Source organism: Tachypleus tridentatus, chromosome 13, assembly GCF_004210375.1.
Source record: "Tachypleus tridentatus isolate NWPU-2018 chromosome 13, ASM421037v1, whole genome shotgun sequence".
Classification (NCBI taxonomy): Eukaryota; Metazoa; Arthropoda; class Merostomata; order Xiphosura; family Limulidae; genus Tachypleus; species Tachypleus tridentatus.
This window is the reverse complement of record NC_134837.1, coordinates 43,272,397-43,344,485: the sequence shown is the minus strand read 5'-3', so window position 1 is coordinate 43,344,485 and position 72,089 is coordinate 43,272,397. Positions and strand designations below refer to the sequence as shown.

Here is a 72,089-nt window from a genome sequence, read left to right as displayed (position 1 = left end):
CGTTACTCGTTCAAAAAATAAATCTAAAAAGATATATGTATATAGCCTACTTGTAGTTTTAAAGTTTACATAATATATTTCTCCATTATACGTTTCTTTTGTTTGTTTGTTTGTTATTTTACTGTAAGTAAACTATGCAGACAATTCAATGTTTCCCACAACACAGTCACGGTTTTACGTTTCAATAAAATCAAGCACATGTCATCGTAGTCAAAAGCGAAATATAAAAAAATATATATTAAGAAGTTCAGCGTCTTCATATAAACTGTAAAATAACCTGTTGTGAACAAAACACTTCATTTTTATGCTTGTTGCTAAGAGATACCGCTGAGTATTACGTCATAATCCTTCTTAAAATCAGTTGAAACATTCTTCTCAACACCTATTTCAAGATTTTATAACTCGTACTGTTTTCCGCTTTACACATTATAAAATAACATTTTTGTATTTGTTGTGTTTTTTCTCATGGAATAACAACACTACCAAAATTCGCTTTTATTAACGTGCAAACTTGTTATAAAAACGCATAGCAACCACTCTTTCAGGTCTCATAAACCAACCAAACAAATTCTAATTTTGTCTGCTTCACACACACACATACAAAAACGACAACATAATCATCTCTACGTCATTTTTTCTTCTAGAAACTCTTAAGAAATATGCCACAATATTCACGGTCGATATCCCCACTACAGACAGCTATGTGTACACTACCGAACGTCTGGCCAGCTAGCTACTGATACAGCGGAGATTGATGCAGGAAACAAGTGCCGTTGACAGAATAAGAAATCCACCAGTGATGCTTAGTGGTAAGTAGGATATGAACGATCCACCGGTTTTATAAGCCATAGGAAGCGGTAACCACTGGACATGTCTTTCAGCACCTCACTTTTTACTCACGTGTTTTACATGTTTTCCTAGAACGAGTTTATGAAGAGGAGGTGCACATGTACAGCAAACGATAAGAGCTCTATCACTAATGTCATTTTGTTCATTAAAAAACGCCATATCTGAAAAGTTTGGAGTAGGTCGTCAAACACAATGAAAAGAAAATAACTAAGAAATATGTAAGCGTGTACTTCAATTAATAATAAAGGACTACAAAGATTTTTTTTGTTGTTTCTTCTCTGTTGTTGTTTCACTTGTAAGCATCACTTCAAATGTCTGTGTAAATTGTATTGGAAAATAAATATTGTTTTTCCTCTATGCTAATCAATTAATTTAAATTAGTATAAAGCCCAATGTATAAAATTTACCAAAAACCATTAGGATATTTATATCATTTTTAAGGTAAATTCATCACTGTTCATCAATATAACACCGAAAGAAAAATTATCTAGACATGAAAAAGTAAAACTAATAAAATAAGTGTACAAAAAGAACTAAATATCGCTTTACTTTAACGAACTTCCCTATTCACAAAATAGCTTGATGTTTGAAAAAACGGAATATTCTCGAAAGGTATTAAGTATAGTTAAATGGTTTAAAGGTTTAAAAGTATTTAAATAGATATCCTTTATTTTATTACAGACCAAAAGTAATCATCGATCAGAAGAATAATCTGAACTTGAAATTAATATTTTAGCGATTTTTAATGACCACTATTGGTGCATTCTTAAACAACAAAATTATCAATATAGGATTCTCGCATTGATACAGTGAGATTAACTTTTTTTTAAGAAAGCAGCGATATTTCAGGGCCTTTGACGCTTTTTGGAACTATTCCCTCCATCATAATCATGCAGTACTGTCCGTATATGTATTTAAAAAAATGTATGGTCATCGTCTCTTGAGTGTGTTGTAAATAACTGTTGTCTGTCTTTATGCTGACCACGGCCGCCACAGGAGTTACGTCTGATAAATCAACAGAATATCGTGCTAAAGCATCGGATAAATGAAGATAACGGCTAGTAAAAGTGATAATACCCATTCCAGCCGTTCTGAGATACATTTTCTCGTCATCAAGAACTGAAAATAACGTCCTCTTCTACGTACCTGTAAAAAATAACCTTTATATAGTAGCTTCACAAGCTCAGAAATGAAAAAAAAAAAGGGTCTGGTGCATATTTTGTTTTATTTTTGTTCTTGTTGTTGTTGTAAAGCAAAAAACTACACGACATAGGTATCTGTGCTATGGTCATTGCAGGGATCAAATCGTGAATTCTAGTGTTAAGAGCTGCCGGGAGTTCATTCTAAGAAAGAAAATTTGGAACACACAATACGTCTCTGTACTGTTTTTATTGCATTTTTTTTAGTTAGCACAAATTTGAAGACATGATTTCTTACTTGGCAAACCTAACCCTCAGCTTCTAGAACACAGTAAAAACAATACTAAAGACAAATTTGTTTTATTTGAAATGTTATCGTAATCAGTTATAGTTCGTAAAATAAATCTTAATTGCATTATAATTATATACCAATTGATTACTGTGTTTAATTAATTAGAAGTATCAATCAGTAATTATATAATCATACCTATCTAGAAACGTTCACGGCAGATTTTACAGATTTTTATAAAGAGTTATTATTTTAATCTATCGCAAGTTATTTTACATATAAGAAAAGATTACTGACACAAAAAGAAATTCCCAGTAATTAGGTTAGAAAGATATAGTTTGTTTTCTATTCATTAACGTTTCTTCAGGTAAACAGAATTTTTTTAAAAATCAAATTAAATTAAAAATGAATTAATTGGAAAAAGATAAAAATCCTCTTTCAATGTACTTTTTAACCATTTTGCACGTTCATCTGTCATTAAATACAAAGTTACTCAATCAGCTATCTTGTTCTTTCGTTTGATATAAAACACAAAGATATTCAACATGCTATCCGGTTTTTAGGGTTACAAGTCCTCAGGTTTAGAGTTAGACTGAGTTTAAAACTAGGTTTAACCAGTTTTTAAGTGTCAATGCATGTGAATGAGAATAAATCCAACTGATACATAATATACGAATTCCAACGTGGCCAGCTGATTAGAGCACTCGATTGGTAATTTAAGGGTAGTTGGTTCCATTCCCCGTCACACCAAACATGCTCACCGTTTCAGCTATGAGAGCATTATAATGTGACAGTCAATCCCATTATTCGTTGGTAAAAGAGTAGTCAAAGAGTTGGTGGTGGGTGGTAATGACTAGCTGCCTTCTCTCTTGTCTCACACTTCTAAATTAGGAACAGTTATCGCAGGTAGCCCTCGTGTAGCTTTGCACGAAATTCAAAAACAAACATAATATACGAAACTGCTATCGTAAACAAGAATCCGAAGCTTCCAGAAACAGAAGCCTGTATAATGCTTTATATGAATTCATTTGTATTTTGTAGAAAAAGCAAAAACGTGTAGACATGCAAACATTAAAATATGGGTTTCTTGGTACCTATGCCAATGATGTTGAAACCATAGAATTATCGTAAGGACTCTATTTCGAGAATTTGAAACGGATACAGCTATTTTAACTGAAGTAAGATATTTCTAAGATTGAGTAAAAGAAAAAAGGCACAAATGGGTAATAGCTACATGAATCTCTTTGGTTAGTTGACAAGGCTACAATTGTTTGCTTATAAATTACAACAATGTTTGTGCTATATTTCAATATATATAATTGTTGTTCACTTTATATCTCATGTTAATTTAATATATATGTCAATGCTCCTTGATTTAAATTAAAATAAAAGAGTTCTTTAAGTTTGTTGTTATTTTTGAAATTTGTCCTCTGAAATATATGTGGATTATCTGAGTATTTTCAAAACTGTTTCATCAAAGTAATTTTTTATCCAAAATATCCACAAATATCTTGTGTGAACGTTAAAAACATTCAAAAATTTATAGATTGTTATCACTTAGATTTTAGTCAAGTAACTTGTAATTTAAAAATCAGCAATTGATACGCATCACAAACAAAAAAGGAAACATTGTGTTGATTTTTTAAAAGATAATAAAACATAAATCCAGGAAGTAAAAAACTAGCATTTTTCTCGATAAAGAAGTAATAATATTAATGCTAAAATAAGGTTCACTTTCAGCAGTTTAATTGCACACTCCATAGGCTCAGCGTTAAGTCTGAAGGCTTATAATGTTAAAATCCGGATTTCGATACTTGCGGTGGTCACACAACAGATAGCTCATTGCCATTGAAAAGCTTTGTGTTTTACAACAAACAAATAACTAATTAATTTATATATTTTATAGTCATATTGTTTAACATCAAATAAATAAGGCCCCAGTTATTGTCAATTTGTCTTGCGGAAAATATCTGCCAAAAAATTGCAACGATGCCGTTATCTTTATTGAAAGTGATGTTTTCTGTGTTGCTTAGAAAAGGTATTTATCATGGTCACGTGTTTATTTTCGTCGCATGAACATAATATGAATTGATACCACAAAGAAGATGTTTCACACAGATATGTAATTATTTTCCAAGAAAGTACATTATATAAATTGAAATACTTCAATAACATGAGTATTTTCCTTTGTTTTGGAACTTGTGCACGAGAGAAGAAGTAATTTTTCTTTTGGAGCAGGAGAGGAAAACGTAATTCCTGGAGCAGGTGACACATGAAATTATATAAAAATAATTCTGCTGATCACAACCATCTATTCATTTTTCATCATTTCAGTATATCAATTTAAATATGCCAGACAGATAGAAAAGTAATAATATTTCTTCCTTCGCACATTTCAACTAGGAGAAAGCTCAGTAAAATCTCCTCAATACTGTATTTCCTAAAAAATCATATACGAGACTCTTGTTAAAGCCCCCTTTTTTTTCTTACTGTTCAGAACAAAATCGATCAGCTGTTTTATGCTGAATGAAGCGTAATATTTCCTCGGTAATTCAGCTGCATTTCTTTCTGTTACAAACACTGAAACATTTCACACATTTTCAGTTTGAATTAGGAAAAGTTTCATTCAACAGCAGACAGACTAACTCTTCTAAAAAATCACTGCTACGTTTTTGTGTGTGAGTTGTGCGTATAAGAAATTGAAATTTGCTGATGACTTGTTTCTAAGAAATGATTCATTGGATATATTAAAAATGATAAGCTGTAAAACTAATATATTTTGTAACACATTTTACAAATGGATATTAATAGTATAAACATATGAAAGACACAATATATTTCAGCATAAAACAGTACCTCTCCGGCTACAAAATAATAGTACCTATTTATAGTGCTTCAATCAAATTTAGGCCCTCAGTGACACAGCGGTATGTCTGTGGACTTACAACGCAAGAAAACGGGTTTCAGTACCCGTGGTGGGCAGAGCACAGATAGCCCCTTGTGTAGCTTTATGCTTAATGCCAAACAAACAAATCAATTGAAGTACCATAGATCTGAAAATATTCAGAAATGGGAATATCAATATATTATGAAGCAATAATGAAAAAAAATCATTTTACAAGAGATATCCAAAGGGTAAGTTTGAAAATAGTTAACTTGACTAAATAATACATTAACATAGCTGCCTATAATTTTAAACATAGATTAATGTAATAAGAATATTTTTATTATTTAAAAAGTAGAACAAGAATCAAGTAAAATATAAAACAATTGTTTCCTTTCTGAATATTCAATAATGTCTTACTTCTTTCCAGGATTATCAAATCAGTGAAATTAGAGTTTAACTTTCCTTTTTTGCCGAAATTGTATTATTTCTAGTCATTTTAATTTGCGCAAAAACATTACATCTAAAGTAAATCTCATTGTCAGAACGAAAGCGTTTTAAATTAGGGATACTCAAGGTTACCAGTGTTTCTTCTTACAGTCAAAGAGAGATTATTTCAAACAGTGATTTTTAATGTTATTATTCTATTCTTTATCGATTTGTAGATGGCTTTTAAAATAGTGTAATTAGATACATTGTTGCCACATCAGTTTCTCATTCTACGTAATATGCTTAACTTAAACGTTATTTCAAGGATAAATGATCCTGTAAAGCGTTATGTATACCTAAATGCTAAAGATAGTATCAAATTATTTTCTACGGTTATTTGTACCTTTCAGAATTTTACCCTTTTTCACCTTCTGTTACCAACTGGCTTGTCTCCTCAGGTTTACATCGAACATTAGTTACAATAGATGTTATTACTTTGTAATGTTGTCGAAGATTGGTAAGAAAATCCCTTGGCAGTTAAAAGAGTGATAAGTGATAATAAATACTCGGTCGGATCTCTCTGGTTTCACTCTTTTTTTTTCATATTCCATTCGTAGTAAAACTACTCGTTAGTTCCTACACTCGCTTCTTATATTAAAATACTTAGCTAAATAGACACGATAAAAACGAGATGCTATGTCGACAGTACTCTTGAGAATAATTTAATTAATTAACCAGCTGTGAAGACACTTGTCGAGTAATTTTATTTTTCATTATCATCATGGAATAACAGGTCAACAGACTATCTTAAAATAAATTCGATGTGCTAATTGGTCAACGTTATAAGTGAATATGTTTCTGACTATGATTAAGAAAAGCACAATTCTCACTGGTAGATTTTTTAATAATCCAAAACACTTAAGTTAAAAACGATATGTTATATTCTTCGAAATATGAAGAGAACAGCGGATTCAATAAACCAGGCGCGAAGAATGTTTTATTAGTTTAGGTCACAGACTGGCACACAAAAGATCAAACAGAAATATTATCTTTTTTCTCAATAAACTGGTCAATCAACACTTTAAAGTGTTTACGTCTTTTGTGATAGATAGCTTTTAACCAATGTGAAAGTTAAGCCTAATTTCCCTTTGAAAAATCCTCTTCGTGGAGATATATTTACAAAATCTACTTACGCTATTTCAAAACGTCACGTCGTCACATCCGATTATACTCTGTCTGATGACCTTTCATCTTGAAGCCAACCTTACAAAGTAGTTTATACTGAAAAAGATCTCCGTCATAAAGCCGTCATGTCCGAATCACACAATTCCACCCTATAGGCTTTCCCCAAATGATCTTGTCCAGAAGGACGACTGTTTTCCAACGCCTATTTCTACAGTACTACTCCTCAGAAATTTATAGTCGCTGCATACAGCGACTTGACATCTATGTTTCTGTATGAAATGGTACGAATACTTGTTTCATCCTCTATCTGCTTGAGGTAAGTGGCAGTCGAACAGATATACTGTGTAAACAGTTTGTCGCTTGGAGTGCATGGACGGCTTTTATCAGTGACCACGTTGATTCCTACTTATTGGAATAAACCACACTTTGCTCACGACGGCTAGGTTACGACTTGTTGCTCATTGGTTTTGAATTTCGCTCAAACCTACACAAAGGCTATCTGCGTTAGCCGTCCCTAATTTAGTAGTGTAAAATGAGAGGAAAGGCAGCTAGTCATCACCACCCACCGCTAACTAAAAATGTGTGAAATGTTTCAGTGTTTGTAACAGAAAGAAATGCAGCTGAATTACCGAGGAAATATTACGCTTCATTCAGCATAAAACAGCTGATCGATTTTGTTCTGAACAGTAAGAAAAAAAAGGGGGCTTTAACAAGAGTCTCGTATATGATTTTTAGGAAATACAGTATTGAGGAGATTTTACTGAGCTTTCTCCTAGTTGAAATGTGCGAAGGAAAAAATATTATTACTTTTCTATCTGTCTGGCATATTTAAATTGATATACTGAAATGATGAAAAATGAATAGATGGTTGTGATCAGTAGAATTATTTTTATATAATTTCATGTGTCACCTGCTCCAGGAATTACGTTTTCCTCTCCTGCTGACGGTCAAAATAAAAAATGACTAGCTGCCTTCCTCTACTTCTGCTAAATTAGGGACGCTAGCACAGCACTTTGTGCGAAGTTCAAAACAAACAAACAAACAAACAAACAAAAAAACAAAGGAAAAGATTCATGTTATTGAAGTATTTCAATTTATATAATGTACTTTCTTGGAAAATAATTACATATCTGTGTGAAACATCTTCTTTGTGGTATCAATTCATATTATGTTCATGCGACGAAAATAAACACGTGACCATGATAAATACCTTTTCTAAGCAACACAGAAAACATCACTTTCAATAAAGATAACGGCATCGTTGCAATTTTTTGGCAGATATTTTCCGCAAGACAAATTGACAATAACTGGGGCCTTATTTATTTAATGTTAAACAATATGACTATAAAATAAATAAATTAATTAGTTATTTGTTTGTTGTAAAACACAAAGCTTTTCAATGGCAATGAGCTATCTGTTGTGTGACCACCGCAAGTATCGAAATCCGGATTTTAACATTATAAGCCTTCAGACTTATCGCTGAGCCTATGGAGTGTGCAATTAGACTGATGAAAGTGAACCTTATTTTGGAATTAAGACTATTACTTCTTTATCGAGAAAAATGCTAGTTTTTACTTCCTGGATTTATGTTTTATTATCTTTTAAAAAATCAACACAATGTTTCCTTTTTTGTTTGTGATGCGTATCAATTGCTGATTTTTAAATTACAAGTTACTTGACTAAAATCTAAGTGATAACAATCTATAAATTTTTGAATGTTTTTAACGCTCACACAAGATATTTGTGGATATTTTGGATAAAAATTACTTTGATGAAACAGTTTTGAAAATACTCAGATAATCCACATATATTTCAGAGGACAAATTTCAAAAATAACAACAAACTTAAAGAACTCTTTTATTTTAATTTAAATCAAGGAGCATTGACATATATATTAAATTAACATGAGATATAAAGTGAACAACAATTATATATATTGAAATATAGCACAAACATTATTGTAATTTATAAGCAAACAATTGTAGCCTTGTCAACTAACCAAAGAGATTCATGTAGCTATTATCTATCTGTGCCTTTTTTCTTTTACTCAATCTTAGAAATATCTTACTTCAGTTAAAATAGCTGTATCCGTTTCAAATTCTCGGAATAGAGTCCTTACGATAATTCTATGGTTTCAACATCATTGGCATAGGTACCAAGAAACTCATATTTTAGTGTTTGCCTGTCTACACGTTTTCGCTTTTTCTACAAAATACAAATGAATACATATAGCACATTAAATAGACTTCTGTTTCTAGAAGCTTCGGATTCTAACGATAGCAGTTTCGTATATTATGTTTGTTTTTGAATTTCGCGCAAAGCTACACGAGGGCTATCTGCAATAACTGTCCCTAATTTAGAAGTGTAAGACAAGAGGGAAGGCAGCTAGTCATTACCACCCACCACCAACTCTTTGACTACTCTTTTACCAATGAATAATGGGATCGACTATTACACTACAACACTCCCACAGTTGTAGGGGCGAACATGTTTGGTGTGACGGGGATTCTAATTCGCGTCCCCCAGAATACGGGTCAAGCGCCCTAACCACTTGACTTTGCCGGTCCACGACTTGTTACAGGTGTCTCTCTAGATAGTCCTGAACTCACGTTAATCCATATTTCTTTGTTTTACGTGCCATGAAGTACTATGGATATATTTCATTTTAACTTTTAAATTACGATCTGAACACATCTTTATGGCTTAAGTGCATGAGCAATTTGTGAGGTAAAAAGCTCTTACAAATCTTTCCCAACCGCAGTCAGTCTGAGGTGGCATCATATTATCTGCAAACAACAACCAATGTCAAAATGATGTTTTTCAACACGACTTTATACCGGTTGTGGCTGTCACAAAACTTAATGATTTGCATATTTAAAATCGATTTTGCATAATCTGTTTTAAAGTTAACTGTTAAAATACCAAAATCTGTTTAGTTAAATAATTATCTTATTTAAGTGCTGATATACTACGTTTTAAAAGAAAAAATCGTAATATAAATGCGTTTTCTTACCTTTTCATACTCTAATACCTAGGTCAAGAACAAATAGTATAGTGCATACGTACTGACTTCATACTAAGAAGATTAGCATTTAGGTAATTATAGTAGGCAGTATGTTCCAACTGTTCGAAAGATACTTATTTTCCTAAGAAACGTTTTACTATTCTCGTATTTTTAGAGAATGGTACACGGCTTTATTCTAGAATATTATGTTCTCATTTGCTGTGAATTAGATCAAACGATGAAAGCAAATTTTGGGCCTCTTCGTTTGGTATTTACCTATCTCGACTTTCAACCAGATTATTTCTTTTGTAGGTTTGACGCGTGTATATTTTCATTTTCTTAAAACCATAGTATAAACATGATTGTGTTTATGTACATGATCCCGGCATGGCCAGGTGGCTAGGGCACTCGACTCGTTACCTGCGGACGCGGGCTAGAATTTCCATCACACCAAACATGCTCGCCCTTTCAGCCATGGGGTTTTATAATGTTACAGTTAATCCCACTATTCCTTGGTAAAAGAGTAGCCAAAGTTGGCGGTGGGTAGTGATGACTAGCTGCCTTCCCTCTAGTCTTATACTGCTAAATTAGGGGGGGCTAGCGCAGATAGTCCTTTGAGCGAAATATAAAGATACAAAAATAAACACACACATAAATAAGGAGGCTAACTGATGATAAATGTAAAGTGTTCGTGCAGATTTATTTCAAATTTATATTTGTAAATTTAAAAAAAAAAAATAGCGACAAACGTTCGAGAATTTTACAAAATGGAGAATCAAGTGGTAGAAGTCAAGAGATATTAAAGAGTAATGCAACGAGTACAAAATCTAGCTCAGAATAATCTGGGGCTTGCCAGATTCAGTTCAGAGTATTCTAGATCTTATACAACTCACATCAAAAGGGACATTGGCCTATTTATTTTATACCAGAGTAATTCTGAACCAACTGAAGAGTCCAAAAGCTTCAAGGATCGAAATGCTTTCTGTTGAAATTTGCTTTGGTTTTCGGCTCTTTCACTGTAAAAAGTTAGACAATTATATTTTCAAATGAAACTTACTTTTAATGCACAGGGATAGAATGGACTTCGTTTAGGGTTTCACTGAAATTCTTAAATGCAATTTCTCCTTCGAAATGGCATATATACAAATTAACATTGCAAACTAAATTTTGTTGTTACATTGGGTGCAGAACCTCTTAAATGAGGGTTCTGTGGTCATTTAGAAATACATTACTTTGCTTGATGTTTTCGATAAATATTGTACAACTAGCTCGAGTACCCGTCCTATTGGACGAGAGTTAAATTTATGATTAATGAAAGATTGTCTCATGACATGAAAAACTGTTTTGCTTATATGTAATTGTAAAAAATCATAAATGTCCACAAATACTGCAAAACACAAAATGTCCAAAGATTGTTTTAACTACAAATGACATTTATAATAAAGCACGGTTCGTTTGAGCTCTTTAACTGTACCTAGACTTATATTTCCCAATATTCCCGTTCCCTTTACACTGCGACAAGAAAATATGCGTCCCAGTGGCAGTGTAAAGGGATAAGATAAATACGAAATATACTCGTATGTCCCAGCCACCGTGTAAAGGTTTAATAAAACCTTTTTGCTTTTACATGACGTTCGTGTTAATTGGTAAAAAACACATTCTAAGCTCAAGTGGCCACATTACTTCACATTTCTCTATGAATATTTATAATATTTATAGTTACTTAATCTGAAAAATTTATATAAAACAGACAAATTTATTTATTTTCATTCTTTGACTGTGAAGATAATCTCTAATGAGTGACTTCCCAAGTCCAGAAAGTGATAGTTCAAAGAAAAGAAAAACGTGTGAATGGTACATCCTTTTCGCTTTGTTGTTCAGTAGAAAACTCACAATGGAATGTCTTCACAGGGCTCACCGCGAAGATCGAATACACCCCTCCCCAGTGGCGCAGCGGTATGTCTGCGGACTTACGACAACAGAAGCCGGGTTTCGATACCCGTGGTGAGCAGAACATAGATAGTCTATTCTTTAGCTTTGTGCTTAACTTCAAAAAGAAAATAAACAAATCAAGTCCAGAATCTTAGCGTTATAAATCATCAAACTCACCGCCGAATCACTGAGTGGAGGCGCGCATGGCACGTGCCTCATTGAATACTACATTCAGCTTATCACGCAAACTAGATTATCGATTCTGAGCATCTACGTGTCAAGGGTGCTGTCTTTATGTATTTGTTTTTACAAGATCCCATGAAAAAATGCATCGTTAATTCTAGCCCAGTAGAGAAGTTCATAAAACCTATAAATAACAGAGTTTCGGGTATGTTTATTTGTTTTCATTTTTAACTAAATTAATTGGTTTAAACATAGTGTTGATTCTTAGTTTTTACTTTTAAAACATTTCTACGGAAAACTAATTATTATACCGAATTATGAATCAACTCGGTTCCTTTATCTAACAAGTCTAAACATGAAGAGCAACTGACGACTCAATATCTCATAAACTAAACAAACAGCTTCGAGACTGGGAACCAAAGACATCTCATTCAAAATGGATTCTCACTGTTACCAACCGTAGAATTCAGCCTTATTTAAATGATTTCAGACAATCTTATTCAGTCCAGTCTCAAGACTAATAAGAAACGAATCCAATTTCAATGCAATCATTCATGATAAAATGCGTACGTTTCACTTGTCATGGATGTTGCCCTATGGGTTTCTGTCATTTTGTGTTCGTTTGAAAGCACTGGGGCATCCCGAAAGTGTCATTTCTCACTTTTATTTTTAAGGTTATTCTTTTCTAGGTAATATTTTCTATTCCCCGTATCCAAGTTTTGTGTCGGGGACAGCTGTCTAATTTCACGTCATTTTACAAATGAAAAAAGAGTTTCTTGAACCGAAATAGCAGATAACATTCAATTTCCCAGCTGTATGTAAATGTCATCAGAGGACGCCACGTTACACGCACTGAATGTAATATCCCTGCAACGCCGGAATATTTTCATTTTGTTCAGTGTTCGGTTTCGAGATACCTTTTATGGATAATAAGATTTTATTGCCTTCATGTGAAGAATAGAACTATAAATATACCACAAGGCTTACATTAAGCACAAGATTATTTAAAAACAAAATTAATTATAAATGATGTACAAAATGTTTGAAACTAATCAGTGTAAGGAACTAATATATTTTTGTTTGTCCATTAAATATTTTACATTTTGACAAGTTAGATGAATCTCCTAGAAATGTAAGATATTTATTTACATTTTGTCTTTAAGTAATTACATCATGGTACAATATTTGCTTTATTTGACAAATAGGAATGTTATCAGTTACGTAAAACTAAAATGAACTAAACCCTATATTCAACTTTAAAACGAAGCCATTGTTCTGAAAATTGATCAGATAATTATTTTAATACATGTTATGATAGTGGTAAAAACTAATTAGAAGACAATAACGCTTTTACAAGTCCTAACGAAGAATTTCGTCCATTATTCATAAAAGAATTAACATTAAACAATTTAACTGGCATTATAACACTTTGTAATGATTAGTTGTATAAACCTATTATCCATGATAAAGGAACTAACCGTTTAAGTTTATCCTGAACTGTCAGATTACAAAACTTCAAAAATTAAAAAATATACGCTTTTCATTTTCCCGAAAGACGGCTGAAGACCCCCTGGAGGGATCATGTGTTTTAATCACTCGCATTACAATACAGTAATATCTTGCCCGTTAGTCAGCCAATAGATACTAAAATGACGTCACCTAAGAGGCGCTTAACGTCGTAATGTATACTGATGTGACATCGGTAAAACGTGTGCATGCTATGAATGTATGTGTTTTTTTATAGCAAAGCCACATTAGAGGACTTTCTGCTGTGTACACCGAGAGGAATCGAGCCCCTTACTTTAGCGTTGTAAATCCGTAGACTTCCCGCTGTCCCAGGAGTGACGCATACTATAAATTACAAAAAAGAATTATACGCTTTGTAAACTACAGTACAGCATGCCATATGAACTACAAAAGCAAGACAAAAAATAATTATTGCTCTTAATTTCGGTTTTATTTACTCTTGAAACAGGACACTGTCAGAGACCTTGTAGAAGTACATCTAGTTTTAATTTTACAAAAAAAAACCTTGTGTGTAAAACGACAAATTTTCGCATAAAAAAAAACAGTTCAACATTATACAGATCTCTATAAAATTAAAAATATCACACTAGTTTTACATCTTACTTGCTTAGTATACTGTGATTAATGAGTAGCACTAGTTCGTTTTCAGTAACGTTTGCGGAACAATGCACATAACTTTAAAATGGAATGAAAAAATAATAGCTGGAAAAACCAATTATCTTATTAGCTGCAACAAGATGGGCTAGCTATATTTTCATCTCATGTTCGATTTTTCTGCCAGTTATTAATAAGCAACGCGAGAAAAGAGATAATATTAATTGCTGCCATAAAATATTTATTATTTCTTTCAAAAATTACTTGTTCTGTTTCTTATTAATTCTCTTTACCGAATCGGCGATTTCACTCATACATGCATTCATGAAATCATAATATTAGTATTAAGAAAAACATGATTGTAAACGCACCCCTTAAAACACTTTATTTAATTTATACATCAGTTAAGTAGAAGATCAACTCACTCGTCGAAAGCCAATAATTAATATGCCACTTACTTTCAAATACGTACAATATACAGTGCTGGCCAAAATCTTAAGGCCAATGAATATAAAGAAAATGTATGTATTTTGCGCTGTTAGACTCAACCGCTTATTGAAGAAGAGCTTTGAACGATGAAAATAAGAAAAGGGAAAATAAAAATTAAAAACTTTTTTAACATTTAATAGGGAAAATGTGAACACTGTGAAATTATAATTAGCCTAAATACTAGCTTGTCAAAAGTTAAAGACCATACTGAAACAAAACGTTAATCGGTAAACACGTAATCATTTGTGTTCAAGCATTAGCGTTGTCAACATCTCCCATTGACATCTCCTGTGTTACATTGAGTAAAAACATGGCAAAGGCTAAAAAGTTGACAGAGTTTGAACGTGGCAGAATTGTCGAGCTGAAAAAGCAAGGTATCTCTCAACGTGACATCGCTGGTGAGATTAGGTGTAGTAAAACTGATGTTGCAAATTTCTTAAAAGACCCTGAGGAATACGAAACGAAAATTTCAAGTGGTAGGCACAAGAAAATTTCGCAGGCGTTGAGCAGGAGGATTCGACGGGTTGTTCGGCTAGACACCAGCCGATAGTCGAACCACATTAAGGCCCTTACGGACTCAGAATGCAGCTCAAGAACAATAAGACGGCATCTACGAGAGAAAGGTTTTAAAAACGTCTTCAAAGGCCACGCCTCCTTCCACACCACGAAACAGTTTGGTTAAACTTTGCTATGAAGCACCAAACATGGGACGTAGAAAAGTGGAAGAAGGCTTTGTTCTCTGATGAGAAAAAAATTTAACCTGAATGGTCCAGATGGCATCCAACGTTACTGGCACGATAAGGATATCCCATCGGAGACATTTTCTACACGACACAGTGGAGGAGGTTCCATCATAATCTGGAGTGTTTCTCCTTCCATGGAACAATGGAGCTTCAGGTTATACAGGAGCGTCAGACAGCAGCTGGCTACATTGGCATGTTGAAGAGAGCATCCTTATTGACTGAAAGCCCTCGCTTGTGTGGAAGTGACAGGATTTTTCAGCAGCACAACGCTGCAATCCACAATGCCCGCAGGGCAAAGGACTTTTTCATGGCGATAACGTAATTCTTTTGGACCATCCAGCGTGTTTGCCCGGATTGAATCTCATTGAAAATTTTTGTGGATTTATGGCAATGACGACGGTGTAACTCACTACTGCGACCTCTTTTTGGGCATTTCCTACACTGTTTATGACTTTTTTTTGGTATGGTCTTAAACTTTTGACCAGCTAGTTTTTAGGCTAATTTCATAGTGTTCACATTTTCCCTATTAAATGCTAAAAAAGTTTTTTTATTTTCCTTCTCTTATTTTCATCTTTTGAAGCTCTACTCAAATAAGTGGTTGAGTCTAACAACGCAAAATGCATATTTTTCTTTATGTTCATTGGTCTTAAGATTTTGACCAGCAGTGTATGTTTTCGTCAGATAGTAAACCCCATCAAAATACTTTATCCATGTTATCTTATGGAGGTGTTTTGTGTTTCTCTATGATTATATATATATATGTGAACTAACTGTCCATTATGATAACATTATTTTGAATTCTAACGATAGCAGTTTCCATTTTGAGCCTTTTAACGACGAAACACATTAATTCATATAAGACTTCGTTCAAGACCTTTAACCTGTTAACTAACAAGTATTACAGCTGCTACAATACAACTCTAATACTTCTTCATTTTGTAACTTTTTCGTGACGCCATTTTGGATCGAAAGTGAAACAATTTGTAAGTAGATCAAATGCATGTATGGCGCTGACATCTAGAGTTGAAGTTAGGTATTATTGAGAACGAATTAACTCATCCGTAGCACTGTTTTATCGATCGGCTTGAACGAGTTATCTCGTCTACGGCACTGAACAGGTTAATATGAAACACTCCTTGTTCGAAAGTATTCATTCTAACAATATCCCAATATTTTAAAGTATTGGATGTTCTCCTAGTGTGTTCCATATTTCCGAGCTATAGTAAGAAAGAATGCTGTATTTCTTTGCTTTAGTAAATGTTCTTTAATTTCTGTTTCAAAGGCTCTAACTGTTGAACCTTATGTAACCACATTAGCATTGAGAACAAAAAAACGATCACATATAGTTAATATGTGATCGTTTTAAAGCAAGAATAGTGTATTTAAATCTACAGGAAACAAAAAGAACCTCTAATTTATTGGTTGTGGTTTGAAACATTTCACCTCAATGCGTGGATAATATTTTCGTATTACTTTTCTTGATATTTTGCTTTTTTTTTACGTTTCTAGTGTATTTGGCAAGGTACTGTAGAACGAGGGTTCAGCGAACAACATGACACGCTATGAATACAGCATTGTCGATGTCATTTTCTTCTCACTTTGATTTTGAGAATCGGTCCAATTGAAAATTATCAAAAATTTAGAAAATGAATATAACGCCGAAAAGAGACCGTTGTACATAATCTTGAAAGCAATTCAAGTTAAAGAGGCCAACATTCTAGGGCAAATGCAACATTCTTCGCCAAACAATTCCAACGTGACCCGCCCCCCGCTAGTACAGCAGTATGTCTTCGGATTTACAACGCTAAAATAAGGGGTTCGATTCCCCTGGTGGGCTCAACAGATAGCCTGATATGGCTTTGCTATAAGAAAACACACTCATTTAACGTGGCCAATTTTTACATCAGAAAAATCGAAACTTGTCCATCTCACTACTTGGAACCTGCAAGGCGTCTTTATAACAAATCTCGTGTGAGTTGGTTGATATACGCAAAATTAATTTACAAAAACCCCAAATTGTGCTTTCCTTGCTGAACAATTGGGAAAGAAACAAAAATTCTAAAATTGTCCACGTCTTTGTTTGGGATCTGCATGGAATATCTTTGTACTGAATTCCATAAATTGCTTAAAATCTGGCCAAGAAATATACCAAAGCCCAAAATTATGCTTTTTGTGAGATTTGATCCCCTTTAAAAAAACTTAAAATCCCAATTATTTGTATGTTAATGTGTCAGTAGCATTTTTGTTCCAATTTCCACTGTGATTGTTGTAAATATGACATTTTGGGATTGTTCATTCTTTGATGCCCATTAAATCCTCAAAAGGACTAAATAGAAAAAAGGAAAAAACGTCTGAGCACATTGAACCGAGGTACAACCCTATCAAGGTTCATGTTAATCAACGGAGAAATGAAACGTCGATTAAAAAGTGTTTGAAAGAAAAACAAAGAAATAAGTAAAAGAAACAATATCTCTCTCTGCGAATACATGATTAGTCTTAGATTCGGGTTTTATTGTCTTTAAGTACAAAATAGTGTACAAATCCATCGTTATCAGTATCGTGTGAACTGTACCTAACAAACAGTCACGTACAGGGTTGTCTTCAAAACATTGTGACCATATCGATAACTAAAAACGCAGGCTTAAATCGATTGAAACAATACTGCTTAGCTCACAAAGACAGCACATGCCGAATACAGAAGGAAAACGCAAAATATGTCTACGAAAGCTGAACAGTGTGATAATGTATGTTAAAAATTGACAGAATAGTTTTGGCTGAAAAATATTAACTCATTCCTTTATTAAGGTGTTTATAACACGTATAATATCAAGGGAGAAAAAGTCAAATATTAAAATGTATTTCTTAATAACAATATACATGTCATAATAGTATGCACCTGTGTATGAACTTGAAGGCTATAACAGTGAATTACAAACGACACATGCTTTAAGTCAACAAGCTCAGTTAATCTGTTACAAGATGTCCTAACGTTGAACTGTCGGTAAACGTCCATTTATTGATCGCCTTTAAAGAAACAAATACCCTTCGGTGGCTCTCCGGTAAGCCTGAGGATTTACCATGTTGAAAATCGGGTTTCGATACTGGTTTCGTGGTGGTCATAGCACAGCTAGTTCCATTGTGTAGCATTGTGTGTAACAACAAACAAATAAACAAAAGGTATATGGCACGTGAAACAAGCTCTATTATTAAAGTACACTTGTATTTACAGCATCATTAGATCTGCCATTATTTGTCTTCTGTTATCTTAATTAACAGTAAATCATTGTTAAAACGGCAGTATATAAAAGTTGCAGGGTAATTTACCGTAAAAGTAATATCATACAGGAATAACACTAACTTGATTGAGCTACTAAAGTTCATAGTTTACTTACAGTGTAAGTTTATCGTTTTATCTTAAGTTAAAGGGTAAAAACTGACTACGTCCAAATTGTCACTAGTTTTTGTCATTTTTATGACTTTAACTGATACGCGACTACACAACACAAATTAGATTATGTGTATGTTTGGCCATTATCTTAATTTTTCTTGTCTTATCTCTAAACTTCTGATACCAGCACAAATTTAAAAACAATATTTTGTATTAAATTTATGTGACTAATTTTACATGAATTATGTAAGTGTTACATAATTTATACGTGTATAATAAAACATTAATCGTTTTATATCATTATTTTACACATAGAATTAAAATACACTAATCATTCTGTATCATTAGCTTACGTGTATAGATTTAGAACACACTAACCGTTTTGTATCATCATCTTACACAAAAAATTGAAATACACTAATCGTTCTGCATTATTAGCTTACGTATATAGAATTAAAGCACACCAATTGTTTTCTATCACTATCTTAGACATATAGAATTAGAACACGCCATCCGTTTTGTATCACTATCTTAAACATATAGTATTAGAACACATTAACCGTTTTCTATCTCTATCTTACACATATAGAATTAGAACATACTAATACGATTTTGCTAAAGAAAGCGACATCTGTCTTGAACAATTCATCTTAGCAAGTTCTCCACAGACCCTCTACTCAGCTTCTGATATTCTGTTTTTGGAACTCAAAGGCACAAATGTTCGCACGTGCTTCAGGGAGTACTTAACAAGTAGGTATTGGTCGAATGATGAGATTGGTGTGGTTTCAGTTTCTATTGAGCATCTTTAACATAAAATCATGTGTCCAATTTCGAAGAGTGTAAAATTTTAGATGGTATGTTTTCATCAACTTCAAGTGTTTGTTTGTTATCTTAGTAAAGGCTGTGTCATATTTCTACAACTATAAGTATATCCGTCGAAGAAATACTCTTTCAACATATTAGAACTTGCCTTGTATTAAATATGTCCTCTGGTGGGTTAGTAGTAAGTTGAAAGAATAACAAAACCAGAATCAATGGTTCGATTTGACACGACGGCCACCATTCGATTTATTTGATTACGGTTTTAACTATCATTATTTATTTGATTACGGTTATAACTATCATTATTTATTTGATTACGGTTGTAACTATAATTATTTATTTGATTGCGGTTATAACTATCATTATTTATTTGATTACGGTTATAACTATCATTATTTATTTGATTACGGTTATAACTATCATTATTTATTTGATTACGGTTATAACTATCATTATTTCGGAAACCAAAGAACTCCTTTATTCTCTACTTTTTATTTTTTAATTATTCACATGTAACTTTCTAATCACTAAATTATTTTATTTCATAAAAAATACGTTACATGAAGAAACCACAAAAATAGTTTTAAAAATTAATAAACTACGAATCAAATTATTTTAAAAGCAGTGAAACAACTGCTGATCTTATGTGCTTTGTATTTATTAGTAGATAAAACAAATATTAGTAATGTTAAGTAGCATACGATTGCTTTAGACAATAGGTATGAAACTAAATATTACCATAAAGTAGATATTTGTTTTAAATATATTTCATTCTATTGAAACTTAATACGTCCTGTGAAACCTTAGAAAAAGTTACAAATTGTGTTAAGTCCTAAATGAGTCATAAATGAATAATAAGGTAATATTTTCATCCATACCAAATCCCAGTATAAGATACAATATAAAAACTAGTTCAGTGTGAACTTAATTTTTTATTTGTCAAAAGTTTTTCATAAGTGTTTAAAACCTTGTATTCAATAAAATGTGAAAACATGGTTACCAAGTAGACATTCACAAAATGCATACGTGCACTACATGGGCAAAAGTATGTGGACACTCTTTCTAATTAGTGGGTTCGGCTATTTCAGCTACACCCATTGCTAACAGGTGCATAAAATCAAGCATACAGCCATGTAATCTCCAAAGACAAACATTAGCAGTAAAATAGATCAAACTGAAAAGCTGAGTGACTTTCAACATGGCACTCTCATAGGATGTCACCTTTCCAACAAGTCAGTTCGTCAACTTTCTGCCCTGCTAGAGCTGCCCCGGTCAACTGTAAGTGTTGTTATTGTGACGTGAAAACATCTAGGAGCAACAACGGCTCAGCCACGAAACGGTAGGCCACACAAGCTCACAGAACGGGACCTCCGAGCGCTGAAGCGCGTAAAAATCGTCTGTCTACAGTTGTAACACTCACTACCGAGTTCCAAACTAATGGGTTTCCATGGCCGAGCAGCCGCACACAAGCCTAAGATCACTATGCGCAAAACCAAACGTCGGCTGGAGTTGTGTAAAGCACACCGCCATTGGACTTTGGAACAGTAGAAACGTGTTCTCTCGAGTGATGAATCACGCTTCACTATCTAGCAGTCTGACGGACAAATCTGTATTTAGCGGATGCCAGGAGAACGCTACCTGCCTGAATGCATAGTGCTAACTGTAAAGTTTTGTGTAGGAGGAATAATGGTGTGGGAGTGTTTTTCATGGTTTGGGCTAGGCTCTTTAGTTCTAGTGAAGAGAAATCTTAATGCTACAGCATACAACGACATTCTAGAGAATTGTGTACTTCCAACTTTGTGGCAACAGTTTGGGAAAGGCCCTTTTTTGTTTTAACATGACAATGCCCCTGTGCACAAAGCGAGGTTCGTGAAGATATGGTTTACCGAAGTTTGTGTGGAAGAACTTGACTGGTTTGCACATAGCCCTGACCCTAAACCCATAGAACACCAACTGCGAGCCAGGCATACTCGTCCGACATCAGTGTCCGACCTCATTGATGTTCTTTTGGCTGAATAGGAGCAAATCCCTGCTGCCATGTTTCAAAAGCTAGTGAAAAACCTTCCCAGAAGAGTAGAGGCTGTTAAAGCAGAAAAAGGGGAACAAACTCCATATTAATGCCCATGGTTTGGAATGTGATGTTCAACAAGCCCATGTTGGTGTGATGGTCGGGTGTCCACATACTTTTGGCCATGTGGTGTATATTGTTAGGGTTTAAAATAAAATACACATTTTATTCTATACTCAAACGCAACTTAAGAAACAAATGATGTTTTAGAGCAAATGAAAGTAAAATAATATAATATTAAAATCAGAGAGTCATCAGGATTTCACTGTATCACTTCACACTTTACAACAAACAGTTCAAAGTGTGGAATCGTGAATTTTGACAAACTTTCAGTGTACTGGATGGAAATCTATGGTTTTATAGACTTAATAATCATCAATTACTTCTGGTCAAAGTGAGCTAGTTACATGTCTCAGAACTAAACTTAACTCAGGAATTAGCGTAACTAGTCTAACTTATAACATTATCAATATCGTAATACAAATTTTATTTATCCTTGTGTCGGTCACATCAGACTTGTAAAATACTGTTCTTTATATGGTGCTGCTATCTGTCGCTAAACTATTTAGCTAAAAGCTTCTGTTTATGTTTACAAATTATTTTCAATTTTACTATCTTCTTTATGTATCCCTCTTTGCTGTTAGTTTTAAATAATTTATCAAATTTTACATAACATCCGAGATGGTATCAAAGTCAAATTAATAACTGCATCATACATACCATGCGAAATTTGTTTTCAGCCTGTGGTACGCATGCCTGTGGAGGGTATTTGAAAACCTTGGAAAATATTAAAAAGAAAATAAATCCGCACCTCAAAATTTGACAGCAGTCTTGATGAGTTATCAACATACTACACTACGACAGTGCTTAACAACGTTCCTTTTCACTCTCTGTTGACTCATTTTTGTATTATTTCTTTTGATTTACTGTTTTATTAATATAAATCACCCTTAAGGTGTTTTTTTTAAATATTTACAAGTATAAACATTTAAAATAGAAAAATTAGTAAGTATAAATGGGCGGGATCACACCCACTTTAAGATTGCACTGTGTCAAAAACTGTCAAGTGTTGTAATGTTATCCCGCCCATTGCAATCTTGTTTCCTTTATTCTTTGTGCTTCAATTCCTACTTCTTATTTTATTTTTAAAAAACATTTCACACTTGTCTCATAGATTTTCTTGGTGCTAAGTTTCAAGAGTGACTAGACTCTAGACCCATCCTTCTTGTAGCTTTTCTTAAGAGATATATATCTCTTGACATTTTCTTGCTTTTGCTTATAGCTTTACTATAATTTTTGTTTCATCTACTTAAGGTTGCAGTCTTTTCTATGGCTGGGTTAACGGCTAAGACTTATTTTATATTCAACATTACTATTTCTAACCTTATCTTTGTTCTTGCAGTGGTGCTGTCTTTTCAAGGTTATCAACATAAGATTTTCTCTTTTCTCCCATTTTATTCCCTTGTAAATAATACTTTAAAAATCTCACTGTTCAAAGTGCAACCCTAGGTGTCAATAGGTTACACTAAGTTTTAAAACAAGGCAAATGAAAATAATACAGTATATTGTTCTTGTTTTCAGTCAACCGTCAAAGCAGTATCAGACTTCAAAAGTGGTAGCGTTCGTTCTCATGAAGGAGGCTCAGTCACAGGTACCAACTATAATTATATGATTGCTTTATCCAACACAGAGTTAGATGTATAGAACCTAAAACTTTACTTTCAAAAGTTAGTTCACATTAGAAACTAAATCTAGAGAATCTAGGCAGTCTAAATTTTTTTTATCTGAGTGATACAGTTGAAGACTGATCTCTCGTAGCACGTACGCATAAGCAATCGTGCACCTGCTCGTGATAAAAGGACAGGTTGTTACTTGGCAACTCACAGAGCGTGCGTTTAATCATTGAATATGCTTACTAGTGCATTATTAGCTTGTTAGCAATGTTTCAGAATGGTTGTTATTATTAGTTGTTAATACCAAAGTTATGAGTAAAACTAAGAAAAAAGATTCAGCTAAGGTAGTGCAATTCAGTTATTTACATTTAGATTTGCATACGGTAAAGATTGATATATTTGTGATTTATGGAATTTCTCATGTGCTTTGATGGCTTTTATTTTATTGTAAATTGTTTGTTTACTACACAACAGTATATCTGAAGTGCTTATAAAGTTTTGATTTCATGCTGTTTGCAGTGTGTTTGAGATTTTAGTGTGTTGGACAGATTGTACACCAGACTCAATGCTACAATATGCTCGCTGGCTCAAAGGCCTGTCTGATGTCAATTTATGGTCAGTTTCAGACATTTTTGATCTCTTAAAAGTTTGTGTAACGACACTTTAATATATTATTAAAAGTCTATATGACTATGTTGTATAAAATTTATTTAATATAAATTGGTCTTTAAAAGCACCTAATCTCCTGCAAAGTTTACACTGCACAACAAAGTTTTTGCTTTTTGAACACTGTTTGGTATTCCTTATAGATTTTTGGCTGCTGATTACGAAAATCACATCCAAATTTGCCCATTAAGTACCGTTTCATCAAAATCTTTAGTTTTGTCATGTTTTCTTTTATATTTGTGTCCAAAAATTTTCGTTTGTGTAAGAAAGCTATGAGCAATGTTTTGTGCACTCTTGGGCATGTCCAGGCATGAAATCTGGCCAGGTTGGAAGCTGTTCTGTGGAAGTATGCAGCCCGGACATGCCTGGGTAGGCCAGAGCCAGCTTGATACTGTCTCAGCAGGTTATAAAAGTGGCTTGCATACACAGATGCTGCTCATTGGATTAATATAAACCTTATAGTGTGTACGTATTGTTTCAGAATATAGCATTGCCTCAGTTGCACTGTAACAAGTAAGTTAGATGTTATAGACGTTTTACAGGACGATTGGTGTCGGTCAATATGTCTCGTCAATGTCGTAACAGCCGCGACACATTCTGCTATATTTGTGGTGAGTATACGCTTGTTCATCAGAGACGCTCAGTGACTGTTCTTGTGAAGAAAGCATATCATCTGTACTTCGGCTGTAAAATTGGTGATCAAGTCCAGTAATGGGCGCCTCACATTTGTTGTGCGACATGTGCTGTTTGTCTAAGAGCTCGGCTCAGAGGCACTCGAAAGACAATGCCGTTTGTTGTCACGATGATATGGCGAGAACAGAAAGACCATGTAACGGGCTGTTACTTCTGTTTGACTAATGTGTTTGGTTTCTCTACCAAAAACAAAAAGTCAATTGAATACCCTAATTTGCCTTCAGCAATGAGACCCGTGCCACATGACGACAGTCTTCCAATTCCGAAACCACCAGAGGAATGGACCTTAGACAAACCAGATGAAGAAACTGCAATGCAAGAAATTGGCAGTGACATTGATCCGGATTTTGAATCGTGCTCCTCAGGCGATCCACATCTCATAACACAGTCAAAATTAAACGATCTGGTCAGAGATTTGGGTCTGTCAAAAGCAAAAGCCGAATTGCTGGGTTCGAGACTGAAGGAACGGTGTTGCTGTAACCAGGTACAAAATTTTCTGTTTTTCGAAGTCGCCAAGAGGATATAACCAAATTATTTGCACAATTTGACAGCCTCTGTTTCTGTTTTGACTTCGAAGGATTGAACTCTGCTTTGGATTGTGACCATGGCCCGCAAGAGTGGCGTCTCTTTATTGATTCATCAATGTTAAGCCTCAAAGTTGTTCTGTTATACAATGACAACATTCACCCTTCAATACCTGTTGGCTATGCAGCACACATGAAAGAAACCTACAAGAACATGGAAATGTTGCTGAAGCACATCCAGTACAGCAAGTACAACTGGAATATCTATGGAAATCTGAAAGTCGTTGCTCTGTTACTGGGACTGCAGCTCGGCTATACAAAGTACTGTGAATGGGACAGTCGTGCCAAAGAGTCACATTATTCTAGACAGAGCTGGCCACTCCGTAAAATGTTAGTTCCAGGACAGAAAAATGGGGCGCATGAACTGCTTGTCGACCCGGCAAAGATTTTTTTTGCCTCCTCTTCATATAAAATTCGGACTTATGAAAAAATTTCGTGAAAGCAGTGAACAAAGAAAGCGAAGGTTTTCATTATTTAAGACAGATGTTCCCAAGAATAACTGAGGCCAAGATCAAAGAGGGCATTTTTGTTGGCCCTCATATCAGACATGTTATGAGTGACAAGCGCTTCGAAGATCTGTTGATTGGGCCGGAGAAGATTGCCTGGAAAGCCTTCAAAGACGTTGTTAGCAATTTTCTTGGCAATTACAGAGCCTCACATTACATTTAGCTGGGATATAAACTTCTCAAAGCATACAAAACAATGAAGTGCAACATGTTACTCAAGATTGATTTCCTCCACTCACACTTGGACTTCTTCCTCGTAAGTCTCGGTGCTGTCAGTGACGAACACAGTGAAAAGTTACACCAGGATATTGCTACAATGGAAAAACGATATCAGGGCAACTGGAATCCGTCAATGCTTGCTGACTACTGTTGGACACTGCAACCTGATGCACCAGACATTGAATACAAACGAAAATCAGGAGCAAAACACTTTTAATTATGTTAAACTTAATAGCGTATTATAAACATAAACGCAATTAAATACATTATTGCCGGTAAAGAGTTAACTGTCTATTTCTCAGAATTCTTACGTGATGAAGCAAAACCAAAACTATATTTGTGCATACCCATCAGGCACCTGTCACAATCAACGAAAACTTTTCAGGAAGCAAAACTTTTCAAAAAATTGTTATGCAGTGTTATTATTCAGATCTCTTGTTCCAAAGCTACGTTTCTACTATCAGTTCTGTCATTGAAAAAGTAATAACCCATGCAAATGGTTCCTGTATTAAACTGATAGAAAACACGAAAAAATCAAAAGTATAAATATACACTGAAATAAACTGTTTACCTGTATAAAATATCTTCAGTTGAAACATAAAGATGAATGTTTGCTCAAATTGCTATTATGCTCAGTGTCTCCACCGATATTTACCCGCCAAAGATCAGCAATTGGGGAATATCAAGATTCAGCCATTACCATAAGGTGCGTGACAATCACAATCTTCACATGTTTTAACACCTGTAAAAACATATGTTCCTAAAATTATCAACAACAGCTACAAGCATTATAGCTATATACAGCCATGGTATTTAGATTTATCTAAGTAATTCCAAAACACTGTGTTCGTGTTTGTGCATGTTTCCTTCATCATCATCATGTGTCGTCTTCTTCATGAAGGTTGGCCATCATTACATTCCACTTCTGTTTGTTCCGTGAGTTTCTTACGGTGTAAGTTTCTCTTACACTCTTGTAAGTTGCTTCAAATAAATGCAAAGAATGTAATCCCAAAACAAAGCGAATGTTCTAGATTTCAAGCCAAACAATGTATCATATATTAAGTTCATTTCACTTTTGTGATACAGCATCATCTTTATCCCACGAAACTAAGCTCGTATACCTTCTTTCCCAATCTAGATATAGCATCATTATAACCCGATTAAACTAAGCTCGTATACCTTCTTTCTCAGTCGAGATATAGCATCATTATAACCCGACTAAACTGAACTTATGTATACGCTTTCCCAACCCAGATATAGCATCATTATAACCTGATTAAACTGAGATTGAGTACCTTCTTTCCCAACCAATAATTGTCGCCCAATAAACTTAACCTGTATGCCATCTTTCACTCCTGAGGCTCAGCGTCATCATAACCTGATAAATGTTGTTAAAGGCTTATAACGTGCGTAAACTAATATGTAGAATCATAAACGGACTTTTCTCTACGTTAAAATACTTTCGTATTTATTTAGTATTTTAAAGAAGAGGAAAATATGTTAATAATTCTACAGGTAATCTGATAAAATTCAACTACAATTTTCTTTCGCAACCGAGGCTCAACATCATTATAATCTAATAAAATTAAACATGTATATTTTATGTTTGTGGTTTAAAATAACTTTAACAAAATACATTCTTACCACACAATTATTTTAAAATCTTATTTTTATGGACATTTCCATTCCCAGATACAAAGTTAACACAAACTATTGTGTATTGAGACTGGACAGTCTGTGTTGCAACTATTAATTTCTATAACGGACGTTTTTCAGTGATGTCGAGAAAACCCACTTGTAGAGAAAAATATATATGTAGAGAAAATATTTCACGTAGAGGAGCGAACAACGTTTCGACCTACTTCGCCGTCAGGTTCACGTATTTGTGTATTTTGAAATTAGTATAACTTATTCCACTTTTCTTTACACCTTTTTCATTAACTCACACTGATCACAATATTAATAATATTTACATTTTAAATTAATCCGTATGTTCATAAAGATTAAACGTAACAAACAGTCCATTACATTATTGTTTTCTTCGTTCAAAGCAAAAAATGGGCTTTCTGAATTCTGTGCATCGCAGGTAACACAAGCCTTTTAGCATTGTAATTCTGTAAACTTACCGCTGTCCCAAGGAGGGACAATGTAATATTAATTTGGTATTCAGATTTCTTTATTGGATTTTAATTCACACATTTCAAAATGGTACTGTAACGTTCTAAAACAACAAACGTTTCGTAGCGAGAGGTTTATTCAGATATAAAATGCATAACATTATTTTTCATTTTTTACTGAAGTACATCAGGTAAGCATTCGAAACAAAAATCGAGAACAAACGCTCAGGGTGTTTCAAAAAAATAATTAAACATACTCAAACTTAAACTTCCTACCCTTAAGAGAAAACGTTTTTGTTTTGTGTGTTGTTGTTTTTTTAGGAGAGAAAACAATATATGTTCACCATAAAAGTTTTTCTTTTTTTTGGTTCTTGATAATTCTACTAAAATTCAAGCATACGGGATACAATAAGATGTTTAATTAAAAAAAAACTGCTGTCGTATAAATCAACTAACGCGAGAAACTTTCGTAGGATTGTATTTTATTTTGTTTTTATCAAAGGCAATTGGTTTTCTTATAGTATCTTAAAACATATTTGAATACGTGGAATACATTTTTCTTTTCTTGAAACACTCAGTATTTAGATAAAGAAATGTGATTAGATAAAACTTAAATAATGAAAATACGAAAATAATAAGTAAATATAAAAAAGAATAATTAATAATAGGTGATTAAGTAACAATAAGCCTGCAACCCTTCTTCAACTTATATGTCAGTAACTTCCAGTTGTCAGCAAGTCTTCATTGTCCTGAAAGATATTATTCAGATAAAAATCCGCACGTGATCTCTATGATATTATATTCGAAATTCTCTAGTGAATAGCTTAAGTCATTATCAATTAATTGAAATTCCCGAAGCAGACCCTAGTGAAACATTTTACATCGTAAACGTATAAAAGTTTTTACTGTGAACTACAGTTTATACAAAATGGTGACTATTCAACGGATATCAAAATCGCGATAATTGTGGTTTCTAATTAATACAAAATTTTTCATGGTAACTTGTGGTTAATTTGAATAAAAAGAAATATTCTTATGTTTAAACTCCATAATATTTTCATGATTAATAATGTGTATGAAAACGTGACTTTTTTTAGCATATTGGCACTAAACAATAAAATAAAAGAGCACTTACGAAAACGAAACTGAAACCAGTCGATTGCAACTGGCATATGGGTTTCCATGTAGTGTATTACGTCCTAAGCAAAAACTGCTTTGTTGTTTATTTATTTTTGTTTCCAAAACCTTTTAGTTAAGCCAATAATAACAAAACCGTTTCTTATTTTTATTTAAAAATACAAATTAATCTTACAAATAAAAATATAAAAACATTTATAATCTAGTTAGCAGTGAAATGATGTTGACCATGTAGTGAAAATAATCACTATTTTATGATGTACAATTAGATAACTCTGTCAGTCTGTTTCGATTATCCCAAAAAGAGCAAAATTAATAATAATCCTATGCATTTATAGTGTATTATAATAGTTAAAATAAACTTTTATATACTGTTTTACATAATGATGGAGATAAATACTAAAACGAAATACGCATACGTTATGAATACCAAAAACTGCGCATACGAAGTGATACATAGCTCTTCTCTTTGTATTTCATTTTTGTGCATGTTAACAACGCCAGTGAATGGCTCGAACATGATGTGTCATACAATCTAGGACAACAGTTCAATCTCTTACGACATACATGTTAGCTTCGTTTTATAATACTAAACAGTTCATTCACTCAAAACAAGTAATGTTCTTGGGCTGAAATTTTTGGTTACTTTTATATGGTTATAAAATCCTCTCTCTATGCAAATGTTTTTTTTAAGTGGTCAGTCTTAGACAGTATTAATCAAAGGAGGTATGATAAAAAGAGTAAAAATTATACATGTTCTTTAATAAATCTTAATTAAATAAGTAGCATTTTATTATAACATAATAAGCTTAACTGATTTTTGTAAATAAAGTTAGTACTATATTTGAATGTTATTAATAAATATAAAGGATTATGTAACATTTTGGTTTTAGTGGCAAAAACTAAGTAGATAGCTCAATTCAAAAAAGTTTTTAATACGCAAGTCACTTACAAGTGTTCTTTTTCTTTTGGCGTCATTTAACGCTGTCCTTCCTAAACATAAAAAATAATAATAATTTCAGTAAACTAATATTTAAAATCTCAGTAACTTTCAATCAATCAGTAAACATTCTTGTTTTCTAGTAAATTGTCTTTGTCATGACAAACAAATACAATCGTTCAAAAATCTATCAAATGAAATCAACATTAGATAGACAGCTGAACATAGTTCCTTGTTCGTACTTCTGACAAAACAAAACATAGCGAACTAGACTGTAATCAGATTAATACTAGAAACATTAAAAACAAAAATGGTATCAACGTTTAGAAGAAAATATCGATATATATAAAGCCCACATTGTTCAGAATACTACATGAGTCGATTATAAAGCCCACATTGTTCAGAATACTACATGAGTCGATTATAAAGCCCACATTGTTCAGAATACTACGAGTCGATTATAAAGCCCACATTGTTCAGAATATTACATGAAGTCGATTATAAAGCCCAAATTGTTCAGAATACTACATGAGTCAATTATAAAGCCCACATTATTCAGAATATTACATGAAGTCGATTATAAAGCCCATATTGTTCAGAAAACTACATGAAATCGATTATAAAGCCCACATTGTTCAGATAATATTTGTTGTTATAAAGCCCAAATTGTTTAGGATACTACACGAGTCGATTATAAAGCCCACATTATTCAGAATATTACATGAAGTCGATTATAAAGCCCAAATTGTTCAGAATACTACATGAAGTCGATTATAAAGCCCACATTGTTCAGAATATTACATAAAGTCGATTATAAAGCCCAAATTGTTCAGAATACTACATGAGTCAATTATAAAGCCCACATTATTCAGAATATTACATGAAGTCGATTATAAAGCCCATATTGTTCAGAAAACTACATGAAATCGATTATAAAGCCCACATTGTTCAGATAATATTTGTTGTTATAAAGCCCAAATTGTTTAGGATACTACACGAGTCGATTATAAAGCCCACATTATTCAGAATATTACATGAAGTCGATTATAAAGCCCAAATTGTTCAGAATACTACATGAAGTCGATTATAAAGCCCACATTGTTCAGAATATTACATAAAGTCGATTATAAAGCCCACATTGTTCAGAATATTACATGAAGTCGATTATAAAGCCCACATTGTTCAAAATACTACATGAGTCGATTATAAATCCCAAATTGTTCAGAATACTACATGAGTCGATTATAAAGCCCATATTATTCAGAATACTACATGAAGTCGATTATAAAGCCCACGTTGTTCAGAATATTACATGAATTCGATTATAAAGCCCACATTGTTCAGAATATTACATGAAGTCGATTATAAAGCCCACATTGTTCAAAATACTACATCAAGTCGATTATAATGGCCAAATTGTTCAGAATACAACATCAAGTCGATATTATTGAAAATGGCCTTGCATGGCCTGGTGGTAAAGGCGCTTGCATCGTAATCCAAGGGTCGTAGGCTCGAATCACTGTCACACCAAATATGTTCGCCCTTTTAGCCGTGGGACGTTAAAATGTAACGATCACTCCCACTATTCGTTGATAAAAGAGTAACCCAAGAATTGGCAGTGGGTGGTGATGACTAACCGCCTTCCCTCTAGTCTTTTTCAAGTCGCCCAATAACGTATTTTAATGTTAAATAAATTATAACAGTTATGTATTCTCAAGACGGCTGATATGGGTATTAGCACTTTAAAATAAGTAGAGAACCATGTTTCGCCCTTCTTAGGTCATCTTCAGGTTAACATCCCAAATTAAAATACTGTTTCTTAACGGTTTGTACCTTCACACAAAATACATTTGCCGAAGTGTAATAAAATTTCTTAAAATACTTCTCTTCTACTTTTAGTTTGTTTCAGCCTTCCAGTGGCACAATGGTACATCTGTATTTTAAAAGCCTGGTAGAACACAGAAAACACAGTATGTTGCTTTGTGCTTAACCTACAAACAAACACTTTATTTCAAGTTCTTTATAGCTCACTTCAAATTCTAAATGAGAGAAATTTTATAAAGGACAAATAAACGACCAGGAACATGAATTGGCTTTTTAGTGAAACATAATTCATATTAGTCCTTACCTTCTGCACCAGAATGTTATACCATAGTTCATAAAAAAACAGTCATTACATTTGTTGTTAACGTCTATGGTTTTATTGTATTTAATATAATTTATGCCATTTAATAAAATGTTATTTTATTGAACTTTCAAACAAGAATTTTAATTCTACTGATACTGATTTTACAAGCGCTGCCCCTAATATAAGCTTACTTCAAGAACCAAATATAATAATCAGCTCTGAACAGTTAACATATGACAGAATATAAATCTATTACCTGAAGAAGTACAAATTCTTAGAAAACGAAATCTGAAGAACACAGATTATGGTGTGATATGTATTATGATTCATGAGGAACGCGGTCTTCTACTTATAACTTCAAACAGATTCGAAACTACACTAATGAGACAAATAATCTCCAAGCGCTTATTTTATAATAACATACAAAACGAAAACTTAAAGTCCTTTAGTTGAGAATAAGTTATAAATATTCATTATATTTCTTGAGAGTTATTAATAAAACATTTCACTTCAGTGTTAGTGTAATGCATAGGACTGCCTTCTCTTCTATACACATCTTAAAACAAGATAAAAACACTAACTCATCTCTTCACTCAATAGAAAGCCTGGTTATAATTTCAAATTGAGATAAATGTGTTTCATTTGGTACAAACTGTAAAGAGAATTGTTTTGCTTTTATATAAAATTATAAGATAAAGGAGAAGTAAAAACAGTATTAATTAATTTATTAAAAACTCAATGTTGTTTTTTAGTAAAATGGGCTTAACTACTTCCTCAATCGACATGTCATTCTATTTAAACCTAAACCCATAGATATAAGTATTCAAAGCAGCAAATTTACCATAGTTCGAGAAAATTATAACTTATTAAGAAAAACAATGGTAAATAAGCATTAATTTTTATAAAAAATGTGAGTGTTTAGAACTTTTTTTCCTAATCACGCACGAGCGCTGAGTGTTATTTTCTCAATGTTTCTTTAACATTTTGATTATCACAGTAGTAGCTCGTATAACGAAAACCTACGAAATAATTTGACGCTGGAATATTGTTTTCGGTTAGTTTTAATTTACTGAAGTTATATACAACAATAACTGTTCGTTTATTTATTCTTAAGTACAAAACTACACATTAAACTATGTGTGCTCTGCCGACCATGAGTATCGTAGCCTGAATTTCATCGTCACAAGCGCACAGTCTTGCTCCAGCAGAACTTGACAGCTACAGTATCTTGTTTGTTTGTTTAGAATTAAGCACAAGACTACACACAGGGCTATCTGTGCTCTGCCTACCATGAATATCGAAATCCGCAAACATACTGCTGTGCCACTAGGGGACACAGTATCTTGACATCCACTAATGGACATGTAATTGTTTTCTAAAACATTTTAAATTTGTGTCCTAACACAACCCATATTTAGCTAACCAACACATGATAGGTTTCTAGAAAATCCGAATAATACGAATCTAATATCGTAACAGGTTTGTATTAATACTAAATCATGTAACTCCCCCTTGTTTATAGGGAATTATGAAACTGTAACTATTACATATCTCTTTGTTTAAATTGATAGGTTCTAGAAAGAAAGATATACACAAAGTTATATATATAACAAACACCACACTATGGAGTCTCGAGTACTGTTTTTTAGCAAAAAACCTCGCTTTTAGTAATTATTTTATTCCAAAAGGCCACTCTCAGTAATGAGGATCTATAAATTTTTAGTAAATGTTTTTGTTGTGAATTTCGCGCAAAGCTAAACGAAGGTTATCTACGCTTGCTGTTCCTAAAATTCAGCAGTTAGTCATTACCATCCACGGCTAACTCTTGGACTACTCTTTTACCAACGAATAGTGGGATTAATCGTCACATTATAACACCCCCACGGCTGAAAGGGCGAGCATGTTTGGTGTGCCGGGGATTCGAACTCGCGACCCTCAGATTACGAGTTGAGAGCTTTAAACAAATGGCTATGCCAGGCCTTTTTAGTTATAGTATAACTTATTTTATACCAAAGGTTTTAGTAATTGTAGAAATTATTTTATACCAAAAGTCTATTTTCAAAAATGAGGACTCATAGGCTTTTAGTAATGGCGTAAATTATTTTATACCAAAATTCACTTCGTAGGAATAACGACTTACATTCCACAAATCCACATTCCAAGAATCAAAGAGAGCACTGAAACCTTTAGGTTCCTCTCTTTGTTTTACTGTAATGATAACCGTATTGTCCAAGCTACGTTCAGTCGGATCTGTGCGTATATAATCCTGTAAAACAAAAAATATGAATTGTATTACACTCACATAATTGTATGGAAACAAACGAATAATCAAGCAATTCTAATTATTAGTATTACAATGTGATCACTGAAAAATAAACCAGCAACAGCGAAACTTATACACTCGAAACTAACAGCTTTAACCTATTCAGTGCCGTAGACGAGATAACTCTTCCAAGCCGATCGGTAACACAGTGCCACGGACGAGTTAATTCGTTCTCAATAATACCTAACTTCAACGCTAGATGTCAGCACCATACATGCATTTGACCTACTTTCAAATTGTTTCACTTTCGATCCAAAATGGCGTCACGAAAAAAGTTACAAAGTAAAGAAGCATTAAAGTTGTATTGTAGCAGCTGGAATACTTGGCAGTCAACAGGTTAAGCCTTAGATTAAAGCGCATTTATTACTTTATATGACAGTCACAGAAAAGTTAGTTGTTCGCCTCCAGAATCCGTTCACTTTGTAACATTAATTCAGAGTAATTACAGTTTTACGTTTTACAATAATATGCATCAGATAATATGGAAAATTCCTCAAAAGAAGCGAAAATCACAAAGTTTCACATCAAATAAGTACTCCAGAATAATATAAGAATGTATTAACAATAATTTTGAAAAATTACAAATTTATTAAATAAAATTTAATAAGCAAAGCAGTAGTCCAAACTAATGGCTATTAGTGTTTTTGTGGAGTTATTTTTTGAAAAAAAATCCACCCTAAAATGTATATCAAAAGAAACGCTGCTCAAATGATTGGGCAAATTAAATCTACCAATTTATAGTTCAAAGTTTAAAAGTTATCATTCATTTATCTACACTTAAGATCTTGTGAAAACTTCATTTTGTAACTACTAGGGTGTTTAAAAAGTTGTTCAAAACATTTTATTAACCAACTTACAGACAAATACGTTTTTTGGACATTAATCTAAGATTGTTATCTGCATCTTACGTATGCCATCTATTGATATAGCATAACACACTACTAATTTTCTTTATTGTTTGTTTGTTTTTTGAATTTAGCACAAAGCTATACGAGGGCTATCTGCGCTAGCTGTCCCTAATTTAGCAATGTAAGACTAGAGGGAAGGCAGCTAGTCATCACCACCCACTGCCAACTCTAGGGCTACTCTTTTACCAACTACTAAAAGAGTGAGCAACTTTGGTGTGATGAGGATTTGAACCCACGACCCTCGTATTAATTTGTTCTTTATAACCACAAAATAACTTACATGTGTTTACGATTATTTTAAAGCAATTGCCCTATTAATCAAAATATTTCTTGTATTTTATATTTTATAAAATGAGTCTTTAAGTCATGCTTATAAATAACGGATCAAGATAGGCAGTTAGAGTGTTGCGTTAAAGGTGTTAGTACGAATAAGATCGCGAAAGTAAAAATCGCTATTAATATTCTCACTTCAGCAAGATGTAAAGACTTCTTCTTCTCTTCTTCGCTTGCTCCATCTCCAATCCAAATAAACACTTCTTCTCCGGAATCCAACACCATAACATCATCAACAGATAAATCCTGTGTTAGATGAATAAAAACTTTTGAGTGGTTAAAATACATCTTAAAAATGAGAGAATTAATGTCATGGAATGGCCAGGTAAACCACCTGATATCTATCCGGTTGAAAGTTTGTGGACTGAGATAAACCGACTAACAAAATATCACAAACCAAACATGGAATATTAACTTATTTAAGTTCTTAAAGAAAGATGGCAGTCAATCATTAAGGAATATCTGCACAAATTCATTTAAAGCATGACACGTCGATTTGAAACAGTACTGAAATCCAAGGGAATGCTAACTAAATATTAACTTGTTAAATTAGTTTGTGTTAGAGTTTTGTTTTTACCTTTGGTTTTTGCATCGAAACTTGTTTGATCATTTTGTAGATTAATTGGTATAAGAAAATCTAATGAACTACAGCAGGTGCACAACACTTTTCATGAAAAAAATGTAACTAAAATCATGAAATGTTCAGGTGCTTACAAAGACCAGTGTTAAAATTAGGATTTGAGATCCTATATAAATAGATCTCGTCGAGTGCATTCTAAAAACGTATAGTTATACATATGTTTCTGTTATCAAATAAAAGATATAACAAATTAACATTTTCAAACTTCAAGCGTGGGCTACTTTTTTTCGTCTATCCCCTGTATATATAAAGCACTATTGTGAAAGAAGCTCCCCACAAAAAAGAGTAAATGATATAAGTTTGTCAAAGACACGTTCTAAATTTAATCTGTCAAACTTCCAACATTATCTTCCGAAGTTTAGATTTCTAAATTTAACCGTTATCACCTATCTATATGTTAATATTTATATTAACCATTATTATTAAAGTTTCTGAAAAATAACCCAGCAGCTGTATCTGTTACATTTTTTTTACTTAAAAATTTGTGTAGAAGATATAATAACTAAATAATAAAGATTATCTGTACTTGACATCAAAATATTCAGTTCAAACAAATAACAAGTGAATAATATAAAAAAACATTTAGTTTTATCTTGAAGAAGGGCTGAATGGGTTCAATTTCTAAGAGATTTTTATCTTCTTTTTTTTTGTACAGGTTGCAGACACAACCCTGAGAAACTTTCTTGACAGTTTTACCTTTCAAACTTTCTATCTTGAGTTTGCTTCTTCAAAAGTAATTAAAAACAAAATAACATACAATACCAAGTGTGTTTTCCACGCTATAATAAAGCGCTAAATCGAAACAAATAAATTTTTCAATGTCTAAAGAACGGTAAGTAGATCATACCTCTTGAGTAAAGTTAAAGAACGGTAAGTACATCATACCTCTTGAGTAAAGCTAAAGAGCGGTAAGTAGATCATACCTCTTGAGTAAAGTTAAAGAACGGTAAGTACATAATCCCTCTTGAGTAAAGTTAAAGAACGGTAAGTAGATCATACCTCTTCAGTAAAGTTAAAGAACGGTAAGTAGATCATACCTCTTCAGTAAAGTTAAAGAACGGTAAGTAGATCATACCTCTTCAGTAAAGTTAAAGAACGGTAAGTAGATCATACCTCTTGAGTAAAGTTAAAGAACGGTAAGTACATCATACCTCTTGAGTAAAGTTAAAGAACGGTAAGTAGATCATACCTCTTGAGTAAAGTTAAAGAACGGTAAGTAGATCATACCTCTTCAGTAAAGTTAAAGAACGGTAAGTAGATCATACCTCTTCAGTAAAGTTAAAGAACGGTAAGTAGATCATACCTCTTCAGTAAAGTTAAAGAACGGTAAGTACATCATACCTCTTGTGTAAAGTTAAAGAACGGTAAGTACATCATACCTCTTGAGTAAAGTTAAAGAACGGTAAGTAGATCATACCTCTTGAGTAAAGTTAAAGAACGGTAAGTAGATCATACCTCTTCAGTAAAGTTAAAAAACGGTAAATACATCATACTGCTTAAGTAAAGTTAAAGAACGGTAAGTACATCATACCTCTTGAGTAAAGCTAAAGAGCGGTAAGTAGATCATACCTCTTGAGTAAAGTTAAAGAACGGTAAGTAGATCATACCTCTTGAGTAAAGTTAAAGAACGGTAAGTACATAATCCCTCTTGAGTAAAGTTAAAGAACGGTAAGTAGATCATACCTCTTCAGTAAAGTTAAAGAACGGTAAGTAGATCATACCTCTTCAGTAAAGTTAAAGAACGGTAAGTAGATCATACCTCTTCAGTAAAGTTAAAGAACGGTAAGTACATCATACCTCTTGAGTAAAATTAAAGAACGGTAAGTAGATCATACCTCTTGAGTAAAGTTAAAGAACGGTAAGTAGATCATACCTCTTCAGTAAAGTTAAAGAACGGTAAGTAGATCATACCTCTTCAGTAAAGTTAAAGAACGGTAAGTAGATCATACCTCTTGAGTAAAGTTAAGAACGGTAAGTACATCATACCTCTTGTGTAAAGTTACATATCTCTTCCACTTTAAACTTTTCATTTTCTATAGAACATTTGAAAAGTCGTGACTCTAATAGCGGCTTATCCGGCAGTTCTCGTGACTTTTGATATTCACCTTTACCTCCAATACTCTTCCAGAACTCTTCTGGTTCTTGCTCCTCTTGAACTTCAACGATCTTTCTAACAAGTGAACATTTAGGTATTTATTTTAGATGTGAACATTTATTAAGAAGACGATGCCAATGTTGCTGTGTGCGTGCTTTAAATACATTATTCTACGATGTCAGCGTTAAAAATAAAGACAATCTCGAAAAAGTCTTGAAAATCTTAAAATATATAAAAATATATACATTTGATTCTCATTCCATTCTATCAAACTCTTTAAAAGTACTTAACGCCCTCTAGCATAGTAAATTAAGCACTGCATCTACAGTGATTTCCTACAAAACAAAGATTTAGGTCGTTATAAAAATGAGAGAAAATTGATTTTATGTAAATGCGTTTACATATTCAATACTAGCTGTTTTACCGGCCTGGTGAAATCCTTGGAGCAACATTCCTGGCCATGGTTTGTTCTTCTTCATTAGACTCCTACATATGAAAGAAAGACAATATTTAGTAAACAGGTAGAACCAATGATAGTCTTTATAAGATTTACGGAGTTTCTGAGTCCTGTTTTAACTCACCATGAAACATCTTAAGTTAACTAAGGTGTGTAAGCAACATTGTGTCTTTGTGCCTAATTTGTCATTTAATATTATATAGCACAACAACTATTTTATTATCATACACAAATTTACATAATTTCTTTTTCTTCTAAAGATGAAATTATGCTTTTAATTTTTTCTTTGACAAAAAGGAAATCTATAATATCTATATATATCTATATAATAATTAAAAAGAATTTATATAGTTTAAAAAAAATCTTCTTCATTATCACTATTGAAGAAGAAGTAACCAAATGGTATTTATTTTCCATTAAGTGTTAGTTTTCTTGCAAAATGATTATGTTTGGTTTGGTTTGTTTTGAATTTCGCGCAAAGCTGCACGAGGACTACCTGCGTTAGCCGCTCCTAATTTAACAGTAAAAGACTAGAGGAAAACCAGCTAGTCATCAACACCCACCACCAACTCTTGGGCTACTCTTTTACCAAATAATAGCGGGATTGCCCGCACATTACAAAGCCCTCATGGCAGATAGGACGGGCATGTATGGTGTAACAGGGATTCGAACCCGCGACCCGCAGATTACGAGTCGAGTGCCTCAACCACCTGGCCATGCTGGGCCAAAATGATTAGGAAAAGCAAAATCAATTTAAAGTACGTCTTATCAGTTTACAGTGACGAAAGAGAAACATAGTCTTCCTAAACCTACAATAATTCGAGCTTGATTTAAAAATAAGTTACTCCCATTAGCAGCATTCTTATCAGATTTATCAGAAAAAACATCAATATTTACTGGTGTAGCCAAACATCTGGTACATATGATCTCTTTACGTTCTCAAGCTAATAGAAAAATGAGTGTAACAATTATATTGTATACAATCAATAAATCAAGATATTTGATAATATGGAAAATAAACTTTGAATAAAAAGTAAGATCACTGAAAGAATTATCTATTTGCATAACAAAACTTGCGCCAACAAAAGAAACAGAATCAATGGCTGAAGTTCAAGCCTCTTAAAAATATAAAACAATTAGTTAAAAGTGTCAAATACAGACGAAAACAAAGTTATTCAAAAATTATTTACGTCAAAAATAAACACAGTTTGATATTAATCCTAGCAAACCTCAGTTGAAACTATAACTATATAAAGACGTTTATGCGCTTACTTTAATTTTTACTTTTTGACTCAAACGTCTATAAGATTACTTGGTTAAAACATGATTCATAATTACTGCTACAAAGAGTTTTTTTTATGTAATTCATGACATGTATTTACCTTTCCAATCCATATATATGTCATTTGTGGAGTCTCAAGCACGAAAACATCGTCAGAATTGAGTGATGATGTTTTCTCAGGTACCTTAGGCAAAAAAAAATACCAGAAAAATAGCTTTACACCTACTAGAAAAATATAGGCTCAGGTTTAAGTTATTAGATACGGTACAGCTGAGTTCATATTTATTTATTTATGAGACTTAGTGTATTCCCAGGTCTGATGTTTTATGAATTAACAAGTTGAAACCTGCAAAAATGAGTCATAAAAAATGTGTATATATATAAAATGACGTTTCACTGTTGTTAACGAGGCATTATCAGGTTGCTTTCTTTTCTACCCCATTTTAGTTTTAATAATTTGATTTTTTAAGTGTGTGGGGGTGTCTTTTAAAATTTATATTACAACAGCTTTTACTACAATAACAAGTCTCATTCTGCTTAAAACTGACTTTATAAATATAAGTCAAAAGGTACGAAAAGGAAGGTTTGAATTTCGCGCCAAGCTACATGAAGGCTATCTGCATGAAGCCCAATTTAGTAGTGTAAGACTAAAGAAAAGCAGGTAGTCATCACCACCCACAGCGAACTCCACTGCTTCTCTTTTACTAACGAAGAGGAGAATTGACGGTTACATTATAATGCACCCAACGGGTAAAAGTGCGAGCATATTTGGTATGACGGGATTCGAACTCGCGACCTTCGGATGAAGAGTCGAGTGCCTTAGCCACCTGACCATGCTTGGCCAGGGCTAAACTCACACTTTGTAACCCGAATACAAACGAGTTCATTTGAAAACAGTTTTAAAAGTTCTTTTTAAATAAGCACATCTTAAAGTTATTTCGCAATTTGAATTCATTTGTTAAATTTAGTGCATGTATTAAGTACAACTAAAGGCAGGTTGACTTTATTTGGTAAGAATCTTGTGCAAACAAGCCTAAACGCCAATTTAATAGTTTGTCGTTTCTTTAGTTGGATTAAACTTTATGTTTTTGGTCCTTTATGATGAATTCATAAAAACCTTAAAACCAAACTCAAACTTTTTAAAACAAATTTGTTTAGCAGTTTTAATTTTTTTTTTTTTTTATTCATACTTATGTCATTTGAAGAGTTTACAAAAACGCCTTAAAAACTGAATCGAAATAACTATTGGCCTTTTAACTGTTATTTATATCGATTTATTCTAAAATCAATCAGTTATCTCAGATTTGAAGAGGTTTTCACCCCAATTTCTGAACCTTTTTGAAAGTCCTGTAGTATCCTGTAGTAAACTACCGAGTAAAAAAAAAAAAAAAAACTAATGAAAGTTAATCACGACAACGATCTTCCAGGTCTTTGCCACCCCTGAAATTACACTTTCCACCTTAGATTGTGCTCAGACTGACAGTTACGATTTGGTAACTTTTAAATAAGTCTTAGGTACAAATATCTATTCAAGCTGTAGCGTAGGTGACAGAATGAATGTGTTCAACTGGAACTGTTATGATTTCAGCCTTTTTTGGCCATCTTTCTCAGGAAAACAGGCAATGATTTCTAGATTTGGCTAAAAGTACTTAAACTGCAACAGTATTGTTAAACAATTTGCAAGTATACATAGCATCGCAACCACTGCTAAATCTCATCCTGTCTGAAGAACTGTGGTATTGGTAGAAGGCCTTAGAGGCACTAGATGTAGCAGATGTTATTTTGTTCACAATATTGTTATATTTCAGAAGCTCTTATCAATAATTCATATTCTTGTTTATCATCTTTAATCCAAACATTTTGGATCAGAGGATTCTCTCTGTCGTAATATTAGCCTTTACTTTGCATACAGGGACGTTGCTACAGATTTGTCTGGGATATAGTCTTATGGGAAATTCCACTGTTATGCTAAACACTCTGCTGTGTGATTTTTTTTCGTTTACACTTGAGAACCAGGGATGATCATGTTTTCAAATATTGAGTATACATTGTTTGATAACCTTGCTATACGATTATCCTTCCTTGAATATGATTGTATATATTCCTTCAGTTAATTATGTATACATGTCTTCGCTAAACCGTCGAACGGTAGGGAATTTTTCGTGAACCAAATATATATGTGTCGCCTACCTATAATGTTATAGCTTTATCTACAGCAATACACCACTCTATAAGCATATGCAAATCGTTCATATATAATACGATTGATCGTTTACCTTTATCATTACCATAATATTATTGTCAATACTTTACGTAAAATGAAAAATAAAAGTTATTTTTTCTCATCCTGGAAAAACATCACCATTCACTAAATGAGTTGAAACAATTTGAACAATTACACTGTTAACGATATTTGTATCATAGCTTTGAAATATTAATATTCAAATCCATGCATACTTCGTATGACATAACCATTAGTACCTGTTCTGCTCGTGTGTCCCACTCACATGTACCTTTAACATGAAACATCCTGGTCCCGTCTTTGTCATACGTGTCATAGTCGTGGATGTTTCGAAAGCCGCTAGCGTGACCTCCCATAAAGGTTACCATCTTACCCTTGAAGATGTGAAGGAAATGTTTGGGCTCAACACCTTGAACCACGCGAACCTATTTAAAAAAAAGCATAATAATTAATAATATAAGATAAATTATCGAACAAGCATGACCTCCCCTCCCATGAAAGTTACCATCTTACCTTTGAAAATGTGTAGGCTTGGTTTGAATTTCGTGCAAAGCTACACGAAGATTATCTGCGTTAGCCGTCCCTAATTTACCAGTGTAAGACTAGATGGAAGGCAGCTTGTCATCACTACTCACTATCAACTCTTGGGCTATATATTTTTACCAACAACTAGCAGGATTAACCATCAAATTAACATGTCCCTATGGCTAAAAGAATGAGTATGTTTGGTGGGACAGAGATTCGAACCCACGACCCACAAATTGTGAGTTAAGTGCCCTACCCATATGGTCTAGATGTGAAGGACGTTTTTGTGCTCAACACCTTGAACCACACGAACATACCAAAAAAAGTAGTTAAAGTATAAGATAAAATAATTAACTAGCATGACCTCCCACGAATATTATCATGTTATCTTTAAAGATTGTGAAGAAAATATTGGGGCTCAACACCTTGAATCCCACGAATCTGTTTTTAGAAACCTTATTGCCAGAAATAAGAAAAAAAAGGCATTGAACCTTTTCAAACTTCACCACAAGCGCTCATATAAAAAGAACTATTTTTCTCAGTAATTGCTGTAATTAAATACTATGGAGTCTAAACATTATAAAATTTTATAAAGATAGGAACAAAATAAGTAACAAATCCTTATTAATTTCACAGCAGTGGTTAATATACATTAACTGTTAAATCGGTTGCAAATTGTTTGGCTTTAAGTTTTTTACTTTACTCCATATTTATTTAAATACAAACAAGTGTCATTGTATTAAAGTTCCTTAAATAAAAAATAATAACAACATTTATTCACAGTTCTAAAAATACTAAGGTGTCCACTTTACCTGAATAGCTTTGCCTCCCAAGTCATTGTCCAGTTTAACAGTCCAAATGGCTGATGAGGCTTTTTCATCCTGGGTACTGTCTAAGCCCTGTAAACCAAGAAAAAATAGAACAGTGGTCCCTACTTTAAATATAAATATATCTTAAAAGAAAGGTAGTTCTAATAAATAGGATCTACTCTAAATTTGTAAAAATTAGAAACAATCAGGTATTGGCCGTTTAGGATCTGAAAAGTGTATATTTATAATTTAATAATTAGTAAAAGTTAATTTTGTCAGAATCTCTTTAAACTATGCTAAAAGAAAACTAAAATAGAAAGTGCATATAAATAGTTTCAACAATTGTATTTTATACACCTATGGTCTGAAGTAACACTTGACTTTATAAATAAAAACAAAATCTCTAATCACCTGCCAGAAGTAAATTATGAAGTGCTGTCGTTCATTTTTCAAATAAGTGTATTTGATAACATAGCTGTCACCACCAAAAAAGAAACCATATATGTTGGGGTCGAGAGGTGCTAGCTCAAAATTTTCGATTCTCCATATCTACAAAGTTAAACAACAATTATAATTATTAATATTCGTGTTTCAAATAACCTAGGAAATACATACTTCATTATAATATTTTTGATTATTTGTGTGTGTGTTTTTTATAACAAAGCCACATTAGCCTATCTGCTGAGTCCATTAAGGGGAATAAAACCCCTGATTTTAGCATTGTAAATCCACAGACATACCATTGTACCGGTGGAGGACATTTTAATTATTTAACTATATTGTTCTTTCAGTTTTATAATTAACACCAATATGCAAGAGGAAAACACTTTTCTCTCTGTTCTAAGTAAATTTGAGAAATGTTTTGTTTCACAGTAATCATATTAATTTATATATAACACACAATATTATAATATTTAACAAATTCTTTTGGTTTGTTTTTTACTTCTTGTTTGTTTGTTTTTTTACATATAATAAGTATAAGTACAACATGAGAAGAAAACTGAAGCAAATCTCTCTTTTAGCATTATTATTTTTTAATGTGACACTTCCTGTTTTATGTTTTATATAATTATATTATATAGTTTATAATATAATTATATTATATAGTTTATAAATACATAAAGTTCAAAATAAAAAATTACAGTCAACTGCAAATTGATGAAAAGTTCAGTACTTAAACCAAAGATGAACAGAGAAATTAACTTTATGCAGAACATCACAAACAGATAAGATAAATTATTCTCATTACAGGATAAAATACTAGGAAGATGACAACCCTGACAATACCCAAAAGGCGTTGGTGATTGGGAGTATTGTCTGTCTTCTGCAGTTATCTTTCAAAAGCAAGTGCAAAACTACTCATGACAAACAACTGAACAAGATGGTAAAGCCAAAGTGCTTAAACCTGTACTAGTCATGACAAACAGCTAAACAAGACGGTAAACCCAAATTGCTTAAACCTGTACTAGTCATGACAAACAACTAAACAAGATGGTAAAGCCAAAGTGCTTAAACCTGTAAATTCCTAAATTTAGACTAATTTTCCACATCCATAATTTGTCAGGAATGATGAATTTTGATGTTTGCACAATACCATATGAATATTGTATAAACATTAAAATTTTGTTGATCTTCATCTGTAGTACAAAAGAAATTTAATGGAATTTCTTAAGTTCAGCAAACAGTTAATGTTTTTTGTGTCCCCAATTTGCTTTAATAACTATAGACAGTCTTTCAGGCATTGTTGCAACATATTTAATCAAAGTTCCTTTGGAATTTTACTCCAAATGTCTCTAATACACTCCAATAAAGTATCTTTGGAAGTAAACTTTTATGTATTAAGTTTTTGATCTATCAAATCTAAGATATGCTTAATTGGGTTGAGATCAGGGCTCTGTGAGGGCCATTGCATCATTTAAATACTCCATCAGCTTCTTTCTCAGCTAAATAATTTCTACATAGGTTGGATAAGTGTTCATGGCCATTATTTCTTGATAGTAGAATCCTTAATCAATAATACATAAACCATTGGGTATACCATGATGGACTAATATCTGATGGTACTTGCTTTGGTCCATTATTCCAACTATTTTGCAAATATTTCCTGTTGCCTGAGCAGAAAAACAGTCCCAAATAATTACACTGCCTCCTCCATTGCTTCATGGTAAATAACTTTAACTTTCTTCCTTGCATTAATAACATAAGCTTCAAACCAAATATTTTAAACTTGGACTCACCCACCCCTAACACCATTTTCCAGTCATTGACAGTTACGTTTTGAACATTTTAGCAAATTTCAGCCTCTTGGGAATATTTGGAGATCAAAGTCAAGGTTTTTTAATTGCTACATAGTCAAATATTCCGTTCTGACAGAGTCTTCTTAATACTGTAAATCTGGACAATTTTTTGTTATTTGGTACATGGCTGGTGATCTCATGCTTGAGATTAGTAGCAGTCTTCCTTCTGTGGTAAAGGCTGCACAAATGAAGATATTTAACATTAGTATAATTGAATTTAGGTGTTCTGCTTGTTACTTTCCTATTTTCAAATTCACCTGTCTTAGTCTCACAATCTAGAATGTACTTGACAATGCTTGGGCAGCATTTTAAGTCTACAGCAGTTTGTCAGAGAATTCACCCTGCATCACATAAAGCTTTTGTGCGAATTCGCTGCTCTACTGACAATTCTCTACACTTTTTGGGTCGTGGTATGACAACAAAACTAAATATGTGGTGTTAAACAGTGTTTCTATCAAGTTTATTTGTGGAGTACTATTAAATCGATTTCTCCTATCATATACTAGTACCATATTCTAGCTCCTTTCTAGTTTCTTTCTATATAATTGAGACACTGCTTGGGGTACCATAGCAGTTATTTCAGACCCTAAATCTGATCAGTATATTCATTCAAGTAGAATCCTTATAACATGCCCTTGGTACAAGTTTATGGGAATTCTAAAGAACAACATGTATTCTCACTGTGGTTCATTCACTTGTTAACAGCGATCAATGAAGCATTACCAGAGCACTGAAATTTACATTTGGTAATGACAAGGAAGAACTAGCCCCATAAAATGGAGAGAATGACAAAATATTCTTTTGTCCAAACACTTTTTCACAGTATTGTATATATATATATATATATATATATATATATTTATGCATATGAATTAAATATTTAGTTTTCCATACCTCGGTCTGTCCAGAGCCATCATCAGGCATAAAGCCAAATGCTTTTCCCAAACTTTTAGCAATCAGCCTCCTTTTCTTCCGATGAAGAGAAGGAATGTTAAACCCTCCATCTGGTTGAGTTTCTGAAAAAATTAAAATAGACTAAAGTGTTCATTTTGTTTTTGTTGTTTTTCTTCTTTTGTAGCTAATTCTCAGAAATTTGTTTTATTGTTGAAAGAAGGGCTAATTCATAGACCTCTCTTCGAAAAAAAAGCTCATAATTGTTGAGGAGATTGAGCATGGTGTTTAACAATGTACAGTGACTGCTTAGAAGTAACTGCTTATGAGTAAGTATTAATCTTGGAACACTTTAGTTAGACACTTTACATTGTGATAGATCTTGGCAAATCTTGAAACACTTTAGTTAGAAAGCAACATTTTGATAGATCTTAGTAAATATTGGAACATTTCAGTTAAAAAAGCTATACCCCAATATATCTTGTCACATTTTGATTCATATTATTAGGTCAAGCTTTAATAAAATCATTTAAAGACTCCATTTTAAAACATCCTTCAGAAATCATGGAGTGTCTTTTAACTACAATTTGTGGAATATTAAAAGGAAGTTCAGTTCGAAAATTCAAACAGAGGGTGGTTTTCAACATATTGTTTCAAGAAAACTGTGATATAAGTTTTTAGTTTGTAAAATGACAATTTTTAAGCAAAATACAACATATTCGAGTCTCAATACAAGCTATTACTAAGGTATACCCATTGGAAGTAAATTCAATATATATCAGTAAAACCACATTCTCAGCATCGTTGGTGATAGCAGAAAAATGAAAGGTTGGCAACTGCTTAATTGAGATATGAACGATTTCACCTGGGATTCAGTAGGGAAAGCCAAATCATCAGATAGTCAGTGGTGGGATAAGTAGACAGGAACAATTTGAAAACAGCTACAGGCATAATATTGTACTCGGTTTGCTGCACAGTATCTACGAAGGTAGTTCTGAATTGTCCTTGAGTACCTCTGAGAGTCATTTTGAGACTTCAGTGCTTCTTGCGCTTCAAAAGCTAAGCTAATGATAGGCCGACGGATTGCAGTCATCTTACCACTTCAAATCACTTTTTGCAGCCCCAGTGCTAATAAAGTGTGGAAAATGCTTTCCTTTTTAGCCATTACACATATTTAAAACAATCCAGTTCAAATTAAGAAAAACCGAGTTGGGTAGTTTTTGTTGTTTTATTTTTAATTTTTGAAATTGTTATAATTCACAATAATTTATCACATAGATAATTATAGAATATACAATAAAAAAACTAAAACAATATCTGTGCATGTTTCACTGAAACATGTACAGAGTTTTTAGTTTTTTGTTGCCTTTAGCTTTATACAGTAAATTATTGTGCATTTTAAAACGTTGGAGTCATCAAGTGGTTGTATTATATCCTTGCACAAGAAATGCCAGTGCCAATAGAATATATTAAGTTAAGGTTGATTAGCAAAGTTCAAAGTCGCCATAAGTGCAACGTTTAAGCTTTCATGCGAGGAATAATTCTTGTCCAAATTATTTAAGAAAATTATATATATATATATACATAACTGCATTTTTTTTTTTTTTCATATTTAATTATTAGTGTTAATAAAATTGTTAAAAGAAGGTCAATATGTACATTTAGTACTTTTTCTACGTATCTCTTCATTATATCACGTAAATCAAAATTCGAGAATAAGTTGAACAACTTCGTGAAAGACTATCCTACTTCAAGTCTAAGAGGAGTTGGTTACTTGTGCTATTAACTTTATTAATCAGTTACCTCTTAGCAGTCACTTAAAGTTTGTTTTTTATTGGAAGTCCATTCTTGTATTCGGCTTTATTTTTAGTCTAATTTTACAAAATGGGATATTTGCTAACATGGAGTCAAGAAATGACTGACAGTGCAATTTTCGGTTCCCTAAAAACAGCTTTCAGAGGATCATAACAAAATTAAAATTATATTAAAAGTAAAGTCTTCCAGATTTTAAAATAAGTCAATTTATATCCCTAAATATATTTATTCCAGCAAAGTATCTTAGAGTTATTTTATGATACCCCAACATTATAGCACCTTACATGTAACATAATATAAATTATCTTTTTTAGGGTTTTCTTGATCAGTTTTACCAGTTACAGGTCCAATAATAAAGACAGCCTACTAGCTATTTCTTTATACCTGTATTACACCGTTAAGCTGTATTGTGCCTTTTTTATTCCTGCATTACATCTTTTTGAATACTTATATAATTCTTCAATCTGTATCATAGCTTTTTCATACATGTATCACACTTTTATATCTGTATTATATCTCTTTACACTTGTATTACACCCTTTTTATGCCTGTATTGGTATCTGCATTACACTCCAGTACACAATGTTCATTCTTCTAAACGAGCCCATACGTGACCCACCAGCTATCTCCTCAGGTTTGTAAACACGGCCGAGTCCAACCTGATCTTCTGGTTCTTTCCAGGAGGCAAAAAACTGTTTAAACATGGGTGGTTCTCCTCCTTCAATGACTCGTGTAATTGACACCCATTTCGGATAGTTACGGTAATCTATGTATTTCTGAAATGGGAAGAAATTTCATTAAAAATTATAGTAACAATGCGTTCAAACTCTGTCATATTTCTTATAGTTAGATAAACTTGTTCAATCTCACTTGTAAAGAAAAATGTATAATATTTATACTTAAGGCTACACTAATAACTTAATGCACATGTTTAGACTACAAGATATATATAAATTAAAGCAGGTGTCTTACAATGTGATTCAATCATGGCTTCTCTTCAAAGTAATGTATCTTTCCACATTGGCGTTACCAATAACGTTGAAAACAGAATATATTGTAATTGCTTCTTACTTCGTTCTATATAACATGAGTTGTCAATGTTATTCTTTATTTTATAAATTAAACAGTTATTGTACTTTATTTCCAGATTTTCATAAAGCTGTTATTCTATATATTATGTAAGCACATGAAATATTCGAATATTTTAGCAGCACATGAAACCAAAATCTTTTTCTTTGTTATGCACGTGAATTGTTGCATTAGTTTTTGTGAAAATATTGAAATCGTATTCATTATAAGCATTATTTTCGTTTCATAAATCCAGAGACAGTAGATGTAGTCTATATTCCGGAAGTTACATCGTCTACCGAAAGTTTTTCGCATTGGTTATAGCTAGAAATACTAATAAGATGAAACATAGAAAAACAATTGCAATTTGCAGGTGTAATTCTTTCACACAGTTGTGTTTTTACTTTATAACACAAACGAAACTAAAGTAAACGCGATTACTTATCTGGTTCGATAGTTGCGCATACACACACACGCAAACAGAACTGACCACAAAATTATCTCTCAAAACAAAGTTATGCGTTATTCATCCGCAATGTGAAATTAAAATTAAATGAAAATGTAGAAAATATTACAATCATAATTTTTAAAAGCCAAAACTAAACACATTAACATTAAAAAATACGCTGCATTTTTAAAAAAAGATCCTAGGGTGCAAGCTACAATGTGGGATTGTAAAGTGTATACTAGGTTTTGGAGCTGACTGCGGAAATACAACCCACACTGCGGTGGGGATACACCATCTATCAGTCTTGACCTCCAATTCGCTAGTCTCACATAAGAAATAGAAACAATCAGACTAGAAATTAGGAGAGCGAGATATGGGTACTCAAGTCCACAACGTCCCACATCTATATCACCCTCCACTGCCTGCAGACAGCTGTGGGAAGGTGACTGTATATATGAGATGATAGGCTTACCTAGAGTTACAGCACAGTAGTTTGTGTAGAAACACATAATGTACCCCAAAATAAGTTCATACAAATAAATTACGCACGAAATAAATGCCACCTTTAAAGAATCGTGCTTTTGCAGTATTCTAAGTAGGAGTTAATAAATACGCGTTGCCTATTTATAAGCAAGCTAATTTATGTAAACTAGTATGTAGAGTTGTTATTGAAGAAATACATTAACAAATCACAAATACAGTTTTCAATCGAGGGAGATTATATTTTTACATACTTTGTCATCACATTAAATCTTCACTCACCTCAGCTATTTTCATGGACTCTTTTCTCTCTCTTTGGCTAGCACCTTTTCCAACCCAGACAAACAGATTACTAACACCACTATCCAAGATGAAGCATTGCTGAATGGAAAAACACATACATATTTAATTTAATAAAAATACTGTTATTTTTATCATTATTAATTGTAGACCTCATAATCTACTATGTCAGAATAGGTTTAGTTAAGTATTATCAAAGTGAAATTTTCAAGCCCATTTCCATACTTCACTCTAAATATTTTGCAATATAAAATACTGTATATAAGATTTTTTAAATCAAACAACTATAAAACAGTTAATTTATTTTTAAAAAATAGGGTGGTGCTATTATGTTTTCTATTGTGGCGTCTTATATGGTGCGTAACTACTTATTCCTAAGAAAAATACTAAAGATCGAGCACTGTTCTGAATGAGCATTTGAGTTTAAAAAACATTACAAAAACAGTATTTTTAACCCAGTAAGACAAATAATTTTGTAAATGAACTTCCTTCATTTAGGAAGTACTTTTATGTGATATAACAAATATATAATTATAAATAAAATAAAGATACATTACATTAGTATCCAAGTATTTTTGTTTTAAAGGTTTTTCAGCAATTCGTTCCACTTTCAGTGGTCCTTCATCATCAGAGACCCTAAGAAATTAATAAATATATAACAATGCAAGCCAGTATTTTTTGTAACACTTAATATTCCAATTAATATACATATAAAATGTCAGAAACAATAATTTTAACTATAAAAAAGTCAAACAATTTTATTTTAAAGTGAATGTACTGGTATTTAATTTTATTAAATCATTTTTTATAGATACGAAATTTCTTAGAGAATGAGTCATTTTTTCGGATAAAAATAAAAATTAATTATTCGTAAAATAATCACGTGCAGTAACTACACATTTTTATTTATAATGTTTCCTCAAATGTTACGTCACAGGTTTTGCATTCTGATGTATCCATTTTTATTTTTATTCTGATTATATAATATATATGTTTATAACAGTTCAACACTTTCCTGGGAAGTAGCTTTGATTTGAAAAAAAAAATTATTACATCACTTACTTCACGACCAAGCATAAAATAGTTTTGATGTTAGAACAATAAACCCTTTTGCCTTTAGGTTTATGTAAATCTTACCAAACTAGGCCGAGTGTCAGTATTAAAAAGCAGAATTAACGCGCTTCAATGGTTTGCTAAATCATGTCATTATTAATAAATGAAACGTGAGCCATGCGTTCTGCAAATAGCAGTTAAGTAAGAAATGACATTACTTGTACAATGTTACGGCCGTTTCTTTTGTACGTTCATGTTCAAGGTCGTCACCCCCCTCAGAAGCTTCTTTTACATCACTCTCAGAGCCGCTGCCTAACTCTTCGAAGAACTTTTGGAAGTCAGAAGGGCTGCTGTGTTCATCTATAATATGATACGAGTTAACTATAAGTACTCAAGTTCTACGTTGTTTAGAGCTAACAGCTTAACAACGTAAATAAAATACACAGAACCATCGCATAAACTGCATTTATTTATAACTGCTAAAAGTTCAGTACTAAAAATAATTTCGATATGTATTTTAAAGTAGAAAGTAATTATACAGTCAATACTTGTCACGATGTTTATGTATTTTTCTGATGAACTATCTATGTGTTGAACATTATGCAATATACAGACACGCGCTAAGAATGTGGTTTCAAACAGTAATTATTATGAACCACGATAGGAATTGTAGAAACTTCTAATAGAACGTTAGGGCAAAAAGCATAATTCAATTAAACAGTAAAAATTCAGTTCAAACAACACTTTAAAACCTTTACTATTGACCACTAAGGCTGTACACATACAAAATGCACAAAAAGCACATGTGTTAAAGTTACAAGGAAAAGAAAATTCGCTCAAAACGGCCTGTTTGTAATTCTTCGTACCATTATTATTCTCTTGTCAGCTTACAACAAACACGGTTTGTACATTGCAACCAAACCTTTTGTAGAACACTCAAATAAAGTACTGCAAAAGGTATTAGTGGTATTGAAATGTCTGTTTATTCTATATTTTACTTAAGCTAAAACACATAATGATTCTAATGCAGACGATGTTTCGATATCCTTTAAAGTTAGCTTTCTTATAAACATCCTATGTTTCTTTAATAACTTGCTTACAGGGTGAATTACCAGCTAATAATAGATTAACATTAGATGAATATAACATGTACATACTCAATGCTTTGTATACTATATATTCGGTGCTTTTAGGGAGAACGCCCTATATTATGTATAAAATGAAGACGGAAAAAAACAATTGATACATAAAATATTGAAGTTTATTGCACACGTTCATAGAATAACTACCTTTTAAAGACATTATTTAGACCTATATGTTTGATTTTAAAATGCTTTTTTCTATAGGTAAAATTTCTTTTCGCGTTTAGTGAGAGTTGTGTCTTGTATAGAGATAATTTAATTTCATAGAAACTGTATTCTCAAATATATCTCTATGACAATCTCCAGCTACTGCTTAACATTTTACATCTGAAACTAATACAATCAACTAGTCAATAACTACAGCAAATCATCATGAATTGTATCAGCTAACTACCAGCTATATTTATTATCATTATGTTGTATAAAATTACCTACCATATCAAGTAATCTTTTCTTCATATTTGAGCATAAAAAAGCTGTAAACAGGTGTTGTAAACAAGTTATGAAGCAAAGCTGAATATTCTGTACACACTGTTTATTCAAACTACAAATCCCTGTTTTGACTCCACCTAATGTAATTCTAGGTAATAGCATGAAGCCAAAATAAGGGTTGTAGTCTAAGTAAATAATGTCCACATTATCTTCAGCTTTGTTTCTTTACTTTTTTATGATCCCTAGTTGCATAATTTTTAAATTCCCATTTTTTTTATTTTATTGTATATTTAAACAAACATAATTTTAGTTGAGATTTTAATGTTGGAAAACACACAAAATTAGTACTTTTATATATCTAAACAATCAATTGTGATATAATTCCTACAAGTCTGTGTTTGAAGAATACAATTTATGCTGTTGTAATATAAACTTTTATTAATATACAACTTAAACTGTTTCACAACGAAGACTTACCCTCGGTCTTATGTGTAATAATTCCTTTTTGCATTTCCTGTATAAGTAGCATTTTTAATGAGACACGATGATCGCTCTAATAACTGGATTTAAAATGTTAAATATGCCATCTTCCTTTATGAATGGACTTCTTAACAAATCAAGCTATCAAATTCCTCTTCTGTTACAAATAAGGAACGTTTTCAGGCCTGATCTTAGAGTAATGACAATTTATATCAGTGTTCATATTAACTTCGGATGTTCTCCGACTCAATACTGCTAAGAGTACATAGCAGCACCCTCTTAGGTAGTGGCTGAATATATCATCAAACTCCAGAATACATTAGCGACCACTCCACGTGGAAGTGCCCGTTGTACAGCTAGCCTACGTTTACCTTTAAAATTCATTAAACTACTACTCCATTAACAATGATAATTAGAAGTGTGCACCTAATAAATGTTTCTCCCCTGGTGCTGCACCCCAGCTCTGAAGTGCAAAATGCTGAGTAATGGTAGCCTCAATCTCAGTCTTGGTAGTTGTTTTGGTTTTAAGGCTTTAAAGCCTCTTCAAGACCTGATAGACAACTAAAGGCGCTCATAATCGGTTATTTCCCTTCGCCCAGCTCGAATATTTGGTAATTTTTAAAGTGGAAAAGTTTAGAATAGTGATATTTGTTAAGATATCGAGAGGATTCTTGATGTGATATAACGTCTAAACTCAAGACTGCCTCGAATAGCGTGATAAGAGACAATAAACAGGAAAGAGAGATAGAAAATTGCACGGTATGTGAGGCTGTCTTTTTAAAGTCTCCAAGTTGCTTAACAGAAAGCTTCACAGTTTACAACATTAAAATTTTGGATTCAATCCGTGCATTTGACACGGAGCAGGATATTCCTTAGATAGCTTTGCGGTAAGGCAGATATTCTTCACTTATTGTTTGTTTGTTTGTTGTTGTTGTTTTCGACGAAAATAGGCAATCCTTCTGATTACAGAAGAGAAATAATATAGGTATTAACTCATTTACATTACTTACTGAGAACAAATGATTTTAATACATCGTTTTAATTCATGATTTTTGAGAATGTACGAAATGATTAACAAAGATACACATATATATATATATATAATACTATTATGCATGTGTTATAAATAAAACAAGGTTTAAGTTAAGCCGTAAGAAACTGAAAATGATACTTTGAAGAAGAAGGCGTTTTCATCTCCTTCCTTCCTGTTAGTCGGTTTATCAGCCTTAACTCATCGTTGTTCAACAGGATTTCCTTAACATAACATGTGTATCTACTACCGATAAATTCCACAGTCCGTGCTTGAAAACTAAGTTTTCTTCGGATTGTTCTCTTTGAATATTAAATATTTCTCTTGGATTGATTAAATAGGGCACTCATCCCAACATTCTCACTGTAGATGAACTAATTTTATTAATTATCTTAACATTCTCATTCAAAATTTACTCATTGTATTGACTCTCATTAAACTTATTAATACACACACCGCTAGAAATCAGGTTTATATAACCGTGGTTGGCACAGTATAGACAGGCCATTGTGTAACTTTGTGCTTAATTACAAACAAACAAGCTAAAGGCAGGCCACAAAGTTTTAGCAGACTATTGGGTTCCAAGAGTTATGCGTTATCCTTTTACCATAATATATAAATATTAAAGACTTTTTAGATATTTTCTAAAATAAAATCCATGGAAATACTATTTATTCTTACAAGGTGCTAAGTTCCTTATCCTTTTGTTTTAATGCAATTTGCAAGTATTAAGTAAATTGATGGTTTTAAAAGAAAAAATACTCAAACTAAACTGTCCTTGAGCAACAACATCACACAAAAACAAAGAGTTTTTGCACGTCACGAATCGTTGCTAAAAGTAGAAAAACTAAAGGCGTCTTAAGACCAAAATGTGTCAAATCTGTCTCATTTCAGGCCTGCCCCCCTACTGTTCAAGCCACATCTGTTATTCACATAATACATTTGCTCGTTTCAGTCGGCGTGTCAACTCACACACGTATGTATATGTTTATTAACACGTAATAGCTGGAATTACGATACAATAGCCAATCATGTCCATTCAGCACAAGAAAAATAAATAAATCTGATTTTCGTAAATGGCGAATGAATACTAATTTTAGTTAATTCAAAAATATCTGAGTCATTTTAATGTTTCTTCAATTTCGTTTTTGATGAATATTCTCATACGTAGCATTTGTCTTTTATCATCCGAAGTGACACAAATATTAGGTATAACAAATTACTTCTAAAGTCTGATAGTCTTAACTGTTAAGCTATTGTACCAACCACAAGATTAATTATTTTTCTCCTTTCGTAGTGCCTCGTAATCTGAGGGTCGCGGGTTCGAATCACCGTCATTGGTCAGATATATCGATTCTACTTGTAACCTTAGAGTCTTTGGTAAACCGTAATTATTTTTACTTGTTTTTTTTTTATTTTGCGCAATGCTACTCCAGGGCTATCTGCGTTAGCCGTCCTTAATTTAGCAGTGTAAGACTAGAGGGAAGAGAACTAGTCATCATCACCCACCGCCAACTCTTGGGTTTCTCTTTTACCAACGAATAGTGGGATTGACCGTCACGTTATAACGCCTCCAGTGATGAAAGATTGAGCATGTTTGGTACGACGGGGATGTGAATCCGCGACCCTCAGATTACGAGTCGAACGCTTTAATCCACCTGGCCATGCCGGGCCAATTTTTAATTATTCTGATAACAATTAAGTCATTATTCGAACACAATAATTCTATTTAAAGTCAAAGAAAAGTTGAATTATTGAACGAATCCACTAATTGTATACAATTTTGTAAAGTTTAGTTCCAAAGAAAATTGAGACCTTTCATATAATTTTCTCTATGTGTTTACCCTAAATCCTTCTTCCCTATTTGACCAGACTTTTGGGACAAGAATCGACTTTAGATCTTGCTAGAAGTCTTTCAGTCTTTTCTTTATATTTACAATAATTTTATATCATTAATATAAACCAAACTAACCACTATACTATACTATAACAAGGTTATAGTGTTTAGTTCAAGTAATACTTATAATTTATACAATTTACTGCACTGAAATAATTAAAACAATTTTTCTCTACCAACAAGATGAATATTGCTTCGACCTCCATGTATATCGTCACGAATTCCATTAGCTGCCTGCACAGCCTTAATCCTCTCCATATGACGACTCTGTTGTCCAACCCATACGTAAATGTCAGAACCACAGTCCAGGATGAAGCAATCCCCTTTGTTCATGGAGTTGGCATTCATCGGAACTTGGAATACACGAACGTTATGGCGACCTTTAACTTGCAATAAGCGTTTAACAACCTTGCCTTCCACATGTCGGAAACCTGAGACAACTCCTCCCTCAAGGTATCTGCAGAAAGACTATTAAATTAATAACGGGGCATGGTATGCATTTTACCTCTTAGCTTTGGATTCAAAATACAAGAAGTGATTATTCCATTTTTTCATTAAGAATTTTCGCGTAAAGTTACACGGCAAATTGTATCTACTAGCTGTAAATAATTTTGAAGCGAAAGACTAGAGGGAATGCAGTTAGCCAAGATCACCGACCGCCAGCTCTTAAGCCACTCTTATGGTTGAATAGTAGTTTAATAATTAAATTTTACCGTCCTCTTAATACATACCCACAGTACAAAATATGTTTTAGCGGCATGAAACCGCGAAAATCAACCCTCGGATTCACAGTCTAGGATCGTTAACCCAACCCAGAAGTAGTTGTGACGTATGTTTTGTTTCAAATGTGTGATAGTTTGTTTCGTAGATATGATTTCAACGTAAAATAAAATTGTCAAGAACTGTGACTGATATTATTAGCATTTCGTGTTTCTACATATATTTCAAACTTTTTCTTTTGCAAATATACGTTAGAACAGTTCAGTTTTCTTGAATGGTAAATGTTAATATGAGAACGTTTTAACTCACACAAAGCAACTGTACTTATGCACTTATTCATATGGTATATAATTAGTTTGATATGAAATCTAAAATAATGTATGAATCCTTTGCCTGAATAGTTTGTTTGTTTTTTGCTTTCCTTCGGTTCAACATCATAACAATTCATTTAATCCAGTATTTTGTTTCTTTGTATAATTTTTCTCAAGGGTATTCAAGGGTTGTCTGCGTCAGTCATTCCTAATTTTCAAATGATAGGCTAGATATAAGATACCAAGCCAACACCACCCACAGTAAACTTTTAAGCTATCCTCTATCAATAAATAGTGGAATCATCATCACATTATAACGTCCTCACACTGAAAGGCGAACATTTTCAGTGACGGGATCTGATCCCGCGACGGAGCAGATTGTGAGTTCAAAGCCCTAACCATCAGGTCATGGCATACTCAATCCAATATTCTGACTCGGTTTATCCAAATAAAAACGTAAATGGAAACGAAAAAATGACCTAAGGATAAAAAAGCAGTAACATAAGAGTAACAGGGTAGTTTACAAAATGAAATTGTGACAAAAATCACAATAATAACGAATCTAATGAAGTAAAGTGACGAGTTACCAATAGTAAGGTAAACATATTAGGTTTATAATAAGTTTAAAAAAACTCGGTGTAGTATAATACCAAAAACAACAAATATATATACAATATTGTGCAAAAGTTTTAGGAGAAAATGTACAAAACTGGATTTTAGGCTACTTTCAAAGAACAATGGAAGGTAGACCACAGGTGGGACATCAAAATGTTATTAATCTACATACGTAGTACCACAGAAACTCAGTAGAAGTGTTTGACTTCAGCAAAAGTTAATATTTTGTATTTCCCTCTTTTGCTTTAATAACTGCAGGCAGTTTTTCAGACATTGTTGTAACAATTAATGAATGTGCTCTTTGGGATTTTACTCCAAATATCTCTAATATACTCCCATGAAGTTTCTTTGGAAGTAACGTTTGATTCATCAAGTTTTTTATTTATTAAATCTGAGATATGCTTGATTTATTAAATCTGAGATATGCTTGATTTATTAACTCTGATATATGCTTGATTTATTAAATCTGAGATATGTTCAGTTGGGTTTGAGATCGGAGCTATGTAGGAGCCATTGCATCATTTGAATCACTCCAGCAGCTTCTTTCTTAGCTAAATGATTTTTGCATAGGTTGAATGAGACTATGCAGTCATTATCTCCTTTGTAGTAAGATACTTTACCAGTAATACACAAAAACTGGATGTACCATAACGGATCAGTATCTGATGGTAATTGTGCTAGTCCATCATTCCATCAGCTCCAGCAGTAAAACACTTCCAAACCATCATACTATCTCCCCTTTACTTCATGGTAGCTGCCATACGTTGGGGTAGGTATCTTTCACCTTTGTCTCTCTGGGCGTACAACCTACGTTTCGAATCAAATATTTCAAACCTGGAATTATCCATCCCTAACATCCCTTTACAATTATTAACAGTTTAATTTTGTACTCTTTAGCAGATTTCAGTCTCTTGACCACATCTGGAGTAGTAAATTAGGAACTGGCGTGGTCTGGTGAATAAGACGTTCGACTTGCAGCCTGTGGACTGCGGGACCCAAATCCTCACTGAGCATACTCGCTCTTTCAGCTGTCTGAGCATTATAACTTAATGATTAATCCAGCTTTTGTTAATAAAAGAGTAGCTCATATGTTTATGGTGGGTGTTGGTGAGTAACTGAGCCCTCTAATTGATCGCTAAGTATGGCTAGTACAAACAGACTTAAAGAGTCGTTTTGTGTGAAATTCAACAAACATACAACAAGTACATCAAGTACTATAATATAGTTTTCACAAGGTAGGGGAGGAATAAACACCTATACATGTATAAATATAAAGGCAATATAAAACTCTTGTTAACATAATAATGAGCTGAATATTTCCAAACTCTAGACTCCCGATGTCTCAGCAATAAGCTTCAAAAAGGGCTTATAATGCTACGTTTTTGTGTACGATTCCTAGCTGAACTCAGTAGGTTTATGCATAATAACAAAACATAGAAATGAAACTCTAAATTTTCATGTTCATAAAAGGTTAAATGGTTAAACTTAAAAATAAACAATCTAATTTTATCTCAATTTGTTGGTTTCGCATAAATAAACTTTTTGAGCAAGAGTGGGTCAATACAGGAAGAGATGTACTTCCCTAGCTTTCTAACTTTCTTCTTATTTCAACTGAAAAAAATATTATTGATTAATTTTCAAGGTAATTTTTGTTAATCGTTTCTGAATCAATAGATGATACATTAATTTTATTTAGTATGAATCAAATATTCAAATGCTGTTTATCGGTTATGTTACCTTACGCCCTTTTTCTTAAAGTAAGAAAGGAACATTTTGGATTCGTGACCCTCGATCTCCCGATGCTGAACTGGAATACCCCCTAGAGAGTCATCGAGCTCCACGGATTTGATGGCAGCGACTCCAGCTTCATCCTAAAATACAACCGTTTTTAACACAGTAGGCAATTACTCAGACGTGTTAGATCGTTAATAATTACAACATACACAAGAAATGTTTAGTCACATTTATTTGGAATATCAAACAAAATATGAATAATTACGAGCATAGTTATTTATTGTTCGGAGTAATGAGAATCTTGTTTCATACTTCTCATTTGTATTTATTTTCAAATACTCCTAATGCAGGTTTAATGAAAGTTTATTGAGAATTGAGGATCTAAAGTTCGCACCAAAGGTTTACTGTCAATAGATGCAAACATTATGACGATCTCTAGAAGGTCTGGTTTGGTTTGAATTTCGCGCAAAGTTGCACGAGAGCTAACTTAGCCGTCTTTAATTTAGCAATGAATGATTAGAGAGAAGACAGCCAGTCACCACTACCCACCGCCAACTCTTGGGCTACTCTTTTACCAACGAATAGTGGGATTAGCCGTCACATTATAACGTCTCACAGCTGAAAGGGCAAGCATGTTTTAGTTGGATGAAGATTCAAATCTGGGACCTTCAGCGAATCAAGCGTCCTAACCAGGTGATCATACCAGGCTCTCTGAAAGGATCCCATTACATTTGTAACCAGCTAAAACCTTGAAGATTTTTGCAGTTTATAAAGTATCATATAAATTTATTATTAAAATTGCTTCACATTACTCAATTTAATTCCTTGATCTAAAAAAACATATTGAGAAAATATCCAAAGTTAGCAACAAGCTTATAGAAAGCAAAGTACTCTGATTCCAAGTTACCAAGCTTTCTTCTGACAAAAACAGGAAGCGTGAGATAAAATAATTCCTTATATATACAGATGAAGTTTAAATAAGATATTTCAGAATCTCAGAAGTTATACATTTGTGCTAATCACGACATGAAATGAACGTTTTTGTTTGTTTGTTATTAAGCACAAAGCTACACAAAGAACTATCTATGCTATGCGCACCAGGGGTATTGAAACCGGTTTCTAGCAAGCATACCACTGTACCACTGAGGGAATGAAATGAAAGGGAAGGAAAACAAGTTATATGAAAAACAATAAGTTTGAAAATCACGAAATTGAAAACTAAGAATCAAAAATGTGTTTTGCTCTTTCTCTTTCTGGTTTTGTTATGATGCTGATGTCTGTTCTCTCTTCAAGAAGCTATTTTATCTAATCCGAGAATGGTAATAAATGCATTTGGAAAGAATTATCAATTAAGACTTGAAACTGGAAATGTAGAAATGTAAGACTACAGATACGTCTTTATTAAATTACAGGTAAACCATTATCTTCTAAAAGCACCTTACTAAACCAACAGGTAGTTGTGATATTTTATCAGACCACCCTCTGATTAAAAGAAAAAATGCAAATAACACATATGTCCCAATAACACAGGTTTAATATCAATTCACTGTTGATAATTATATGTGACTTTATTAAATTAAAACAAATCAAAATACTTACCTGTGACGTATTTTTACCTAACCAGAAATGAATATTCCACTCTAGGTTTCCACTTCGAAGACGTTTGGTCTGGAAGTAATACAAAATAATTTATAATAGTAAATATATACATATATATATGTGTGTATATGTAATTGCACTTGAAAACACATACAAAGTCATCTGTATGATTTTAGCTTTAAAAAGACGAAATTAAACTGTTTTCATTGAGTTATGTGTCACCCCATTAATGTCAGAAGTTGTTTATTAATGTGTCGTTGATGTCGTTCCTGTATGGTATTAGTGGTATGAAACATAATGAAATGAATGATTAGTATTACCCAATAGCACGTGTTGAAAATAATAATAAGCTAGTAGTTTAAACCCTCTTATAAAATAATTAATGATGTTATTACTTTAACCAGAGGCTTCGCTAGGTGCTTAAAAGATTCGTGGCTCGGACCCATAGACCCACGACTTTTCGACGTTTCAGTAGGATATTGGTTATAGTTTTCTATTCTCATTTTTTAAGATACCAACTGTGGATTCGGGGTATGCGACTTCTCTAACCTTAATACGATTAAGATACTACAAGAAATAAAAACATTATGGTGTTGGATAGCAAGTAAAGAAAGCCTTAGCTTACTTAAATTTTCCCACGTTTAAGTAGGTAATGATTTAAATGTGGTTACACATTTTAAACCTCTCTTTATGGATGTGAATGCATCGATGTAATTTGCTCGAAATCTGTGTCTCAATGCAACATCATTATTTGTATAATATTTTAGCATTGTATAACATTCGTAAAAAAATTTGAGGGGCAATAATGAAACAGAAAAGCAAAATAATAATAATAATTAGAATAATATTTGCAATCTCAATTTTCCATCTAAACGTAAATTGAATGGCTGGTTCAGAAATCCCAGAATTACGGTATAGCAGCCTTTAATTTTAAACTATTGATCAGAGGAAAGACAGCCAACCAGCCGCATCTACCATCACAAGAGCTTTGTTTGTATATTTAAACCAAATAATGTAACAGACCATTAATTTTATAACGATTCCATAGTTGAAAACGTAAAACGTGTTTAGTTGCATCGCGTCTCAAACCTGGCTCCTTCGATTCGCATCCTGACATCCCACCTACTAGTCCACGCCCGATCGTGATAATATTTAGAAAGTATGCTCCCATTATGAGTTTAAAACAAAAGCTAATACTATTTATTACAAACCAACTTGCTGCACGTATGAGTCAACTATTTTATGCTGTTGTTTGTTTTTGGACGAAAGTTATCTCACATATTTATTATCAAAATAATGATATTGTCAAATCCTTCTGCCTACAAATATTTTTAAAAAAATCAAAGTTATTAACACATTCTTCATACAATAATAATATACACTGTACACATGAATAAAGATCAAATATTCATGTAATCACATTATCATAACATTTAAAAAATAAAAAACACTGGCCCACTGAATTATCATGTTTGTACTCTAAAGCCTTTTGTATGTGGTAACAATTTAGAAATGATGCTGGAAATTCTCCTGGATTATCAAAAACAAGATCTGTTTGTTTGTTTGTTTTAAGTACGCGAGCTTGTAATCCCTAATATATAGTAACTTCGTCTATTTTATTCTTTGATATAACAGTATTAGGATTTGGTTCAAAATTTTCTATGCATAGCTGTCTTTAAATTTTAATTGATAAACAAGAGAGAAACCAATTGTTCAACAGCATCCTTTACTAACTCATAAACTACTCTCCTCTGACAGAATAATAGGATTGACTGTCACTCTTATAGCAAAAGTAGGGTCCAAAGTGTCGCAAACCATAAATCCTCGGACTAACAGTCAATACACACTGTCATAGACTGATGTATTTGTAAATTGTAGAATTTAAGCTACAAATTAGAGAGATAGATACTCACATGTAACAAAATATACGAATCTCCAGAGTAGAAATTTCCATATTCCTTGAGATCAACTGGGACAATCTGAAATTGCTATAACCAAAAATAATAATGTAACAATTATAAGACTGATAATAGATGCTGTCGTGTTAAATGTACATGTATGCATAACGTATTACACATAAAAAGTGTTAGGCTTCATCCCGGTTCCAAATATTAGTTTCAATAATGTTTAAATTATCATCGTCCAGAATTCAAACTCCTGGTCACAACTTTCAGCAGAGACCCTGTAACTTTTTCTCAGAACCTAAGCACTAAAAAAGTATATATAACTTAACAGTAACAATTATTTTCCTTTTTTTATTTTGGTTTGAAAACGTCAATGATATATACTTGAAATAAATTCACTTATTCGTATTTACAGAACATTTTATAGTATAGTATCTCTGACTGCCGTCTACTAGTTGACGTCTAAAATTGATATTGCATATGCGTTGTTGTTTTTGAATTACGCACAAATCTACATAAAGGGCTGTCTGTGCTCTGCCCACCACGGGTATCAAAACCCGGTTTTTAGCGTTGTAAGTCCTCAGACATACCGCTTAGCCACTGGGGGGCTTTGCACATGCGTAACAGTGTTAGAGTTTTTACTTGGGAATGAAGACTTCCCTCTCTCCTGGGGAGCTGCAGTTTTAAGCATGCCAAATGGTGTTGTCGCTTAGTAAATAATAATCTCAAAGAGAAGACCCACAGTAAAATATCTTGAGAATTAATTGTTGACAAACTATATAAAAGAAGATTAAGAGTTCGCTAATGTTTAATACAGAAAATGTTTGTGCAGAAAATATTTATATATATGAAAATAAAAATATCAATGATTTCACGATTTTCATACATATGTATATATATATATATATACACACACATATCTGGGAAATAAAATAATTTTGATACAACAAAATTAAATGTGTGTGTTTTCCTATAGCAAAGCCGCAGCGCGTTCTCTGCTAAGTCCACTGAGGGAATTGAACTCCTGATTTTAGTGGTGTAAATCCATAGACTTACCACTGTACTAGTGGGGGACAGAGAATTAACTACCAACACTTACAACTATAAAAATGAAATATATAAACAATCAACGGATAAAATAAACATTCAAATATAGGTACTGAAAAAATTATAACATTAATTATTTGAAAATTTTATGGCTCTTTAACTTAATATGTAAGAGTTTAATCTGCAAAAGAACATCCAATCATCTTTTTATGGTTTTATTTTAAAATCTGATTTTTGATTTTAGTTTTTATGAGCCAAATTATTTATCTTTTGACAGAATATAATAACACCCTTATTAAATTTCTCACCTACATTTAAACTAGTAAATCTTCATATGCATTATCACATCATATACTTTCACTTCTCCATATTTCTTCGTAATTAATCAAAAGTAACTTCATAAGTGCCAGAGACTCTGTACTTTTTGGATTCTGTTTATATTACTTAGATGTTATAACGCTTACCATCTATTCTATATTTGTAAAAAAAAAAATTGAATGGTAAATTTTCCTTTTTAGTAATGTGGTTCTAGGTCAAATAATGTTAAGGTGGGCAATAAGGTCTAAAGATGAAATGAATAAACGCCATATCCTCCAAATGAAAAGTTGCTAAACATACCCACCAATACTCCAATACTTACTACATGAGTTACAAAATCACTTGATACTGAATAGATAAATTTTGGATAAACTAAAATTAATTGATCTATTGAGCTTCAGATTTTAAAAAGTTTCGTTATTACAAAAAAAAATTAGTACCATTAATATGGTTCTAAGGTTTTTATAAAGTTGATATATCATAAAACAATACACACATCTAAATTAGGTTGAATTTATTGAAGTTTTATTCTTTGTAACGTCAATTAAAAAAAAAGGTTTCTTAACAATATTTACAGGGCTTAAGTTCATCACATTTGTTTTATAACATAATTCACACATTGTACGTCACATTGAATTTTAAAATGGAGCCATTGAAAAATTAAGATTCATTTACTTGTGCTTAAAAAACATACGTGTATCCCTGTTTCTTCTCAATATCGACTATTAACCTTAAATTATAGAAAACAATAAGTAGATAGTTAGTTGTATGTGTTTCAATTCAGTGATTTTAATTTACTAGAGTTTGTTTGTTTGCTTTTTAATTTCACGCAAAGCTACAGGAGGACTATCTGCACTAGCCATTCCTACTTTAGCAGTGTAAGACTGTAATAAAGGCAGATAGTCATCATCACCTACTGCCAAATGTTGGACTACTCTTTTAGCAATGAATAATTGGATTTACCGTCACATTTTAGCGCCCCCACGGCCGAAGGGGCGAGCATGCTTGGTGTGAGGGGGATTCGAACCCGCGACCCTCAGGTTACGACTCGAGTACCTTAACCACCTGGCCATACCGGGTCCTACTAGAGTTTAACTTACAACCTAATTTTACAGCTATAGTAACCCCATTATTTCTTATTAACATCAACATCACAATAGTAGAAAATCAAAGATTAATATCACGCTTCAAAGGAGCTTAGGTTGATATAATACTCTTAGACTAAACAATGCACCTGTGTACCTACATATTTTGTCAAAACAAGCGCAGTTGGTATTTCTCGTTGACGATAAATACCAATAATAACAAAAGGGAATACAGTGTATATCTACCTTAGAAGCGATAATTTTCTTTTTTCATGTCTTACGAATGGAGGAGTTTCGTTATTTTATAAATGTAACAGTGGATGAGTTGTTAGAAGATGTACTCAAAATAACTGAGAGTAACCTTAAACTTGAATTACGTCATTTTAAAATGTAGAGATTTCCATCCATAGACCTTTGGCCCAAGACCAATTTCGTCTGAGTTATTTTCTCTCACACTGCAGCGTGTACATCACGTCTTCCTGTCTCCTATTGTCATAGCGCAATTAAAATTTGAGTCTGTGAGATAATTATACGTAAACTGCTATTTTCTAACAGAACTATCAAAACGAAATAAAGGCCTATATATGTGCTAATATCCCCACACTTGTATCTTTACTTTATATAGCTCACATGCTGTAAACCGAACTCAATAAAAAGTGTAGCCTTAGTAAGCACTTGTTTCAAGGTTGTTATTATTTTTAAAAAATATGCCTTTCAAGGACTAGTTGGAACCAGTGGAAACCTTCTGTGATATAGTTTACATCCAGTTTAGCTATATATAACCAAACATTTGCTAAAAAAAAAATCTTTAAAACAGCTTTTCCAAACTATAATACAAGCTAACATTACTTTATTGGCTTTCCATTCTGGTGTATGTGTTTTTGATATATTAACACTTTTCGAATTAAATTACTGACACCTTTCTAGTGATATTCACTGCTTTACATGAAAAAGAAAAAAAAAAAACAAGTCTCAAGTCTATGTGTTTCGTAATTAAGATATATATATATACTCTATTCTTTGTCCCCCGCTAGGACAGCGGCAAGTCTTCGAACTTACAACCCTAAATTATGGGCTTGATTCCACTCGGTGGACCCAGCAGATAGCCTGATGTGGCTTTGATAAAAACACACACACACAAACTCTATTCTTTATTTTTCGTTACTTTAATGTACAGTGTTGATCAAAATGTTTAACGTACCTACCACTTACACTTGACTTGTTTCTTATTGTATTTTTGTTATAAAGATTATTTTCCGTTGTTAGCCAATTTTGTGGACTTAAGACTAACAGCTAATTAAATGTCTTAAGTTAGCTTAATCTTTAAAGATAATGTAGAGATCACGGCCAAATATACTGCAAACAGCAAGGGTATCAAATAGGTAAAACAATGCATTCCAATCTTTATAAATAAAAATATAAAAAATGTCTATCCATTTTCTTACAATTTCAGATATTCATGTCGTACATAGTGTTTTCACGTTTCAAAAATCGTGCATCTGATGTGAGTCTAACGTGCAAGCTCTCTCTATTTACTATAAATAAGGGACATGTAGTAGACTGTCACCGTGTCTATAAATACACTCCCAAAATAAGCCTAAGGCCCAAGCGCTGCATGGTCGACAGAATGTTTCGTTTCAAACATCAACTAGTTTTTATTGATTTATTTTATTTAAAACTATAATTGTTACAAATTAACGCCATCGTAATTTCAACAAAGCAACTTTTGTTATGAGGACGTATAAATATAAAACTGCATATTTTCAGCACCAAAGAATCAGCTACCAGTTTTTGGTGAATTTCTGAAGAGGTGAAACATAGGGATTTGCATAACCCTCGTTCATCAATAAAAATTTATTAATCATTGTCTGTTCACAGAACAGGCTCGGCATAAGTGGTTAAGGCACCCAGTCGTAATCTGGGGTTCGCAGGTTCCAATCCCTGTCACACCAAATATGCTCGCCCTTTCAGCCGGGGGGTGGGGGGTGGTAATTCGATGGTCAATTCCACTATTCGTTGGTAAAAGAGTAGCCCAAGAGTTGACGGAGGGTGATTATGACTAGCTTCCTTCCCTCTAGTCTTACACTTCTAAATTAGGCACGGATAGTGTAGATAGCCCTCGTGTAGCTATGCGCAAAATTAAAAAAAAAAAAGAAATTGTTCACAAAACTTTTTTCTAGCTACCAAGCGTATTACCCGTGACAATCAGCATACCTTATGCTCATCTAATAAAGCTTTGATTCATTGTTTGGTGTTTATTTGCGTAAAGCAACTAGGCTGTCTACGTCTGATAAAGTTAATCACTGTATGTTAACATATCGAACTGCCCATGTCGTTGTGATTAAATAGGACCAGCGACTGCGCAGAGAAAGTTCTTGTTGCTTGTGATTAGTACTGAAAAATTATCCAGTTTGTATTATTTTTTAAGCTCGTGTGCATATACGTAAAACTGAACCATTCCCATCGACAATTTGATGGCAAATATCAAACAGAAAATTATTTGCTCAATAGTCAGTAGCCAATGTTGGTTTTGAATTTCGCGCAAAGCTACCCGGGTGCTATCTGTGCGAGATGTCCCTAATTAATTTAGCAGTGTAAGACTAGAGGAAAGGCAGTTAGTCATCACCAACCACCGCCAACTCTTTTGCCAACGAACAGTGGAATTGAGCATGTTTGGTGTAATGGGGATTCAAACCCGCAGTACTCAGATTACGATATACGCACCCTAACCACCTGGACTCTATAGCCATTGAGATATATATATATATATATATATGTTAACTGTTGCGATAGATAAACATACTGATCAAAAACAGAAGTTCCTCATACTACAGTTTACACGATTATAAGGAAATAAAGATAAGCGATTCTTACATACAAACACGTTTCCCTTCTCTCTGTCTTCTCCGTTTTATGCAGATAATTCTGAACCCTTAAAAAATGACTGCCATTTTTTTTTAGTTTACTAAAAGTAAAACAATAACTTTACTGTAAATATGTACTTCATTTTTTTGTCTTTCAAAAACTCATCTCAACCATTACATGATAATCATCATTAATTTAACAAATTATATTCCAGGCAATAGTTTTATTCTTTGTTGTTTTTACCATCAGTTAACACTAATACCATTTTTGCTTTATTTTGGAAGTACAACTATACATGCTAACTACTTTTCTACTTTGTAATCGAGCGCCTAACATCTGCTAACCCGGCGCCTTTCTGTCCCGGCGTTGCTTTTAATTATACGTAACTAAAGCTTCTAACTGTCCACATTTTTTTCGTTACTTTTCCACGGTAAATGTATACTGCAACAACCCTGAAAACGTAATCGTTTGTTATGAATGGTGTATGTTATTATGCAATATTTTTAAACAAAAAATAATTAACTTATAGAAAATTCAACGATACTTCTTCACATGTATTTGTATTTGTTGAAATTAGACAGCAAACTTTATTGATACAGTAAGGACTTTTCTTAGGCCTTTGAAAAAGGAAGACATTTTGTCTGTGTGTTTATCCATTTATGTCCCATGCACATTGCCAGTAGTTGGCTTGTTTGTCTATTTTTTAATTTTGCGTAAACCTACGCAAGGGCTGTCTGCGCTAGCCGTCCCTAATTTAGCAGTGTAACACTAGAGGGAAGGCAGCTAGTCATCACCACCCACCGCCAACTCTTGGACTATTCTTTCACCAACGAATAGTGGGATTGGTCATAACATTATAACGCCCCCATGGCTGAAAGGGCAAGCATGTTTGGTGTGACGGGGATTCGAACCCGCGACCCTCAGATTACGAGTCAAACATCTTAACCACCTGGCCATGCCGAGCCACAGTAGTTGGTCACTATCCGACTTTCTTGAAGTAGAAAATACGAAGTTATCTGTATAACACTCTCCCCTGTAGTTTGTCATTAGAGGTTAAATATATTACACGGTGAATCTCTACTCGGGTCTGTATGGCTCTCACTAAATTTGCTTATTGATTTCGCAAATTGCCACAAAGTTGCAGCAGAGCTATAAATGATATCCTTCCCTAAACTTGTAGACTAGAGGGAAGGAGCTAGTCAACAAGACAAGAGAGGTGGCAACTAGTCAAGAGAACACACAATTAACACTTGGGCTATTATAATTGATTTAGTGAACTGTGCACCCACAGAACCGAGGCGAAGTATGTTTTAGAGGCAACGAGACGCGTGCTGTGTAGCCTCGAATTCACAGTCTGATATGATTCACATTAAGTTATTTTCTGTCAATCCTCTTCCTAATTTGTACTCTTAATGCTATTTATTTGCCATAATGAACGACGTTAATTATTTTAAACCCCTTGTTTCACTATTGTTTTTTCTTGAAACCCAAAAACAAAGCAAGATCCCATTAAAATTATAAAAATGTATTATGCTACCTTTAACTGTAAAATGTACGTAATTTGTGGAAACTTTAGATGTCAAATTATGCTTTAACGTCATTCACCGAATTACAAGATATATTCTTTCAAATAAAGTTCTCTTATATTTAATCTTATACAAACTGATAAATGAATATCTCAATATTTACATCTTAGTTACCTCTACTCTCCAGATCAGAATACCAGGTTCCCGACCTACTCCCTCAAATACTGGGTCCACAACCATTTTCTGATTTTAGTGTCTAAGAAAGCACGCTGTATTGCTACGACTTTTGTTTGCCCGAGAAAATGGACTTCTGTTTCCCAACTTACAAGACACAGAGAGAGTGACACAAAATAAAGAGAGCTAACGTTGCGGGATGTTTACTGCGTGACGAGACGAGCTCTGGAACGACGGGCTCCCCAAACTTGGAGTTTAAGTACGATTCGTATGAAATAAAATTCTGTTGCTATCAGTTAACCGGAAACATATGTTGGCACCAAAAAATTTATCTTCATCGTATATACGCACGATATTTAAAATGAATTATAAACTATTTGTAAAAATGAAAAGTTATAGTGTTTTATAACCAAGATACGTTCATTTCTCAGCAACAAAATCTCATTCATCAACTAAAAAAAAAAAAGTTAACAAGCTATTCAACTGTTTCGTTTGTTTGAATTTCGCGCAAAACTACACGAGGGTTATCTGCGCTAGCCATCCATAATTTAGCAGTATAAGGCTAGAAGGAAGGCAGCTAGTCATCGCCACCCACCGCCAACTCTTGGGCTTCTCTTTTATCAATGAATGGTGGGATTGACCGTTTCGTTATAGCTCCCCACGACTGAAAGGTCGGAAATGTAAAAAAACTAACCAAATTACATCAAAAGAACTGCTGAAAGTTATTGTTAAGCACATCTTGTACCTCCAAAACTGAAATATTTTCACTTTCTTAAACCTAGAATTATAGATGGATTCAGTGGGACTTATTTGCTTCGTATTAAAATATTTATTCACCAAATTGCTTGTGATTCCATGACTTTGATGGATGCAAGGCTCCTTTTAACATTCGAGTGACAAAAAATTAAAAGAAAATATCATTAATATTACAGTTAATCCTACTTATTACTGTTCAAGTAACAACTAGTTTTACATAGAAAATGAGCGATTTCACTATATTTCTGGTCAATTTTTTACTCTAATTATTGGAACAGGCAAAAACATAAAATTATTTTA

The 72,089-nt window shown here is 33.0% G+C and overlaps 1 protein-coding gene across 1 annotated transcript; it reads right to left on the bottom strand.

The window, feature by feature from the left end:
- Positions 1-28,448: 28,448 nt before the first annotated feature.
- Positions 28,449-71,504, bottom strand: LOC143237645 (gelsolin, cytoplasmic-like). The gene is made up of 20 exons (XM_076477133.1): positions 71,034-71,504; positions 64,028-64,102; positions 62,115-62,183; positions 60,519-60,652; positions 57,312-57,592; positions 52,373-52,514; positions 51,659-51,737; positions 51,084-51,182; positions 49,425-49,581; positions 46,994-47,115; positions 44,214-44,351; positions 43,806-43,892; positions 42,708-42,893; positions 40,327-40,410; positions 38,912-38,973; positions 38,379-38,562; positions 35,888-35,998; positions 34,329-34,454; positions 30,073-30,113; positions 28,449-28,732 (listed from the first exon to the last, which is right to left on the bottom strand). The coding sequence occupies exons 1-19, from the start codon at positions 71,097-71,099 to the stop codon at positions 30,099-30,101; spliced, it is 2,217 nt and encodes a 738-aa protein (XP_076333248.1). The 5' UTR covers positions 71,100-71,504; the 3' UTR covers positions 28,449-28,732; positions 30,073-30,098.
- Between the last annotated feature and the right edge of the window lie 585 nt (positions 71,505-72,089).

What these genes read in the sequence shown, in the direction of transcription:
- LOC143237645 (XM_076477133.1), bottom strand. Translation starts at nt 71,099, where the DNA reads ATGGTTGTGGACCCAGTATTTGAGGGAGTAGGTCGGGAACCTGGTATT. An exon ending in AGTCCATGAAAATAGCTGAG is followed by an intron (nt 49,582 to 51,083) that starts GTGAGTGAAGAT and finishes TTCCCATTTCAG; the next exon opens with AAATACATAGATTACCGTAA. An exon ending in TGGGAGGCAAAGCTATTCAG is followed by an intron (nt 42,894 to 43,805) that starts GTAAAGTGGACA and finishes TTTTTTAAATAG; the next exon opens with GTTCGCGTGGTTCAAGGTGT.